This window comes from Cydia strobilella, chromosome 2 (assembly GCF_947568885.1).
Source record: "Cydia strobilella chromosome 2, ilCydStro3.1, whole genome shotgun sequence".
NCBI classification, from domain to species: domain Eukaryota; kingdom Metazoa; phylum Arthropoda; class Insecta; order Lepidoptera; family Tortricidae; genus Cydia; species Cydia strobilella.
In genome coordinates this window covers 5,129,815-5,193,276 of record NC_086042.1, presented here as the reverse complement: position 1 = coordinate 5,193,276, position 63,462 = coordinate 5,129,815, and the positions used below count along the sequence as shown (strand labels likewise).

The 63,462-nt window shown below is 38.0% G+C and overlaps 2 protein-coding genes across 6 annotated transcripts; one reads left to right on the top strand and one right to left on the bottom strand.

The window, feature by feature from the left end:
• The first annotated feature begins 10,212 nt into the window (after positions 1–10,212).
• LOC134750152 (uncharacterized) lies at positions 10,213–17,416 on the top strand. The gene is made up of 3 exons (XM_063685277.1): positions 10,213–11,285; positions 11,779–11,938; positions 13,219–17,416. Exons 1-3 carry the CDS (start codon positions 10,506–10,508, stop codon positions 13,725–13,727), a joined length of 1,449 nt encoding a protein of 482 aa, XP_063541347.1. The 5' UTR covers positions 10,213–10,505; the 3' UTR covers positions 13,728–17,416.
• Positions 17,417–24,746: 7,330 nt separating this feature from the next.
• Positions 24,747–62,892, bottom strand: LOC134751270 (AN1-type zinc finger protein 6). Of its 5 annotated transcripts, none has more exons than XM_063686668.1 (6): positions 62,786–62,892; positions 56,109–56,246; positions 43,466–43,801; positions 35,267–35,458; positions 30,891–31,029; positions 24,747–26,255 (listed from the first exon to the last, which is right to left on the bottom strand). In XM_063686668.1, exons 3-6 carry the CDS (start codon positions 43,562–43,564, stop codon positions 26,107–26,109), a joined length of 579 nt encoding a protein of 192 aa, XP_063542738.1. In that variant the 5' UTR covers positions 43,565–43,801; positions 56,109–56,246; positions 62,786–62,892; the 3' UTR covers positions 24,747–26,106. The 5 variants fall into 5 exon arrangements, with proteins under 5 accessions (XP_063542738.1, XP_063542753.1, XP_063542746.1 ...); XM_063686683.1 differs by having other exon boundaries at positions 56,136–56,246; XM_063686676.1 differs by lacking the exons at positions 56,109–56,246; positions 62,786–62,892 and adding an exon at positions 52,616–52,869.
• Positions 62,893–63,462: the final 570 nt, after the last annotated feature.

Genomic DNA, 63,462 nt, shown 5'->3' with positions numbered 1-63,462 from the left:
AGACTAAATGTATATTTGTAGATCTAGGGACCTAACGTGATCGTATTAATGCAAAGAGTCACCAAAGCCATTGTTTTTTCAATGCATGAAGTGACCGATTTCACTAAGTTAAGGTATAATAAGCACAGAAATAATAATGTATGCGTCACTTTGACATAGAATTGAACTACGGTCAAATTTTGGTTTTTGGGCTATTTTTAACACGAAAATGAACACCGCAGAAGTAAGCATGAAGTTGGAGTAAATGTGACGTTTTTTCAAAAGGTACCACATTTTCGGTTGTCGAGGATGATTTCAAATTAAAGCCATATGGAAATAGCGCCTTATTGACAACCGACAATAAGTACCCTTTGATTGAGAATGGCACAAATTATGATTTGATGATTTCTGCTATAGGTATTGCTATTGCTAAAAGATCAATGTATGATATAATATTGTTACCCTAATTCTATTTATTTTAAAACTATTTGTTTTCCGTACCTTTACCTACCTATATTTGTATCGTTTTCAAGCAAAATGTACCAAATTGACGCTTACCATGGAGATATTAGTATAAAGATACAAGCAACGAAATTTGCTTAGATACAAGCAAATTTCGTCCACAATGTACCTTTTGCTTGAATAGTCACATTTGATTTTAGTAAAAGGCTTAGTTGTATCCCTACTAAAGGTTACGTTGCACAATAACAGGGGCCGATTGCTCGAATAAAATTAATTAATTACGCTAATCACTAATGTTATTATTATTATTCCTCGAACTGGAGTACACTCAGAGAAAAATCCGGAGACAAGGCTGCAGTTTTACGTTGCGAACGAATTATTGATAAAAACACAAAACTACTTTGGGACATTGACAACCTAGCCTTTGCTAGCGCAGCAACTTTTTTTTTGCGAAACGCAATTATTGCGAAACTAACAATAAAAATGTTGTTAAACTATCAATTTTTCGATGCCTTGTCATAATAGCATAGTTAAAAATGCGAATTTAACATAGTTTGGCTTTGCTCATTGCACAACGTGTGATTTGTGAGTTGTGGTTTTAGCAACTTTGAGGACCTTTGTCAAAATAACAAAAGATAACTCTGCGAAATCTTCACAGTTAAAGTTTGTGCGGTTCGCAATGTTCGCCGACACATTGTTTTTTACTTTGTGACAATATCAACTTCAAGAGCCTTTGTCAAAATAACAAAACAGAACTCTGCGGAATCTACACGGCTAAAGTTTGGGGGTTGACAGTGTTCACAACCACATTGATTTAAACCTTGTAATGTTAGCAACTTTGAGAACCTTTGTCAAAATAACAAAGAATAACTCTGCGAAATCTTCACAGTAAAGTTTTGTGAGGTTCGCAATGTTGGCCGCCAGATTGTTTTTTACTTTGTGACATTAGCAACTTCAAGAGCCTTTGTCAAAATAACAAAATAGAACTCTGCTGAATCTACACGGCTAAAGTTTGGGGGTTGACAGTGTTCACAACCACATTGATTTAAACCTTGTAATGTTAGCAACTTTGAGAACCTTTGTCAAAATAACAAAGAATAACTCTGCGAAATCTTCACAGTAAAGTTTTGTGAGGTTCGCAATGTTGGCCGCCACATTGTTTTTTACTTTGTGACATTACCAATTTCAAGAGCCTTTGTCAATATAACAAAATAGAACTCTGCGGAATCTACACGGCTAAAGTTTGGGGGTTGACAGTGTTCACAACCACATGGATTTAAACCTTGTAATGTTAGCAACTTTGAGGACCCTTGTCAAAATAACAAAGAATAACTCTGTGAAATCTTCACAGTTAAGTTTTGTGCGGTTCGCAATGTTGGCCGCGACATTGTTTTTTACTTTGTGACATTAGCAACTTCAAGAGCCTTTGCCAAAATAACAAAATAGAACTCTGCTGAATCTACACGGCTAAAGTTTGGGGGATGACAGTGTTCACAACCACATTGATTTAAACCTTGTAATGTTAGCAACTTTGAGGACCTTTGTCAAAATAACAAAGAATAACTCTGCGAAATTTTCACAGTTAAGTTTTGTGCGGTTCGCAATGTTGGCCGCCACATTGTTTTTTACTTTGTGACATTACCAATTTTAAGCGCCTTTGTCAAAATAACAAAATAGAACTCTGCGGAATCTACACAAATAAAGTTTGAGGGTTGACAGTGTTCACAACCACATTGATTTAAACCTTGTAATGTTAGCAACTTTGAGGACCTTTGTCAAAATAACAAAGAATAACTCTGCGAAATCTTCACAGTTAAGTTTTGTGCGGTTCGCAATGTTGGCCGCCACATTGTTTTTTACTTTGTGATATTAGCAACTTCAAGAGCTTTTGTCAAAATAACAAAATAGAACTCTGCGGAATCTACACGGCTAAAGTCTGGAGGTTGACAGTGTTCACAACCACATTGATTTAAACCTTGTAATGTTAGCAACTTTGAGGACCTTTGTCAAAATAACAAAGAATAACTCTGCGAAATCTTCACAGTTAAGTTTTGTGCGGTTCGCAATGTTGGCCGCCACATTGTTTTTTACTTTGTGATATTAGCAACTTCAAGAGCTTTTGTCAAAATAACAAAATAGAACTCTGCGGAATCTACACGGCTAAAGTCTGGAGGTTGACAGTGTTCACAACCACATTGATTTAAACCTTGTAATGTTAGCAACTTTGAGGACCTTTGTCAAAATAACAAAGAATAACTCTGCGAAATCTTCACAGTTAAGTTTTGTGCGGTTCGCAATGTTGGCCGCCACATTGTTTTTTACTTTGTGATATTAGCAACTTCAAGAGCTTTTGTCAAAATAACAAAATATAACTCTGTGGAATCTACACGGCTAAAGATACAGCTAAGATTTACAATGTTTGCAGGTGTTACAAGGGTAAATAATCCAATAATAGGTTTTTGTTTTAACCTTTTCACCGCCAAAGACGGAAAATCACGTCAGCGGAAAGTCGTACCACTGACGCCACGACATTTGCTCCTATTAGAAAACCATACATTTGGTTTATTGCTTGGCGTCTGGTCTGAGTCACGTCGAATTACTTCGCTGCTTGGCGTTGAAACGGTTAAGACATATTAAATATACTAGCTGTTGCCCGCGACTTCGTACGCGTGGATTTGTATGTTGGTGGTTATATATTTTAAATGAGCATAGAACATTATGCAGCAAAAGATATCAGTAGGGACGGTAAATCATTTGTTAATAATTATACAGCGCATGAAATTTGTCTTTCACAAAGTACAAAGTTTCAAGCCCCTAGCTGAAAAAAATTGTTCTCGATATAAACCCTCTCAACACTCAGATTTTCAAGTCCACTATTTAAAAAAAACACTATTTTAAAAACGCTTAAATTACTTTTCTTGTATTCTAATAATATGCCTTTATACAAAGACTCTTAGTCCTGTACTCAAAAAAAGGTTTGATCTCCATACAAACTATCAAATAGGGCTTACAAGTTACAAGGGAAGCTTACAAGTTTCCACACACTTTTTTTTCGTGGTTGGGTAGATAATGTGTTTGTGTTCCAAAAATTGGTAATTTCTAAAAAAAGGCTTCGATTTTGGGACATGGTGTTGTATAACTTTTTAATGTGGAATTTAACAAGCTTTCGTTTCGCCATACACAGTATTCACATTAAACCCAGATATTCCGAGAAAAAAAGAAAAACCAAAAAAGACTTTTCAAGATGGCGTTTGATCCCCGTGGACCCGAAGCTCCAATTTTATGACACGCAAACAGGGATCCCTGAAATTGTAGGTGTCAAATTTCATTACTGTCACTATTGTTTAAACCCCATTTAAGACCTAAAATCTGTTTTTGTAGTCACATTTTTAAGTTTTACACATTTTTCCTCCACTTATTTTAGTAAATTTGTATTGCATAGCACTCGTGTACTAATTATGGATCTACTGATGTCTATTTGATTGAAATCCACTCAATAGTTTAGGCGCTAGAAGTAAAAACATGATTTACTATTCGGCGGCTATTCAAGGCGGCTGTATTAATTTTTCTTTAATAAAACAGGTGTAAACAGGTTGTGAAGGGCAAGAGGAATCTACCGATATGTCATTTTTTTAAATCCGTCCAGTATCCTGATCTACAGGGTGCACTGATTTTCAGTATTTAAACCCATAAACCCTATACTTTCTGTTTAAGTCGCAGTCGAGTAAAATGTTGATATTGGAGTAGAACGTGTACAAATGTATAAACAAAAGTGGAATTCATATTCCTCCAAGTTTCATATTAAGAGAATATCCCCTGAAAGGGTATAAGCGCTAAATCTGGATTCAACTATTATTTTCTATAACAAGATGTATTTTTTCCGCAAAGTTATGTGAGACTTTTTTGTGTAGAATTTAATAAGCTTTAATGTTGCTTTACACCATATTTTCATAGAGAACGTATATTTAGAGTAAAACGCAAATTTCTCTAGGATGGTACACATTTTCCAAGATGGCTGCGATTCCTCGAGGTCCCCAAATGTCAAATAGTGTGGACATCAAAAAGAGACCTTTAATTAACATACACACTAAATTTCATATCTTTGGAAGAATTTCAAGGTGAGACTTAATACGATTGTGCTAACATATATAGTCTGAAAAACTTAATTTTTTAATTTTCTCATTTACTCCCCCAAAAGTGGCCCCATGTTTAAAAATCATTTGTTTACGTTACATGTCCGTCTTTGGGTCACAAACTCACATATGTGTACCAAATTTTAACTTAATTGGTCTAGTAGTTTCAGACGGAAATTGTGACAGACGGACAAACAGACGCACGAGTGATCCTATAAGGGTTCAGTTTTTTCCATTTGAGGTACGGAACCTAAAAATGGGTTACTCACGTATTTTAAGTCGAAAAACGCTCGACATGTTTAACTTCGTACCGAGGAGTGTCATCAGGAGCTTGCGTTGACGGTGACGGACCGGCGCAGGGGACCGGACAACCCTTTCCGCGATAAAACTCTTTCAATGGGCGACACTTAAACACGGCTAACACATTGAAAGACTTTCCCTTTTAAACTGCAAGCCCATTCATACCCTTACCTTTGACTAACCCTTACCGAAAAGCTAACCAAAAATAAGGCTAGCTCTTAATAAGGGTTACCCTTATCTTTAAGCGCTTTTTATAAAGGTTTCCCTTTGCGTGAAAGAGACAGGATTAGTATATATCTATGGTAGTGTATGAAAAGAAAAGAAAATACGCGCCTAGTCAAAGAACGCCGCCGTCGCCGCCAACGATCGCTCGGATTCGAAGTAATGTGTGCTTTATGAACAAGGTAGACGACTTAAATTAGCACGCTTATATGCTAAAAGGGAAGCCCTTTATAAGGCTAACCCTTATAAGCAATATGCAAGGTGTTGGTGAGCGGATGATAAGGGTTTTGTAAGGGTATTTGGGCTACCGATTACTCAAGTGTGGTAGCTTTATATAAGGGTTTTTAAAAGCAAAACAAAGGGTTTCGTCTGGCAAAGGGTATGGTGAGTTAAGCCCGATGACTTGACGCGGGCACGTAGTAACTATTTATTAATCTGTGCGCGGGCGCCGGTGGTAGCAGAGGGGGGCGAGAAACTACTCTCGTTTACAACATTATTGTCAAATGATGGGTTGCACACAACACTCACTACGTTACTTATTGCTAATGGGTCGTCCACACTGTACATCACTGACCTAGTGTCCAAAACAGTTTTCCAGCTCGGAGGCACTGACCAACCACAATCACGGTTAAAATTCGGATGACGACTAATTTCAATGGCCTCCCGTACTTTTCGCTGAATCACAAACTTTTCTTTCGCCAGCACGGTTCTTTCGGTATAAACTAAGGTAGTTTTTCGACACGCACGACAGCACGACAATACTGCCGACTGCATTACTGCCGCATATATCAAAAACGATGTGTCAGCACTGAATTTTAATATTTGCGGCAGTAATGCAGACGGCAGCAATGTCGCGCTGTTATACTGCTGCAGTAATGCTGCCGACTACATTACTGCCAAAAATGTCAAAGTTGATATAGGTACTTTTGCTATAAAATTACCTTTTTGACATTTCCTGCAGTAATTGTCAACTGCAGCAATAGTATAGTAATCTAGAGCCCGCGCAGCATGGTTTCCCCTATCACTAAGTCCGTCACTTTCGCACTCACATACTTGTTAGAACGTGACAGGCATGGTGATAAGCGTACCGTGCTACGACTCCACTCTCCAGGTTTGCAGTTTTTTATAAGGAACAACGTACTTAATTATTATTATTTGTACTTAGTACCTACTTACTAATGCCTTTACCCTAAAAACGGAATTCTAAGAAAGGTATTTGATTGCTCAAGTCGCAATGTTAGAATTGCGGAATTTACAAGGGAAAAATTTCTCAAGTTGATAATTTCACAACTTTTACATTGCGAAATAATATAAGCATTGCTAGAAACACAATGTGAACTTTGTTAAAATAGTGATGTTGACTAGTCCTTTGCAAAATTGACAAAAGAATCGTTCATTTCGCTGGCAACATTCGTACGGTTAGGATGCGTGACAAATCGCTAACAACGGAACGTATTTATATAGTGATTATTATTGTCTTTTCAAACAACGAACCTTCACGTTGTTAAAAATATAAGGAAATTGTTTCTTTAAAGTTAAAGACAGTTATAGGTAAATAGTAAATATAAAGGATGGACGACTTAAGTGTGTTTCTGTTCAACTGTGATTTGATACACCTTTTTGGATCGCTAAACGGTAAGTTATAATTTGTATTTACATAGTTCTAACTAGTTACTATTGTAGTTAATGTAATGTGACTTTGTCGTTGCTAATCGATATTTGTTTCATCCTAATAAACTATTCGAAGTCGAAGATTTCTTAAATCGAATTTAAAACAATTATTTTTAGGTTATTTTTGAATTGCAATGTTGGACCATTTTTTTTTACACGACTGCCCAAATAAAGGAATGTATTGTTGTAGACATTATATCTCCATCGAAATGGCCATTTACTTCTTATTTTTCTTGAAATCATTGAAAATACACGTTGCAATGAAATTATGGCACTTTGAAGCCCCATGGACAAATATATCTCCAAAAATATTGCCGGCATTGTTACCGCCATGACAGTGCAGTGTAGTGGGTTAAATTTATGCAGTACTTATTATTTATCTCTATGCTTATAGATCAAGGCGCGGATCTCGATTTTTTATTGAACGCAAACGACCATGAGTTGTCGTTATTGGCCCCGGCAGCAGTTCAAAAAGGGAAACTGCGTATGGCGTTAGACCGTGAGAGAGAACGCGTGAGCAGTTTCATTTTTTCGTATACCTACTTGATTCAAAATTTAGATGTTTTCATTACTTTGAATCAATTTTTAACCGACTTCAAAAAAGGAGGAGGTTATCAATTCGACCGTATTTTTTTTTTGTATGTATGTTACGTCATAACTCCGTCATTGGTGAACCGATTTGGAAAATTGTTTTTTTGTTTGAATGTGTATAGTCCCAAGTTGGTCCCGTTTTTGTCAAAACCCAGTTTTGATGATGGGATCCATGAGGAATCCAGGGAAAAATTCTTGAATCTTATAGGCATACATATAGCGATTTTTGTATTTTCATTAATGAATCTAGTATTCACGTTCAGAAAAACTGACATTTAATGAAGTGGAACTGCTGATGATGATCAAAACGAAACTCTTTAACGATGCATAGTTCACTTTGACGATTTGTCCTCTTCGTTATGTTTACTAAGCCAGTAAGATTTATAAAGAATTTTTTTATCAAGGTTAAGTCTGATGATGGATTCTTAGGGATTGAGGGAACTCCTCAAATCTTATAAGCATACATACAGCGACTTTTGTATTTTCATCAATAAACTAAGCATTAACAATTAAATAGTGCCATTTGATAAATAAATAAAAATAAATAAAATAATGTGAATGGGCATTATGGTTAAATTAATCACTCCTAATTTTATTTTATAGAGAGGAGTTACAAAAGATCCGAGGGATGTAGATGTACAGCAAGTTATAGCTCCAATTAAAAAGCAAGACTCCTTTGTGATTCCATCAAGTAGCCAAAAATCTAGTACATCCTCTGTTGTTACAACATCAACTGAATTATTGGTAATTATAATAATATTTATCTTTACTCTGTATTTAAGGTGGATCATGTTTTTGTTATGCAGAGGGAGTCAACTGTCTGTTCAATCCCCGGTCAGGGCAAATATTTGTGTGATAATCACGAGTATTTGTTCCTGAGTCTTAGGTGTTTTCTATGTATTTAACTATATAAGTATTTATATCGTCACTAGTACCCATATTACAAGTAGGCCAGGAAATAAATACATTTCACAGAATAATTATATTAAGGTACATTATTATTTTGGGTCAAATTATTTCAATTTAATACGAATTACTCCGACTAATTTATAATACATTTAATTATAATCATATATTTTTAGGGTTCCGTACCCAAAGGGTAAAAACGGGACCCTATTACTAAGACTCCGCTGTCCGTCTGTCTGTCTGTCACCAGGCTGTATCTCATGAACCGTGATAGCTAGACAGTTGACATTTTCACAGATGATGTATTTCTGTTGCCGCTATAACAACAAATACTAAAAAGTACGGAACCCTCGGTGCTCGAGTCCGACTCGCAATTGGCCGGTTTTTTACTATCCAAAAGATTAAAAGTGTAAGCTATTTCTATCATATGTAGTCAATATGAATGTTTTGTTTTTAAGTCTAAAATAAATAAATAACGTTTAGTTTGGGACTAGGTTGATTTTCTGAATAAGATTGTCTCCAAATATTTATTTTATGTATTTATTTTATGTAAATATTATGATTGTGCCCAAATAGTAAATACCCACATGACGTGACTTCTAGTTCTTTAGTAACTTAGTGCTTACTTGATTTTCAGGAATGGGACATCAATTGTGACGATTTATACGCCCTATAATCCCCGCACAGACGTACCTTGCCATCTTGCTTAAGTACTGGAACTATAGGTGTGAATAATGTGAATTCGGAATGTGACGTCGCCTCCAAAACGCCTTCGGCTTCTAGCCTATCCAACTCTTCGTAAATTCGGCCTTTTATTGCGAACGGCACCGGTCTGCTCTTAAAAAATACTGGCTTTGCTCCTTCTTTTGGCCTAATACACACTACAGGCCCCGTATATTTCCCTAATCCTTCCTGAAAAACTCCTACATAGCGTTTCTGTATTCCATTTAGTGTTGTGGCCACTTTATCGCTGTCAACCTTTAAACTATTTACTCCTTGGACATGTATCCCTAAATCCCGGAACCAATTCCGACCGATCAAGCTTGGCCCGTTGCCCTTAGCCACAACTAAGGATAAGTTTTTCTTTATCTTCTTATTCTGAACCAAAACTGTCACTTTACCCATTATACATAGTCTGTTCTGTGTCCATGTCTTTAAAGAAACCCCAATATCATCAAATACTGGGAGCGAGCCCTGCCAAACTATCCTAGCGGTCTGCTCACTTATGAGACTGAAAGCGCACCCGGAGTCTACTTCCATATCTATTCTAACTCCATTCAGCATTATTTCCATCATATATGCTGGTACTGCACTATCTTGTCTCATATTATTAACTGCAATTTCTTCATATAATCCATTAAAATCAGATTTTGGTGTATTATTTCCTTTTAACTTCAAACCACAAACCGCCTCGATATGGCCCGTCTTGCCACAGCCATGACATTTGGTCCATCTAAACCTGCAGGGGCCTCTATGGGGTCTACCACAACGCACACATGACATCCTTTCTGTCTGCCTTTCATTCCTTTTGTTAGTCAATTTATTTACTTCCATTGGTACTTCTAAATCACCAGAAACTTGACCAGAAGAAGCCGGAACAATAATACTTGAATCAATCCCTGCCGCCTCATGAGATAAAGCAATCTGACAAGCTTGATCAAATGTTAATGTACTCTGTTGTAACAACTTCTTCTGTACTTCTTTGTCCCTTATACCACACACTAAACGATCCCGCAGCGTTCGATCCAAATCTGTAAAGTTACAGTCGATGCTCAATTTCCTCAATTGTGCTATGAAATCCCTAATCTTTTCCCCCTCCTCTTGATACTTAGTATGAAATTTATAAGACTGGATAATTTCATTTGGCTTCGGGTGGAAATGATTGTTCAACTTACCCAGAATTGTTGTAAAAGTAACCTCACTTATTTGAGTTGGTGCTATCAGTGATATAATCAGATCATACAAGTCGGAACCACACACAGCTAATAAATTAGCTTTCTTTTTACTATCATCTTCAATATCACCTGCCTGCAGACAAAAAGTAAACCGCTCTATGTAATTTTTCCAGCAGCCAAGCGCCACATCAAACTCCCCAAACTTGATGCCCATTTTGCACAGTGATACCTACTTTTATGCGTTTTTCACTCAAATCACACACTTTACACTGTAATTGCACACTATTGTCCTAGTTTTTCTCGTCGCCACTAATATAACTCACAGTTTAGGGGTCCAGACACTGGCATGGGTCAGGTTCGCGTTGACAGACTGACTTTTCACAACTACCCCACTTTGTACCCAAATGTCAAAACCTACCCCCATTGTCTATACATAACACAGTTTATAGATGCAAGCAAACTCATAGGGGCTATAACTGGCGGAAATCTTAAACAAATTTTAGAGACATCCAGTATTGGGAAACCTCTAATCAATAAAAAAGTATTATCGTCTAGTGACCGAAAGATACTGACGGCCCTTATTGTTGAGGCTGAGGTGCGGAAATTGAAAGAAAACACTGACCCAATACGAAAAGAAACCTGGGATACGTGGACATCAGAAATTATAAAGCTTTTCCCAGGTGAAACAAAGGGGGTATATTATAATCCTTTTCGTCTTGTTGATGGAAAAGCTATCCAGGCCAGTGGCCTGATAGTGAACCGATTAATAACCGTACGCAGAAAATTAAATGCAGAAATCCGCAGCCGCAGCAGAAGTTGTAACAGCAGTAATAGCGACAAGAGCAGCGACAGCAGCGGAGACCAAAACAAGAGAAAAAAATCTGCTGTCAAATCTTCTAATGCACGGGTTAGACCTTTTCCTGACACCTTTCAAACAATAAGTACCAATCAAGACTCTGAAAAAGATACCGTGCAGTGGTTGAAGCACTCTTCTTCACCGAGAGAATTGGTAGAAACAAAATGGAACAGTTGTCTACATGAACGCATGGCTGCACTGCAAGAAGGCGACCATGTTAGTTATTTGAGCATCTTCCCAGCACTGCAATGTCCTTGGGGCTATGAATTGGTGAGTCAATAATAATACTAATCAATCAAGTGTCATCATGCCAGACTTCATGACATCACCAGGCAGAAGTCATCAATTTGTGTTAAGTTATTTTTATACCCAACTGCCGAAAGGAGGTTAAGTTTTTCAAGCGTATGTATGTATGTATCTTTAATTATTTGGCACGCTCTACTGCCTAAACCATTTAGCGGAGTTTAACATATGAGGTGTCATTACATTTGTCTCAGTTTTGCGAGTAAATCCATACTAATATTATAAATGCGAAAGTGTGTCTATTTGTGGCGGGTGGAGTCGCGGGCTAGTAGATTATAGGTATATTATTATTATGCAGTCGGGTTATTGATTTTCATTTTAAATACTCATATATACACTAGCAACATTTCTCGTTGTATGATTATGAATGATGATTGATGACTAGCAACATTTTTGATTTTGTGAAAGAGCTTTTAAGCTCTACTTGAATAACAAATGTTTGATTTCTGTTTATTTTCAGCTGGCCAGTGACTTTGACAAAATATACCCTGAAATAGAAGGAAAGTTCGACGAAAATTTCCCGGTAGTGAAAGGTCGCCTGCTATCATTACTAGATGAGAAGGCTCAACAGCTAACACGACCTGACACTTCTATTCAAACTGTTTTGGATCTTGCAACTTGTAAGTTATATTATCGTTTTTTTGTCAAATAGTGTCTTTATTGCCTCTATATGTAAATACAGTATGTACAGTGAGCTTCGAAATTGCATACACTGTACATACTAGGGTGGCTCTAAAAAACCTTTTGTTTTATTTTGTTACACTCATTATGCTGAAAAAATATTCCCAATTTTGTAACTTTAACTACAAGAGGATGCGTATTTATTATTTAGATTTTTATTTATGTATCTGTTTACACACCATTTGAACATTTGATTTATAAGTTTTGAAGTAAAAAAAAACAATTTCATTTCTATTTTTTGTAATTTTTCAAAAGGTAGATTTTTTAAATTCACCTAAAAATTCATAAAAATTTGAAATAAAAATGGTTTTTTACTTAATAACTTATAAATCACATTTTCAAATGATGTGAATAAAAATTGTAGTTGAGATAAAGTTGAACCACCCTGGTACATACGTTTTATTTGTTCAGCCATATAGATTATATAGAAGTAAGTACCTAAGCATAACGTTCAAGTTCTTGCAAGGGGCTCGAGTTTGTTAATATTCTTACTCCCGGAGTAACACAGAATCACACTTGCGAAGAAAAAACTAAATTTTATGCGAAAAAATTCTTAAATACGGTGACATTTCAAACATTCGTCCGCCATTTGTGATTTTTTGACAAGTTAGGCATCTAAGGCACATACCCATCCGGCATTCAGCCACGATTGAAAATTGTGTAAGAATATTATTTTGAACAGCTATTAAATTAATTAACCGAAATATCTAATTATAAACGTCAGTATTTTAAAAGTAAAACTCATGTATACCTACTTGGTTCATATTAAGTAGTAATAGTAGTAGTTATGACATAATAAAAAAAAAGCTGTAACTCCCTAGAGAGTTACACCTTTTTTTCACAATCCATAACTCCTGCGGGAACAATATAGGCCTTTGTCCTTTAGTACACCTGCATGATATTAGATCTTTTTCGAGCAAGTGTGATGAAAATAACATATTATATACAGGGTAGATTTTTTTAACGACACCTGTAGGCCGAGCACATGATTGACGCGACAGTATCTCGCCGCGAGATAGACTACCCGTCTTTTACTAACTGTATGAATTTAAAGGGGACGGGTAGTCTATGTCACGGCGAGATACTCTCGCGCCAATCATGTGCTAGCCCGGCTGGAAGTGAAGTAGGTACTATAGATAGAGGAGATGACGAATTTTACTCAATAGAAACTTTACCTTAAGTAATCGTTAACCATACTAAGTATTAATTATTTTTGCAGCGGGGGAGGAACAAGCGAATGTTGCGACTTTTCTGGCAGTTCCCCTGTTGCTGAAACAAATGCACACTGTTCCCGTGAAAGGAGTCAGAAAACCCTGGAACCCGTCTAGATTAGAAGTAAGCAACGCGTTTTTAAGCTTGGTGCCATCTACATCGGACCTTCAAAGCCACTTCAGTGAACGGAAGGCCACATTGCAGGAAAAAAAATTGCCTGTTCTTCCATATTTGGTTGCTGTTGGGGCTTGCTGGCAGGATGTTACGCAGTATGATTTAATAATCTCTGAAGACATCAGGTACACGTTTCCCAGCATTTGTAAAGCTGTTTCAAATACTTTTAAGATTCTATGGGCATTAGACTTACCATATTCAAAAGATTGTGCCCCAGTCTGGATGTTTATCCAAAGAAGTATATATGTAATGAAGAGCAAGTTTGACACTGAAGGCACTCCTATGCTAGATTTGCTTGCTTCTGTTTCTAACAGGCACGATGGTGCTGTGTGCAATATGTAAAAGGTCTTTTGTCCAAATGAAGCAATTTAAAACCCATTTTACATTTTATCATCCAGGTAAATGTTATATTTGTCCAAACATGGATTGTGGGAGAACTTATCAACTCTACAATTCATTTAGGCGTCATTATTTGAAAGAACATTCAGATTCTTCTATGTTACAACAGGCTTCAAGTGTACAGGATTTTGCTATTGGACAAGAGACCTCTCCCGTGAATAATGATCCATTACATAATGTGTGTAGCGCAACCGAGTTTCAAATTAAAGAAAATAATAGTACTATACAGAGTGATAGCAAACACAACACACCGCCGCTAAGCGACAGTTTAGGTCAACTTTTCTCATCCCTGTATAGTAATCCCCATTTGCCGAACAATGTGCTAGATACAGTTTATAGCGGTATTCACAACATGTTCACTATGTCAATCAGACCTCTGTTACCAGTAACTTCTAGCTCTGCCGTAGCAAAACTGACAACCGATCTAGAGATGTTTAGTTCAACTTATAAACGACATCAGTTCTTTGAAAGTAAGGGTACTTTAGTTAATCCTGAGCCTTATACTGTAGGGCGACGATTTGATTACGTAAAAAAAAAAGGTAAAACTTATTACCAAGCAGTAGAGTGCATAGCCCATAAAATACCTATTAGAGATGTGTTGCACAAATTTTTTTCGTTGCCTAACATACTTCATGAGACCATCGATGCTATGAAAAAACTGATGGCTCATGACACGTCAAACAGTATAGAGCATTATATGCATGGTTCATTTTGGAGACAGAAAAATCATGGAGATAAGATAGTCATGCCCATATTTTTGCAAATTGACGATTTCGAGACTTTGAACCCTTTGGGTAGTCATAGTGGTGTGCACAAACTAGGAGCCGCATACATTTCTCTTCCTTGCCTGCCGTACTATTGTGCCTCTCTGTTAGGTAACATATTTTTAGTCTTACTCTATCATTCCACTGACAGAGTGGAATTTGGGAATCGTATAATATTTCAGCCCCTGATTGACCAGTTTAATGATTTATTTAAGCATGGAATAGTTTTTGATTTGCCAGATTTCAAGGGCACAATTTACTTTGAGTTGTCATTAATTTTAGGAGATAATTTAGGCTTGCATAGTGTTTTAGGATTTGTTGAGAGTTTTTCAAGCAATTTTCCTTGCAGAACATGCAAAGTAGAGAAAAAAGTCATGGCTAATCAGGTTTATGAAGATGAATCTCTCTTAAGGACCGAGTCAAATTACCAGGATGATTTAAAAACGAATAATTCATCTCTGACAGGCGTCAAAGAAAAATGTATATGGCTCGACATAGAAAATTTTAATTTATTTTCGCAAATGGGTTTTGATGTAATGCATGACATGCACGAAGGCTGTGCCAAATACGTCATGTGCTCTTTACTTGTGGTTTTTGTAGACAAAATGAAATATCTTACAATTGATATTGTTAATAACAAAATTTCCTCATTTCAATACGGTCCCGATAAAAAAGATAAGCCCGTCACGCTGGCCATGTCCAATTTACGAAAAGGCAATATACGTTTAAATGCTGCCGAAATGAGCACATTTTGCAAGTATTTTGGTGTAATGTTTGGTGATTTCATTCCAAGACATAATAAATATTGGCAACTGTATATTCAATTAATGACTGTTTTAGATTTTATTATGTCACCCCGTTTTGTATCTGAGCAAATAGACTATTTTAAGTATATGATCGCTGACTTTTGCGAAATGTACATCACACTGTTTAACCAAAGTCTTAAGCCTAAATTTCACAATTTACTGCACTATCATTCGGCAATGTTACGTTTTGGTCCCTTGAGATTTCTGTCTTCAATGCGCTACGAAGCTAAACATCGCTTCAACAAGTTAGCTGCAAAATCAACAAATAACCGAATTAACATGACACTGACAGTAGCTCGAAAGCATCAGTTGATGTTAAATGACATATTCTTGAAAGAAACTATTCGTTCGCCTCTTTCGTTTGGGGGCCAAGCAGAAGTACCAGTTAGTGAATGTAAACAGATTTTAGATCAAATGCAATGGTCAGATATTACAAAATTATATAAAGTGAGTTGGGCGGCAAAGTGTTCCGAGCGCTACCAAGTAAATTCTGTAATAGTTACTGCTATTAATGAAGAAAACATTTATTTTTCCAAAATTGATGACATATATGTTGATGGAGTGTCTAAGATTAGTTTCAAGGCTAAGCCTTTACAAACAATTGGTTTTGATAATCATTACCATGCTTATAATGTACTGGACTCATTACAATCATCACACATATACATTGATCAAGACACCATGCAGTATCCGTTTTTGTGCAACTGTGTAGTCATTGGGCATAACATTAATCTTCCTGAGTATCATATCGTACTCAGTAAACCGATTTAATTAACCCAACTAGAGTAAGATTTAATAATTTGTAGTAATAGTAAGTATGATTACAATTACTTATGCAGGTATAATGCATACCCTAACTCAGTTTAGTAAATTAAGTTCAAAAGGGCCGTGGAACATTACAGTGTTAACAATTCCTATTTTAAACATATTTTTGTTCGTATTTTATTTTACAGGAAGTAATCAAATGTTATATTACGGTAAATATGTAATGATTATTGATGGGAATAGCCCTCATTATGAAAACAGTTTTGTTCATGCAGTGATAATATGCTAATAACCCAAAAAAAAATAAAAAATCTGCGGATATAATTCGTGGTTTGGAAAATCCCCCCCCCTACACCCTCGAGGACTTTTAGTATGTTTATCTGGACACCACAAGGTATAAATAACTATACCAATTTTCAAAACAACACGAATTATTTCTGCTGATTGATATTTTCGGCTTAATTTGACGTGGCTATAAGTTTAGTTTCTATTTAAACGATATGTAACTACAGTTGTGGCCCTAAGCGCCACTTGCACCATCCTACTAACTAATGAGGGGTTAACCGGTTAACCCCTCATTAGTTAGTAGGATGGTGCAAGTGGCGCTAGATTGTTGTGTTAGGAAACACCTTGCATGTAAGTAGTGACCTGATGTATGAATAGCGTTGTCACTATAATATTGACAGTAAGGTACAGAACTGCACGGGGTGGGTCACGTTATACTGTTGTTGGTTATTACCAGTACTTAGGTTAGGTTAGGTTAGGTTAACAGCAGGTAGATATATCGTCGGGTGATAAGCAAAAGTCACTAAGTACCACCACAAGTTCATAGCCATAGTGAACCGTAATATTATGCGAATAAGGTTGATTTTTGTTTAATTATTTTTCAGTAGTTAGTGAGTTTTGCTTGTTACCTGACGGTATGCTAATTATTATTATTTGTTCACATTTAGCGGGTTCGATTCCCGGATCAGCCAGGCGATTTTTCTTAATTATTTGCAATTCGTATTGTTTTGAAATAAAAATGAAAGGAAGCTATTTTTACTTCTACTCGTCAAATATATGGTCATACTTCTAATCCATTCGCATCCATTTAACTTTGAAATAGTAGGTACAGTCAGCTTCAAATAGCCAGCCAAAGTCGCCAAATATGTCGCAACACACCTTTCTTGCCATGGGAATAAGGTTGTGTTTCGATATATTTGGCGAGTTGTCACCAAATATTTGACGAGTGGAAGTAAAAATAGCTTCATTTCTATATTTATTTAAAAACAATACGAACTACATTCAAAGAATTTGAAAAAAGTCGCCTGGCTGATCCGGGAATCGAACCCGCTTTTTTAGTACTTCTAAAGCGGGTTCGATTCCCGGATCCCGCTGACGGTACTTCTGTATAGTGGCTAGAGGGTAAATAGTATTTAAATAGGTATTTTAGTGTTGAATAATAATCACTTTTATATTCGACTCCGTATATTAAAATAACCAGTTAACTGTACAATGGTTCAGGCGGGACTGGCGTCCCGTTGATCCGTTCCTACGGATATGGGTTTTGGCTAATCAGATCAAATCGCGGTGCACGCGCGCTTGAATATGAGCTGACATAGCTTAACTGTTACTATACCGCTAAATGTGAAAAACAAAAAAAACCTTTCAATTTTACTGTACCGATCGAAAGGCTCAATCAAAGGGTTCTTCAAAATAACATAGCATCTTAAATAAATGTATGTAATTAAGCCTTCCGATCGGTACAGTAAATTGCAGGTCTTTCTTTCATTTAGCGGGTTCAATTCCCATTTTCGAAACACCGAGTGTTTGTTTTTGATTTACATATTAGTAAATAGTTGATTTTTCACTGGAAACTTTTAGTTTCCCATTATTATCTACATTATTTGTATTTTAGTGGGCAACATTTTTTTCTATTCTTACGGACCTGCAAACGTTTTTTAATAATAAAAGTTAGTTTTATAAATATTGTTGTATTTTTTCAGGTAGCTATTGTCGTTCGCGACTTTTGGCATTGCTAGTTCTGCAATGTTGAACGTAAACATTGCTATCCCCGCGATATTCCACTGCGGAGCTAGCAACGTCAGCATTGCTATCCCCGCAATATTCCACTGCGGAGCTAGCAACGTCTGAATTGCTATCCCCGCAATATTCCACTGCGGAGCTAGCAACGTCAGCATTGCTATCCCCGCAATATTCCACTGCGGAGCTAGCAACGTCAGCATTGCTATCCCCGCAATATTCCACTGCGGAGCTAGCAACGTTAGCATTGCTATCCCCGCAAAATTCCTCTGCGGAGCTAGCAACGTCAGCATTGCTATCCCCGCAATATTCCTCTGTGGAGCTAGCAATGTCAGCATTGCTATCCCCGCAATATTCCTCTGCGGAGCTAGCAACGTCAGCATTGCTATCCCCGCAATATTCCTCTGCGGAGCTAGCAATGTCAGCATTGCTATCCCCGCAATATTCCTCTGCGGAGCTAGCAATGTCAGCATTGCTATCCCCGCAATATTCCACTGCGGAACTAGCAACGTCAGCATTGCTATCCCCGAAATATTCCTCTGCGGAGCTAGCAACGTCAGCATTGCTATCCCCGCAATATTCCACTGCGGAACTAGCAACGTCAGCATTGCTATCCCCGCAATATTCCACTGCGGAGCTAGCAAAGTCAGTATTGCTATCCCCGCAATATTCCACTGCGGAGCTAGCAACGTCAGCATTGCTATCCCCGCAATATTCCTCTGCGGAGCTATCAACGTCAGCATTGCTATCCCCGCAATATTTCACTGCGGAACTAGCAACGTCAACATTGCTGTCCCCGCAATATTCTACTGCGGAACTAGCAGCGTCAGAATTGCTATCCCCGCAACATTCCACTGCGGAGTTAGCAACGTCAGTATTGCTATCCCCGCAATATTCCACTGCGGAGTTAGCAACGTCAGCATTGCTATCCCCGCAATATTCCACTGCGGAACTAGCAACGTCAACATTGCTGTCCCCGCAATATTCTACTGCGGAACTAGCAGCGTCAGAATTGCTATCCCCGCAATATTCCACTGCGGAGCTAGCAAAGTCAGTATTGCTATCCCCGCAATATTCCACTGCGGAGTTAGCAACGTCAGTATTGCTATCCCCGCAATATTCCATTGCGGAGTTAGCAACGTCAGCATTGCTATCCCCGCAATATTACACTGCGGAGCTAGCAACGTCAGCATTGCTATAACCACAATATTACACTGCGGAGCTAGCAACATTAACATTGCTATCCCCGCAATATTATTCTGCTGAGCTAACAATATCAACATTGATGACTTCTCTATTCCGTCTTTCAACTTTGCTAAAACTACGACTTCAAAGTAGTTTATATAACGAAGTTCACTTGATAAAACCACAAAATAAAAATTGCTAAAATAGCTATGTTCGGAATAGGCATCAAAGAAAAATTGTTAAAAACTAAATTTGTTAAATTAACAATGTTCATATTGCAATGTAAAGATTTGCTAAATTAGCAATGTTATAAATCACAACTTTTACTATGTATTATTGTCAACGTTATTTCACAATGTCGACATTGCTGAATATTCACAAAGTTAAAATTGCAAAATAGGAGCAGACAGAGTCAAATTGCGAGAAATGTTACGTTGTGAAATTAGCTATATGATTTTTCACAAAGTTGAAATTGCGAAATAGGAGCCGACAGAGTAAAATTGTGAAAAATTCGACTTTGTGAAATTCGCTATGTGCTTTTTCACAAAGTTAACGCTTTCGCTTTGTCATTTACGCAATTTTTTTTCGCAAAATTAAGCTTGCTGCGCCCGCAATTTGACTCTGTCGGCTCCTATTTAGCAACGTTTTTTTGTTATTTTCACAATAGTTTTCTCTGAGTGCATTTACGAGAAAATGCGCGCGTCTAGAAAAGCCTTTAAATCACGACTCAAGTGGTGCCAAGCGAATGAAGAGCAAATAAAAATGGACATTTTAGCCTCACACCATGCCAATAAAGATTTTCGCAGGTTCTGGAAAGAGACAAGTAAACACAGTCCGCGAACGAGCCTTCCTATGAGCGTAGATGGTGAAGTAGAACCCGCAAACATCGCGAACCTGTTTACACTTCAAGGTCGAGCCGCCGGACCGGCCGCCTGTGATGGGGGGGTTCGATGCTCAAAACCGTTGTGTCATGACATCGATTGTCAATATTACGGCGGCAGATGTCGCCTCTGCAATTAAGAATATGTCTAGGGGAAAGTCCCCGGGGCATGATGGGTTGAGCGTCGAACACCTGCAGCACGCGGGGGTCCACTTGCCGAGGGTACTTGCCCTGTTATTCAACTTGTGTTTCCGGCATTCGTACTTGCCCGAAAATCTAATGCGAACGGTTATTATTCCGCTAGTTAAAAATAAAACCGGAGATGTGTCTGACAAGTGCAACTATAGGCCAATATCGTTAGCCACGATAACAGCCAAAATATTGGACAGTGTGCTTGATCGCATCTTAACAAAGTACCTTTCTTTCCATGACGCCCAATTTGGCTTTAGACCTGGGCTATCCACTGAGGCAGCGGTGCTATGACTCAAGCATACTGTCCAATATTATACAGCTAGGAAGACACCCGTATATGCGTGCTTCCTAGACCTCTCAAAAGCATTCGATCTCGTGGCGTATGATGTACTTTGGAGTAAGTTGCGCTGTGAGACGGATCTCCCGGTCGAAGTTATCGAACTGTTTCGCTTTTGGTATGAAAACCAGATTAATACAGTCAGATGGGCGGGAGCTTATTCAGACGAGTACAGGTTGAAGTGCGGAGTTAGACAAGGTGGGTTAACCTCACCTAAGTTATTCAACCTGTACATTAATAGCCTTATTGTGGGACTCAGCAATACCAAAGTCGGCTGCTCTATTGATGGCACCATCATCAACAATTTAAGCTATGCAGATGACATGGTGTTGTTGACTCCCGCAATGAGTGCTCTAAATAAGCTGCTGAAAATTTGCGAAACATATGCGGAGAGCCACGGGCTAAAGTATAACGCAAAAAAAACAGAGCTCCTCGTGTTTAGGCCGCAAGGTGGTCACGTGGGTGCGGTGCCACCAGCGTTCTTGTCCGCAAATGAGATTAAGCGCGTGTCACAATTTAAATACCTGGGCCACTGGCTCACCGATGATTTATCCGATGGAGTTGATGTTGAGAGGGAGAGAAGAGCTCTGGCGGTAAAATGTAATATGCTCGCTCGCAGGTTCGCACGTTGTACGAAACAAGTAAAAATCTCCCTTTTTAAGGCATACTGCCAAAGCTTCTATACGTGCAGCCTGTGGGTGAAGTATACGCAGAGAACGTTGAACACTATAAGAGTTCAATATAATAATGGGTTCAGGATGTTAATGGGGCTGCCGCGACACTGCAGTGCCTCGGGTATGTTTGCAGAAACGCGTACAGATGGGTTTCACGCGATTATACGTAAGCGAGTCGCATCCCTGGCGCAGCGTGTTCGTGGCGGTACCAATGGCATCCTGACCGTAGTGAGCAATAGGCTAGACTGTCCTTTTCAGAAGCACTGGATGGAGCTTCATGTTAGAGCGCCTACCCAGTCTAGGATGTAATTTTATGTTGTGTAACTTTAATATTTTTTGTAATTGTTTTGTTTTGTTTTGTGTCCTATGTAATAACTAACCATAATTTAATTACCTATGTTACCTACATGTAAATATTAATTGTACCTATACTAACACACTATGGACCACGGTCTGCAAAAAATATTTCAATTTCAATAATCATCATCAGGTTAATTATAATCATCATCAATATAGTATAACCAAAGATAGATATATTGGTATAACATTATGTAAAAAAATTGTTGACAATATGTTGACAATGTTGACATTTCTGACGATGCGTTTAGAAATTGCATCGACTCAACTTGTGGGTTCATAGTATTATATTCTTTGGTTCATGGGTTCAGAATTATATTCAACATCATTATAAAAAAACAAATATTTCTTATGGAATTTTAAGGTTTATGACTTAAAATAATTAAACAAAGCTAAATTTGGTATTTTTTATTAAATTCTCAAACCATTTATTTAATAATAATTAATATGTCAAAAGCTACTTAAACCAGGTCAAAGGTCAAATTATTTTCCCCACTAGTGGGTAAAATGCGTTTTTACCCGCTTGTTTTAAGGGATTAAAGACGGCTTTCCGAGCTAGTAAGGGAATACTCGTAGTAATTTGTGCAACAAAAGAGGAAAGTTGGTTTTTCTTGCGAGTGTTTATTTTGAGTCCCGAGATAGCGGAAGATTCTATAATTTTTCACCTCAGTAGTGAGAACATATTAAAGGTTATAATGTATTTCGAATTACACAGAATAATACAAAGAAAAAAAATTGTAATAAAAGTATGAAGTGGCAGTTTATGGCCTTTACTAAATTAAAAAGCTACTTTGTTTCACTCCCTGGAGTGAGGAAAGGGGGTCCCTTTGTTTGACATAATTATTGAAAGTCATAATGTAATGATTGTCATATTATCATTAGTCATAATTCCGAAACCGTTAACTTTTCAGGATTTTCCTCGGGTTATCCTATAGATAGGTTAGGTTAGGTTTGTTTTATGGCAATCCTGAAAAGTTACGCGTTTCTGAGAAAAACCAAATTATGACTAATGATAATATGACAATCATTACATTATGACTTTCAATAATTATGTCAAACAATAGAGACCCTGAGGAAAGCTACATCTCGTTAATAAAAGATATGTACACCGATGTGAAGACGCAAGTTGTGAGCCCAGCAGGTAAAAGTGATAGTTTCTCCATAACAGCCGGCGTCCACCAAGGCTCTACACTCAGCCCGTTGCTTTTCAATGTAGCAATTGACTACCTCACGAAAAGTTGCCAAAAACCCGTACCTTGGAACATCCTTTACGCAGACGATGTTGCACTCATCTCAGAGGACATAGACGACCTCCAACACACATTTAACATACACTGGATAGATGCACTTGAAAAAAATGGGCTCAAGATTAGCAGAAAGAAAACTGAGCATATGTCGTGTGTTTGATGGCATTTCCGACGCCAACAACTTTGAGATCTACATCGGTGCAACAAGAATTCCTACTGTGTGCCAGTTCAAATACTTGGGATCTATTATCAGTAACGATGGCAAGATCGATAAGGATGTCACACATAGGACCACAGTAGGTTGGCAAAAATGGAGAGAACTGACTGGCGTAATATGCGATAAGAAAATGCCAATAAAAGTTAAAGGGAAAATCTATAAAAGTGCAATAAGACCCGCTCTTTTGTACGGCTCGGAATGTTGGGCAACATGCAAACAACACATAAACAAAATGCATGTCACAGAAATGCGCATGTTGCGTTGGTCGGGAGGAGTCACACTGTTGGATAAAATCCGCAACGACTATATACGAGGAAGTTAAAGTCGCACCTACCTATATATCTGAGAAACTTAAAGAAAATCGTCTCCGGTGGTACGGGCATATCCTACGTCGCCCGGAAGATCATGGTCAAGTTAGCCTTAAATTTGCCGACACAAAGGAGAGGAAGTGGAAGACCACCTGCCACTTGGCTGTCGACAGTCGAAAAAGACATGAACGATGTTAATACAGACGCTGAAATAGCCAAAAACCGTGTATTATGGAAGAAAAGGACAAGAAAGGCCGACCCCAAGAAAATGGGAAAAAGGTCAAGGAGGAAGAAGAAGAATAGAGACCCTGAGGAAATTAGCACTTTCCTCACTCCAGGGAGTGATGAAAGTAGGCTTGTTCGAGCTGCTGAGGTGAAAAAGTAATTTATATAGGTTTGCAACCGTATTGAATTGAAAACCGTCTTGTACAAAATGTATTTACAAAAGTCGGATATGTTCCTGTAAACAAGAAAAAAAAACGCGGGATACGGTAATCCCATTGCCTGTCTGAGTAATAAACTGCCATATTCAATTTAGTGTTATTGTATTCTTTACCAGGTGATATGCCACCCACCTAGTATATCATTTACCATGGTCGGTTTTTAACTCTAAATCTCCTAAGAGGACAAGTCTTTAAAGGGAACTTTTAAGACTACGCAAATCCCCTAGTTATAGGTTGAACACAATAAGAATTTGAATACACGATACGACAAGACAACTAACTGGGCTATGGGCGGAATAGTTCCCACATAGTCAAACTCTAACAAGGCAATGTCCTCCCACATCCTAATTCTGGTCATATTATAAAAAAATGCATGAATGTTTAGCAAAGTATGAGAATGTAAGGTTCTCAAAGGCGACACTCAAAATCTAGAAAATATAAAAAAATTGTCCGACCTATCTGCTTTCATTTCTCTGAAATTAAATCTTAAATTACTGGTCAACCAACCGGGGTACTAAGAATTTTCATCACAGATGAAACGTAGTACAGACGTGCCAGCATCAGATATAGTGACGGCTGACGGCCGAGGTGGCCAAATGAATTGCAATTTAATATTTATACTCAGTCCACTTTAGATGCAGGTTCGTGATTGCTATTTAACCACTTCAACGGTGTTTGATGCTGACCGTAGGTACATTGTCAGGAAAATCGTGAACAAAATAGATGTTGTATTGGGGTGGATTTAAAGAAAACAACAATGTATCATGTTCCTGAAAATTTAATGACTTTAATACAAGAATAACTAAATTAAAACAGCAAGTAAGAAGAAAAAAATCATTCATTATTAACATCATCTTTTTATCTGATTATGTTCAAGCAAAAAGACCAAATTAATCAATGACCTAACAAAATATACAACAAAAGTCATTAAATAATTAAGTCCAACCAATTAGTAAGTATACCGTGGACAAACGACCGAAACAATAGATACGTAGGTATTACTGATCCAACATCACCACTAAATGAACAAGTTACATAATAAAACATACAATTTTGAATAATATTGTGATTAAAAGAAAAAAAGCTAAATAATTCTTTCCTACTATAATATAAAGTGTCGACTACTTATAATATGTATATGCTTACTTAAAATTTTCACACAAAGAGCAGTGCGGGGGAGGGCCGGCATCGCCCCGACTGCCGCGCGACCGGTCGCACGACTGCGGCGGTCGCGTCACCAGTCGCACGACCGGTCGCACGACTGCGGCGTTCGCGTCATCAGTCGCCCGACCGGACGCACTACTGCGGCGGTCGCGTCACCAGTCGCCCGACCGATCGCACTACTGCGGCGGTCGCGTCGCCTGATCAGTCGCGCGAATGACGACGCCGGCCGCGGCACGCTCGCCTTATCCGATACACACCACAATCTCGCTAAACACTAGTCACTTACGCCAATGTTAGACAAATAAGAAAGCGACGACTTCCCAAACCAAAATGCAAAAGGCGTGCGTGGCCGGTCGTTCGGTTGTGCAGTACCGCCGTGTACCGCGCGGCGCACACCGGTGCCGCCGGTCGTTGTGTAGTATCGCTAACTTCTGTACAATATACACAAGAGCGAGTCCCGCCGCTCGCTGAGCAGCTAACAATTGTTACTTCGTAAATGTTAAGCACGTTATGCTCTCCGTCGGAATCATAACAATGTAGCTTTTTTTGGGAGTTTTAATTTTTTTACAATATATAGGATTTGTTTCTATAATTAATTATATCTAATATTTACAATGGAGGTGAATGGACAATATTCAAAACGCTACTCGTATCTCGAAATTAATCCTGAAATCCTACCCAAATAAACTTTATCTACAACTTTTAATAACAAATTAAAAGTAAAACTCGCGCCACAAATAAATCTAAATTTAGACGGATCGAGTCTGCGCGTCCGATTGATATTGCCATTTACGATAAATTCTGTCCGAAAACCGTCAAAAGGTAAATTGTCGAAGAATCCGGTAAACTAAATACTAGGCGGCGCGGCCGGCGCCGAGTCAATCTACATACGTAAATGAGAGACACAAACTCGATCGACAATTTATTAAGAGTAAAGGATAGACGGGATGGTCGGGGCTCATATCTTGTGTATCTTCTGCGACACCACCACGGGGTTGTTGCGTCGGATCTCCTGCGCGCCCAGCTCCCGGTAGTCGAACGAGCAGTCGTGCTTGTCGCTGTACCGGTGCACGGCGCAGAACAGCCCGCCGCAGCGGCACTCGAACCCTGCAACACACACACAAACACCGTCACTCACACTTACACTTACTACGAGTACAACATGACCCCATTGACCCCGGCAACAGTTTTATGACCCCGGGGAGCTTCTATAGGGAACGTGCATAAACTGTAGGGGGCGCAGCACAGGAGCCTCTTGTTTATTGCCACAATGTGTAAGTCAAGTTCAAGTTTCCGATTTAGGCCGCTTTCCCACTGACGTCCAGTTTTCTGCAGGATCCAGTTTTCTGTAGTATGAGTGCAGTATCCCACAAACAGAATGCTCGTGTGAACGTTACTATATTAGCACGTATACTACTAAAACGGAATCCTGGAGAAAACCGTATCCCACAAAAAACTGGACGTCAGTGGGCAAGAGCTCTTAGGCCACATGATGGCAGAACCTACAACGCGTAAGGAAGCGTGCGTGCACTGTAGGGGGCAGCACCTGCTTTGACGTGAAGTGTCAATGTCAAGTTTAAGTTTCCGATTTAGGCCACAAGATGGCAGACCCTCCAACGTGCACGGTCCCTATAGGCATCTAAGGTCTAATAGTCATCATCCAGAAGAATATATCATAAAACAGGTAATTACAAAGTAACGATTATTATTAGGCCATAGTATCAATCACTGCAGTAAACCGATAAAGACTAGGCCAGGGATATCGTCATTACTTGGTTCAGTAAGGAATGATAGATTAAAATAATACTAGCGACCCGCCCCGGTTTGTCACGGGTAGTTAAACCAATTTACACAAAACCTTAACAAATTATACACCTTCCTCAAGAATCACTTTATTGATAGGTGAAAACCGCATGAAAATCCGTTCAGTAGTTTTTGAGTTTATCGCGAACATACAGACAGACGCGGCAGGGGACTTTGTTTTATAATATGTATTGATATAAATGTAAACCCTTGAAACAAAGGATGGTGCACGTTTTCGTGATACAATACAAGCAAAAAAAATTTAAATATATTATGTATATTCAAACAAAGTAATTTTTCGTTATCTTAGTTAAAGCTAATGCCCCACTAAATAGAAGTCACATTAAATATTAGATCCTGCCAATACCCTACTACGAGGGCGGGATGATAAGTAATTAGCCTTTGTTCTTTATAAAGTTTCAATGAAAGAAAAAACTGCCCTATTTTTAAATTTGTATCTCTGGCACTGTGTTCTTAATTTGAATTTGGTGGCGTGAATATTTTATTCATTTGCTATCATTTGAAAATTGGCTGTGTTAATTCTTTGCAAAATGGAGAAAATCGAACAAAGAGCGGTAATAAAGTTCCTCTACATGAAAGGTATGAAGAGTATTGATATCCATGAGGAATTGAAGAATGTGTTAGGTGATTGTGCTCTTTCCTACGCCACAATAAAAAACTGGGCGGCTGAATTTAAACGTGGCCGTACAAGCGTCCAAGATGAAGCCCGACCCGGACGTCCAAAAGGCTTCACTACTCCGCAAATTGTAAACAAAGTACATGATATGGTTTTGGCAGATCGGCGATTAAAACTATCAGAAATACCTGACGCTATAGGCATTTCAAAAGAACGGGTACATCACATTCTGAGTGAAGAATTAAATATGAAAACAGTTATCGGCTCGTTGGGTGCCGCGATTGCTTACGCACGACCAAAAAAGAATTCGGGAAAAAAGAAACCAAAACTCAAAGCAATGTTTGGAACGTTTTCAGAAAAATAAAGCTGGTTTTTTGCGTCAATTTGTAATAACAGATGAAACATGGGTTCAGCACTACACACCTGAATCAAAAATTCAATCAAAACAGTGGACTTAATCTGGATGTCCGGCTCCAAAAAAAGCCATGGCAGTATAGTCGGCGGGAAAGGTGATGGCTTCCGTATTTTGGATGCAAAAGGAATTATAATCATAGATTACCTCCCAAAGGGTCAGACTATAAATGGAGAATACTACGCTAATCTTTTAGATAAGCTTCATCAATGTATTCAGAAAAAGCGACCAGGTTTAGCCAAAAAAAAACATCTTCCATCAAGACAGCGCTAGGGTTCACACCTGTGTTAAAGCTATGGCAAAAATCAACGATTTGAACTACGAGCAAATGCCCCCCCCCCCCTTATTCGCCTGATCTGGCACCATCAGAATTCCACCTGTTCCCTAAATTGAAAACTTTTTTGGGTGGACAGAAATTTGACGTCATAGCCGCCGTAGAAGAGTATTTTGAAGGCCTTGAAACGAGTCATTTTATGGAGGGCATTACTGCTTTAGAACGAAGATGGAATAAATGCTTAGACTACGTCGAAAAATAAAATCGATTTTATCACGCACTTAAGTTTTTTCTTATTAGGCTAGTTTCTTATCATTCCGCCCTCGTACTAACCCTGCCAATGCCAATAACGTAATTAAATTAAAGGAAAATGAAGTTAAATGAGAGAAGTCAACTGTTAAGAATATGTAGATAATAATCAAATTAAGGTAGGTCCCGAAGAAGACTATTATTCCAATGTCCCGATGACAATAAAATTACAGTAATTTTGGTTTATTAATGTCTATTTGATTGTAAATGTATTTGATTTATCCAAATTGCTGGCCATGACACGGTAATCTAAAAGACACAGATTGTCCATATAAGGCTAAGGTGTTTACTATCGCCACCTCATACGATTACAAATTTCACAATGTTTCAGCAATCTACACAAAACCTATATGTATAGTGTTGCTTTAAATTTTCAGTCAAATTTTTTTTTTTTTTTTCACGGTTTAATTCGCAGACTACATTTAGTAAGTTATCTACATCTGACCCCAAACTTAATGAAGTTGCGGTGTTTGTAGAGACGTTTTTTGTGGGTACTCGATGTTCATCATGATCAAGTGGTTGTCGCCGTCGTAAAAAGGGAACAGTCACTTCATACAAAGGGGACAGTCCACCTTCGCAGGGATACTAACAACTATTCCAATTTCATTCATTTTAACCCAAGAAAATTAAAGAAATCTGCGGAAATAATTCGTGTAGTTTTGAAAATTGGTATAGTTGTACCTTGTGGTGTCCAGATGAACATACTAAAAGTCCTCGGGGGTGGGGGGTGAGCTAAGGGTGTAGGGGGGTTTTAAGGTATATTTCTTTAGATTTTTGGTCGTATCTCGAATATCTGTACGAATAGCATTATAATTACTTCGAACAAAAGTTTCTGCATAAAATTTTCTACAAATTAGGTAATTATTATTTTTTACTCTACGATCAATACTTTAGGAGCTACAGGGTGTTTAAGTTAACAAAGAGATGAAAAATAGACGACATAAGAAAACGTCGTTTCTTCGTAGTTGTTCATCATAACTGAAATTTTTAGTATAGAATAAGCAAGTTAAGTCACCTGCTGATTAAAAATAAACCGGCCAAGAGCATGTCGGGTCATGCTCAGTGTATGGTTTCGTCCTTCCGTAGTTACCCCGCCCAGCAAAATATACTTTTTGCAAAAACTCAAAAATGGCTTAACCGATCAGGTTTTCCTTAAAAGTCTTTAATAAGCTTTACTTTCACGATTTTTTTCATATTTTTGGACCCATGGTTTAAAAGTTAGGCCATGGTCGAGAAGTGGGGATGATTTTTTTTTTTTTCGCTTTAACCCTATAGTGTGGGGTGTCATTGGATACGTCTTTTAAAATGAATATGAGTTTTTAAGAACATTTTTTTGATAAACGTGATATTTTCGGAAATATCCGCTTTGAAAGAAAAAATAATGTTTGTGAGTCCTTCTCTAACTTTTGAACCACGAGTCCAAAAAATATGGAAAAAAATCATAAAATCGTATAGAAAATTTTATGTAGAATCTTTTGTCCGAAGTAATTATAATGCTATTCGTACAGATATTCGAGATATGAGCAAAAATCTGAAAAAAGGTACCTGCAAACCCCCCCCCCCCCCCACACACACACACCCTTAGCTCACCCCCCACCCCCGAGGACTTTTAGTATGTTCATCTGGACACCACAAGGTACAACTATACCAATTTTCAAAACTACACGAATTATTTCCGCAGATCGCCCATTTTCGGCTTAATTTGACGTAGCTATTTACTTTTAGTGCAGGTTAGTTACTTAAAATATGTTCTAACGAGAGCAGAGCGGGCTAATAACGCGATGAATGTTTTCATGTAGAATATACCTAATTGCTACAATTACGTCCGAAAGTGTATTTGGTTGAATATTTCACGGTTTGAAGCGGCAAACACGATAATAGTTTTCGAATAGCGTACAAGTAATTTGACAGCGGCGGGAACGATGAAGGTTAGAGAAGTGCCGATGGCGCCGACCGAGTCAGCGCACGTCATCGCCACGCGCGATAACCGAGATTTTCTTATCACAAATGGGCAACCGCTCTTACGAAGTTTTAACCGCTCGTTTTGCACGTTGTTGCTATCGCTACATACGCAAAATGAGAAAACCTGCATCTTTCATAATCAAATTTTTTATTAGTAAGTAGAATTTAAAGTAGAAAAAAGTGAAATAATTAGGTATGTTATTTAGATTTAATCATAAGGTATGAAAAGACGACTACAGATAGTCAATTTTATGTAGATTCGTGTGACGGTATACTCTCTACTAGTCATAACATCCCGACACCGGACTAGAGGCCTAAATGATGTAGAATGAATATGATATTTACCTGTAAGTCCAACCTTCTTGCGGCATACGGCACATCTGTTCTTCTTTTTCTTGTCCTTGCTGGGGTCCTTGTCGTCCGCGTCCGTGTCGGACGTCGTGCTGGCGCCGCTCGTGCCCGCTCCGCTTTCCTCTTCCAATTTCTGAAAAATACAAATAAAACTTATTAGACAATCGTTTTCTTCGTAAACATCCGCTCAGGTCGGCCGAAGAAATTAAACTTCATTAAACGAGGAACGTTTGCTCCTTGCATCCGCTTTTACGAATTCTTTGCAATCAATGTCGATCGTCGATCAACAACGAGCGAGATTGAACTTCAGTCATTGACGTCAAGGGTAAACTCATCGATTAGATGTAATGGATCGTCTACATGTTTTAAATACAGCTACATCTAAAAAACACGCGGAAGCGCCCTACATGGTTTATAAATCGTCATCAAACTAACACACCCGTTTTAGAGTCTTTTTGCTAGTTTCTGGTTGGGGGGACCGGGGCGTGTCAAGTTTGAGGGTTTTATCGTCGGGCTGGGCGTCGGCGTCGGCGGCGAAGATCTCGTTGCGGCTCTCCTGGATGTCGACCATCTTGGCGGGCCGGTGGTCGGCGAGCTGCGGCTGCACGCCATCGGTGGCGGTGACGTTGGTGGCGGCGGTGGTGGTGGTGGTGGCGGCGGCGGCGGGCAACGATGCGCTGTTGTTGACGTCTAGGGCCTGCCCCCTCTTGTCGAAGCTCTTGGCCCGCCCCGGGGAGGCATGTTCCTGGCCGGAGCCCTGGCTGTTGTTGCTGGTTTTTCGTCGGAGCGCTTTTTTTAGTAGCCGTTTACCCTTCGATTCTTTTTGGTTGGGGTCATTTTCCATTATTGGGTTTTTGGATTTGTTTCAGGTTGGACATTTTGACTGCAACACGACAATATTAAGAAACCTGGGGCGCTATTGGTTGCCGATCAAGACAGGTTTAAAGCTATTCAATTTATTCAAGTAATAAGTACGTAAGTATAATTTAAAACTACGAAACTTTACCGTGTTATAATATAAAACCGCTCCCCATCTCAAATCATTAAGACTTGAGAACGGTTTCACAAAACTTTTACAAATTAATAACGAGCAATAACTATGATATTCTGATTTAAATTTACAGTAAATATTTATATGAAATGCGTTGAAAATATTTTTTGTAGATTTTACTCACGGGTGTGTCAATTTGTCAGTGTGACACTATTTAAATTTGAAACTGTCTTTCTTTTATGCCAATGATATATTTTTTACAAAAAAGGTTGAGTTCCTGTCAGCATGAGGATGAATTCGAATTAAATACAGAGTGTACAGTAAAGTCAATTCAGACTACCAAGATCCTTACCTTTATGGATGGTATAGAAAGGATCGCAATTTCTTATGGCAGAATTGTTGTAAAAGTGACCGCGTTAAGCTTTAAATAATAGTTCCTAATCTCTCCGGTGGCGCTAGTTAGGCTCTGGGACATGAGTATAACATGAACCATATAAGGCAACAAATAACCCGACCAAATTACGTAGGTTGTTTTTGGTAGTATTTCGGTGTATGGTGGCGCCGCCTAATTACTGTTTTTTGATGGACACTTTTCATACATAGAGATTTGGCTCCTTTATACAGTCTCCATGCTTACCTTACTTACGCAACTCTTCACAGTCAATGCAAACAATTTACAGGAATAAATGGTAATGAAAATATTATGTCTAATGTAAACACAAATAAGAATACATCGGGGTTTTTGGTGCGGGAATGATTTGAGTAAGAGTAGAGATAAACAGATAGGTTAGTCTGAGAAAACCTCATATATGCCTAATGAATAACGACCTCTCTGTGAATTTTATACTTACTATGGTACAATTTTATTTTCACCACACAAGCTCGTAAAGACCCTCTTTATGTTTCAAAAACAGAAGTAAAAGTTGCATTTTATCCAAAAGACCACTCTTGTGGAAGCAATTTGACTTCTGATGTCGGCGAGTATAATTGACTTTTAAATTATGATTTTCAATGATAGGTATTAAATAACGTCCTTCGGATTTGATTTGTACATTTTACTAGCGTTGGTGTGGTGAAAAAAAAACATGTGTTTCACTTTGTAGCAAAGTTTGTTTAAACATAAAAACCCACCAAGTGAGTCGGTCTCGCGTACGAAGGTTTCCGTACCATTACAGAAAAAAACGGCAAAGAAATCAAGTTTGTTGTATGGGAGCCCCACTTAAATATTTATTTTATTCTGTTTTAGTATTTGTTATGTTGCGGCAACAGAAATATATCATCTGTGAAAATTTCAACTGCCTAGCTATCACGGTTCACGAGATACAGCCTGGTAACAGACAGACGGACAGACAGACAGACAGACGGACAGGCAGACAGACGGAGAGACGGACAGTGGAGGTTTAGTAATAGGGTCCCGTTTTTACCCTTTGGGTATGGAACCCCAAAAATCATAATTTTTAATTAAATTTTTTGTTTAATTAATTATTCATTAGGTAGAAACCTGCTAGAGTACATTCTGTTTTTTTAAATCAATACCTACTCTTTGGCTAATGTCGAACATTCTCGCAGATGTATGCAAATAACCATTGCTTTTGACATTTAATTTAAAACCTTGCAATCTTATACCTTTAAACGAGCAATTCTTGTATATATGTATGTATGTATGTATATTTCGGGGATCTCGGAAACGGCTCTAACGATTTCGATGAAACATGCTATATGGGGGTTTTCGGGGCGAAAAATCGATCTAACTAGATCTTATCTCTGGGAAAACGCGCATTTTTGAGTTTTTATATGTTTTCCGAGCAAAGCTCGGTCTCCCAGATATTAAAGATTGTTTAGCAAATAGTCTGAAGATTTTTACTTTTACACAAAGTATTCTCTCCATAGTTTGCCAACCTGGCATAATTGTTAGATTTGTGCACAAATGCCAAAAGCGTCAATTTTGTTTTATCTAAAGTCAACTAGAAGCGAAGCCACAAAAATGAAGATGGGACGTAAGGTTAAAACACGACACGAAACATCCGCTGTGACTCATTCATTGTCTTCTAAGGCCAAGTACATCTCAAATACGATAATAGCTATACAAATTCGTTTAAAAAGGGATTTAAAGTCGTAAAGCAAGTTTCCTGGTATAACGAAAATGATAAATCCTCAACTGGTGTAAACTTAAACGGCTTGGCTCTTTAGTGCGGTTAAATGCACCTCGATACAACTTGAGATTCGATTGCCGTGGCCCTAGAGATTATAGATTACACATGTCTGCGTTAATGCCATATTAACGCAAGTTGTGTTGAATACATGGTATTCGAAAGTACCTATAATATACGGTATTTTCTATTTAGTAGACTTGAGCTGTATTTTTTATCTCAGATACTAAAATGACAGATGCCCAATCTACTACTCTAATATCCACCCATTAGAACTTTAAATTATTTGCGTATCTGCAATAATATATTACACAACGAAGGCCGCAAAAATATCTGACACGATGTTATTTGTAGAGCCATAACAGCATGTTTCATATTTTTGCGGCCTTCGAAGAGTAACGTATAATTGCAGGTGACTGTACTTCACGCATCCGTTGCGAGGATCCTCGAGAGTTGTCCTTCTCTCTGCAGGCAGAGGCGTAAATGACCCTCGTAGCGGACAGAGACATGCTAAATTGTTATTTTAGAGACCTTGACTGTCCTTTACCGATTGTCAAACGTAGCTATCGCATACTTGTTTGTGTAGATAGGGAAGAAAGTTACCAAACCTTTCTACAGTTGATAATATGACACCGAATAGAATGGGTAGACCGTAGACCAGATAGTTAACCAATCAGTGGACTAGGTAGACGACTACAAATCTGATGGATCATCGATCAACATATTGCAACCGAATCACGGATAGATAAGTGTAGATTAATTAGGTGTTTATTTGAAAACGCCCTAAAGTGCTGCCCTTACACGCGGACATTGCAGACATGGGTCGCAAGTAACAAATTAATGAGTGGATGTGTCCTAACTCATTAATTTACTCATTAATTTGCCCTAGCTCATACGCACTTTGCAACAACTCAGCCGCCTTGTACAAAAAAAACCGGCCAAGTGCGAGTCGGACTCGCGCACCGAGGGTTCCGTACTTTTTAGTATTTGTTGTTAACAGAACAACGTTGTGGCAACAGAAATACATCATCTGTGAAAATTTCAACTGTCTAGCTATCACCGGATCATGAGATACAGGCTGGTGACAGACGGACAGCGGAGTCTTAGTAATAGGGTCCCGTTTTTACCCTTTGGGTATACGGAACCCTAAAAACCGACTAAAACGGCGGTAGCATTCGCGACACGCGGTGCGTATGAGCCCTTAGAGAACAAGAGAATTGTGGCCTCACGTCTGTGTGCTGCTGGGGCAGGGCGGCGAGGCTGGGCACGGTGGGCGCGGCGGCGGCCAGCGGCGTGGGCGCGGGCGCGGGCGCGGGGGCGGGGGCGGGGGCGAGCGCGGGGGCGGGCGCGGCCGGCACGAACGGCGCCGCCACCGGCGACGGTGTCGTCGCGGGCGGCTGCTGTTTCTTCTTTAGAGCCTCCTGGAATACAGAACACACAAGGGTTTGTTGTAATAATTATCTATCACTTTTACACTTGTTGGAATTTTAACTTTCTATCGATTAAACATATTTCAAATTGACATTCCCGCTGCGGGAGTTTGCCATACGAAGAGGTTTAAATTGTTATTGTCGATTGGTACAGCAACATGTCGATGAGTTTCTTTCTTGTTTATAAAATTCTGTGACAGACCTGAAACCCAGAGAGTATTAGATTGCACTTATACTCTAATTGCACATCAGGCTTTAATAGAAAATAACTTCACCCAAACTACTCAAGGTCTTTTTATTACAGTTATATTAGGTATTTATTTTACTATTCTACAAGCTTATGAATATATTGAAGCCCCTTTTACTATTGCAGATAGAGTTTACGGATCAACTTTTTTATGGCTACAGGATGTCACGGACTTCATGTTATAATTGGAACAATTTTCTTATTTATTTGTTTAATGCGACATATAAATAATCATTTTTCATGTAATCATCACTTTGGATTTGAAGCTGCTGCCTGATACTGACATTTTGTAGATGTAGTATGATTATTCCTTTACATTTCTATTTATTGATGAGGAAATTAACTATTTATATAATATATTTGACTTCCAATCAAAAAGTTTAATTATCCCATCTTATTATTAGCCCATCTTTTCTTTGGTAATCAGCGTCTATTATTTACACAATAGACGCTGCGGCGGGTGGACGTCGAATTGTCATGTTAGTATGGCGACCGCCGTCCGCGGCGGGTGACCTTGGCCCGTTGGCGGCGACTGACCAAGCAGACCCGTGTCCTAACGTGATGTTGCAGCAGCAGATAGCCATTTCCATGCTTACTTATATTACAGCAAATTGGGTTCATTAGTTCATTATTTTATTATACGTGTTTTATTTAATAATAATGTTACTGAGAGATAGTAAGTTTTGTGGTTTTAACTCACCAAATTGTTATTATACTTACTTATTTTTTGTTAAATGTAAATATATTTTATGCTTTTTTGCACAAAAACTTTATGGCCCAATTACATTTTGTATGACGTCCTAGTTATTTCGAAACCATAAAATATCGATTGTTCAAAAACCCAAATAACAGGAAAATCACAGCTTGTTATCAATAGGAAAAGAAAACAACGATCCATTATTAACTTAGCGTGTATGCGCACGAACAAACGATTATAGTTTAATTACTGTTTTATGTATAGCGTTAATTTATTATGCTACAAACTTTTGTGAGAAAAAAATATTGCGATAATTTACTTCTTACACTTTTGTCCAATTGTATATACGTGTTTTATTAAAAACGTTTCTTCAGCGAAACTAATTGTGTAACAAATATCATCATTCACTTTACCCATAGTTGTATCGTGAAAGCGCGGCTAAGCAAGGCGGCCCTGTCTCTCAAAACAAAATATAATTACTTTTAAAAACGGATTTTAAAAAAGTCGTAGCACTTTTTTGGATCACAATACGTCTGCCATTAATTTAATTAGCAATCTTGAGGCCTTTCTCTAGGGACTTCAGCGATTCGAATCCTGAGTTTTTTCTTTCGCTCGATAGAAAAAATTACGAACATAGTTCTTAAATGCATTTAAAAAAAAATACATTTTCTCTTTCATGTTGGTAGCAATAAAGAATATTTGTATTGTATTGTATTGCTACATTTTGAACAAAAGCTAAACATATGAAAATTGTTTCTAAAAATGAGCTATTCACGCTTGAAGGAACTCAGCGGTTACTTTTTTTATTGTTAAAACACAAAAAAATTAAAAAAAAAACGGCACGCACTTCCATCTCGCTCACACTTACGCTCAGTGAGAGTGGGAAGAACACGAACTTACTGGACCTTAATCACGTCATGGACTGGTTCAGGCTATGTCTAGGGAATTTAGATTTGATAGTGTACCGAGTACCGGGTGTTTTATAGCAAGCCCACAACTGGATGCGTCGCGTATGCAGCGAGTCTCGATTTTATGCCTCCGCACAGTGTGTTAAAAACCGTCGTTTTCCTTTAAAACCTCATTTGTGCCATTTTCAACCAAAAGGATTGTCGGTTTTCAATAAGGCGCTATTTCCATATAGGCTTAATTTGAAATCAACCTTATCGACAACCGACAATGTGATATCTTTTGGTTGAAAACGTCACATTTATTAATGAAAATCATTTGTTAATTACCGTTATTAGTATGGTTCTAAATTCTAGTTTCATCAAGCGATTCTACGTAAAATGCGCAACACCTACATGAAATGCGCCAAGAAATATAAAAGACGTAAAAGTTCGCCAGCAGGCTAACCTTGGTGTATTGTGCAAATGCTTCTGTTTTTTAGCATATCTACACTAATGTGGCAACATCTAGGTGCACTTCTGTGTTATTATACAAAAAAGGCAAATTAAGTATTACGCGTACGCGTCCCTGTGATATCGATTAAGGAACTTGCGCAACTAGACATTTCGTTCGGTTTGGGAAACAAGAGGCCTGCTATACGGCTACCATCAGTTCGGCACTGACATAAACGCTAGCGTGCACGTAACTTACTTTCTATGTATCTCGCTCGTACTGACATATTAGTTAGAGCGAGGTGTATAGATATGTCAGTTTTGACACTGTCGGATGTCACTCATGGTACGGGTACTGGTAAATTTAATTAACAAATACTTTAAGAAGAAGGTTGTTTAGTGGCGACAAAACGTTGCTAATGTAATGTCAGATCGGATACGACAGAAAACTTTCAAGTGCGGCATTATACGGGCATTTTAATTCATCAGTTGCAAATTACCCTGAAAATGGCGTATAACGGGCATAGACATGCACAGCACATCTACATTATCTTAGGTTCATTAATGTATGCATAGCATTTAGTAGTTACGAGATAACATAGGAACAGACATGCATTGCAAACAGTACAGGTTAAACACGTGACCCTGTTTTTCTGGATTAGCCGGAGTCGTAAAAAGAGCTCTTATTTTAACAGTTTTGAATTATTCACGGTTAGTATCGGTAGTTAACCATTTCGACGCCGTGTCAAACACAATAGCTGTCATCAAGACGCCACGTCACCGAAGTGTCAAAACTGAAATTGAACTTTATGCATATGCATGTAGGTCTATGTTGCTCTGTGGTCTATGATTGATTAATCGGTCTTTGGCATTGAACCTGCGGTGCGTATATATCGGTCATTGGCGTCTAAAAGGAGCCAGGAGGAGGAGGAGGATTGGTATCGGGAGCTCGAAAACAATACAAAAGGTAATCACGGTCCATATCCCGGTCAATATGCTGTCTAGCTCTTATTTTGACAAATACATAAGTAGTTGAAGTAGGTGAAGTATTTTAAATAAATGATCTTCTCGGTAGCTTTTAACGATAAAACATCATGCCAAGATAGATTAACGCCTCGCCCACTTCAATACCTCACTTGCTGACTATGCTATGCGTCATTATCATTACGTTATAGGTATCCTCGCCTTACGTCCATGTGACGGTAGCTTCGTTTGCTCGTCTTGGCGGGGGCACTACCTTGCCCCCAGATTCATGGCCGTGTATGGGCTTAAAAACACGATTAATTATCTCTTTTCTTCGATTAAGCATGTCATTAAAAAATGGAAAATCCTGACAAAAGTCCATAATGGCCTTGTTTTGAAAGGTTATTTCTCCAAAATCCAGGTTGGTTGACAAAGCTATAGATACAGTAGAGGCAAATAAATTTTATGATATTTTTTTCAGCTACATTTGCATACATTTTATAATAATTTCTCAAAAACGGTTATAGCGATTTCGATGAAATTTACAATATCCCCTATATTGTAAATTTCATCGAAATCGCTACGTAAGAAAACGACAATTTGATCAAACTAGGGTTCATTTTTAAAATGATTTATTTGCCGGAGTTTTCACGGTAGCCCGGTGAGTGTTAAATTGTAAAGTAAAGTAATGATGCGGTGTAATTTTCAAAACAATGGCTTACACGAGGGCGGGAAATCGAGCCATCTAGATTTTATTGTTGGTAAGATTCGCTTTTGAGTGTTTTCTCATAACAAATTCAATATTTATATTATAAGATGCATTAATTGTGTGTGTGTGAAGTCCCCAATCCGCATTGGACTAGCGTGGCTGCCCACGTGCCACATGCAGTGGGACGAAAGTATTTATATATAGACTATATATGATGGTGATGATGATATAATAATTGTTTACATGATATAAAGTCTAATTTCACGAATTTTCGAATAAATGCCTGTAATAAATAGTAGTATGACAATTTTTGCCGCTACTGTAGGATATACTCATAAATAAGGAGCACAAAAAGTACTTCCATATTTATTTCGAATTAAGCTGGTTTTGTTGATTAATTTTCTCATAGGTTCATCTTTGTTAACAATCCTTATTAAGAACAATCTCTTTCTCTTTCGGTGTAGGAGAGCTCGTTAGCACGTGCACATTTTTCGCTTGCCTAGGCGCGACCAAAGGCAACCTGTACAATTTGTACAAGGTAAGGGCTTCAGTTTTGGAACGCCTATTGGGACCGTGCACGATGTCAGCGCCACACAGCGGTTGCAACTATAGGCTTGTATTTTGTCAAAACTATTAAGCGAGAGTAAGTAAATCGTAATAATTTCAGTGAAAACTACTGAACGGATTTTTATGCGGTTCTCACCTATGAATAGAGTGATTCTTGGGGAAGCTTAAGGCGTATAATTTGTTAAGGTTTTGTGTAAATTGGTTGAAATATGACGATATTTGGTAATGAAGTCAGAAAAAAATCACGCTGGCTAAGAGCTTTAATCGAAAACGCTGCCCTACCCGTTTGAGATATAACAAAACAATGTATGGTGAAAAGATTTCTCTTTCATTGCTCTACAAAAAAGTCCGCGATGGTGTATGTCTATCTTTTAAGGATAACTTACTTACTATACCCATTCTTATCTTCTACAAAAAGATTTCATAGTATGTGGTATTTGCAAAGCTATTTACACGGATACAGTGTTAATAATTATCAAATTAAATACATTAGTTATATTAAGCATTTCATACAGATTACAATGGTCCCTTACACCATACAATTTCAATTAATATCTCAGGAGTAATCGTAAATTAAAGTTCCATTTCGACCCATATAACTAGTATGAAAATGTTAAAGACGCTAATCCGTAGATGTCAATTTTTACCACCTTATGCGCTGCGATCGTTTTCCTTACCCCTACCATGTACTTCGCAGGGTGCCAATAACCTATCTGGAATTATAATATCATTGGGTTTAGGAGTGGGTAATACCTGTGTTTGGGGTATCTTTTTTATGTGGTTTGTCCACACAACTCACACAAGATTATGTACTCGTATAAACCCGGTTGAACTAACTACATATTGAAAAAGCTAGGTAACCTAATACAATGCGTTACGTAACTTACGTATATTACCATGAATTATATTTGTCTGCCTTATAAGAGGTAAATTGGGTAATACTACTACGTATACCACGAATGAGGAAATCCAGCCAGCAGGAAATATTATTCTACATATTGCGACGTCATTGTTACTTCCAGTAAAATAGACAGATAAAATATATACCTATACTTAATATTTCATAATTACCAGGAAATTTGTCAAAAATTTGGTATTATAATTCTTCTTATAACTCCGCAGCTACTGATATAAGAAAACTTTTCGACTTACCTCATGATCCCGAGCAAAAAGCCGGCGATCCACAAACACAGGTTACGTAAGTCCCCCCCAGCATCTGTCAAGTTCAACCTAGCTGACCTACTTAACTGACATTTATAAAATGATGCAGTAATTGAGTAATTACACGTACGCGGACCTACACACGGTGACTCACTCGGTGGATACTATATAACAGTTTTGGGCATTATTCGAATAATTATTAATTATTCGAATAAACAATTATTCGTAGTGAGATTTTTCGATTTTCGGATAATATATTAATTATTCCTTATTTAATTCGAATAAATTACACGAATAATTATTTTAATACACTCTCAGAAGGCAAATCTGAATCTATTTTAGGCCCAAGAAAAATTTAGGCAAGGCCCCAACGCCCCCAACTGACCGTCGCCATTCATGAGGCGGGGACAAATGGGAATGATTTATATGCAGCGCCTATTCCTATCTGTTCCCGGCGGGGACAAATGAGAATACACCCTATACTGGTGTTCCCATTTGTCCCAATCCCAATGAGGTGGGAACAAATGGAAAATATTTTTATGCAGCGTTTTTTCCCACGTGTTCCCCGCGGGGACAAATGGGAATACACCCATTATTGGTGTGTTTCCAGTTGTTCCCGCCCCACGTGACCGCCGCCATAGATGAGGCGTTCCCACACCTGAAATCAACCAACTAGATAAACCAATAGAAAACTTTATTGGGATATAAAACAGCTAAATTGTTATTTTATAAGCTAACTATTCGGCAATATTATTCGCGAATAATTAATTCGTCGAATAAATTATTCGCGAATAAATTCAACAAGAATGATAGGAAAAAATTATTTGTCATTCACGAATGATTTTGTTATTCTCATTCGTTATTCGTCAATCGAATGAATTTTGCCCATCTCTGCTATATACCTAACATTATTAATTATTAGGGGTCATCCATTAATTACATCACACGTTTAGGGGGGGTGTCAAGAAAATGTGATATGTTGTGACAAGGGGGGGTAGGGAATCACAAACTTTGTGACGTCACATTAACTATACACGGTATAACATGAGGAAACCGAATAATTTTAACAGCATATTCCTGATCATGTTTAAACACTAAAACTGTAATTCTCCTAGTTTCAGAGTTAATACCAATAATAAAAAAAAAACAAGTTTTTATTGTTACATAGTGCAAAACGCATTTTTGATGGCGATGTTGCCACTATGGGACGTAGTCTAAGTATCCTTATTGATAGATGTCAAAAAGTGACAAGTCGTAACACTGTAAAAACTAGGTTTTACGAAAAAAAAGTAAAAGTCCATTTTAAGTGACAAGTTTACCAATAACATTTATTTTTTATGTACAAATACATAAAAAAAAAAAATATTAACTACATTTTTTTCCTTCTTTTGGCCTCAGAAAGGCGTGGTTAAAATCTTTCGGTTTCCTCGTGAACACCTGGTATAATTATTTTAATATCTGGGAGACCGAGCTTTGCTCGGAAAACATACAAAATCTCAAAAATGCGCGTTTTCGCAGATAAGACCTAGCTAGATCGATTTTTCGCCCCCGAAAACCCCCCATATAGCATATTTCATCGAAATCGTTAGAGCGGTTTCCGAGATCCCCGAAATATATAAATATATATAGATAGATAGATATATACAAGAATTGCTTAGTTTTCAGAATTGCTCGTTTAAAGGTATAAGATTCGCTGTACAGTTAAATAACAAGTTTTTGGACCGATAATCGTTTTTAATTGTTTAATTTTCTTTCCTAATCTGTTTTGGGTTATAAAATTACTAATATTTCTTTTGTCAAAATATATTTTGATAAAATATTCATAATAGGTACTTAATTCGATTTGCCGATTTCATTGAAAAATGTGACGTTGGGGGTCAAGGGGGTTGGGGTTTGACAAATGTGACCAAGTGTGACAAGGAGGGGGGAGAGGTCAATATATCTCGACATTCGTGTGATGTAATTAATGGATGAACCCTTATACTTAGTTTTCAGTCAGCAATACATCACCTTAGTGCTGTTACTACACATTTTTTTATTATTTCACTAAATATTATTATAAGTATAAGGTATGACTATTTCTGCCTATTTTAATCAAAAGCGAGCTTGTCGATTGTCAATAAGGCGATACTACCATAAAGATTTAATTAGAATTTAACCTATCGACATATGGTTCATACAAATCAGTCACATACTGACAAATCTCCAACCACACTAGGTTGACTTTTGACGAAGTATCAGTTAAGCGGGAGTTAAGTAGTAGTTTCTTGAATTTTGGAACATTTATGTTATAAGAAGAATGATAAGAGTGCTTTACCTTAAAACATACTGAGCAGAGTCCATCTGTGGAAGGGTTTCCATAGAAGCCACACCCCGACCGGCATAACGCCTCCATGGGATTCGATTCACGCTCCATTGTCCACAATTAATTTCACCACAGTTACAACAACAAATCACTTCACTGGCAGTCGACAGTACAAACGATTGCACTAAAGTATATTATTGCACTTGTTATAGTCACAGATCACAGTGTACGATGTGATAGAACGTATCAATTTAGATGGGAGGTAATTTCTGGGCTGATGTAGCCGCGGTAAGTGGCTTTCCTTGCCAACGTGCTGTCGTTCTTGCTATGTCAGGATCGCAGAGGGCCCTGTAAACAATACAAACAAACCCTGTTAACATCATACTAATAAATCAAAATCTCTTTAACTGGTCCCATAAAGCATGAAAAGTGATTCGTGAATTACCTAATATCTACAATGTTTTTGGTGCATCAACTTTTTTTTGTACACCCGGTTTCCATGGTTAGGTCTACTAGGTCACACTTGAAACCATGATTTGTTTTCGTAATCTACTAATTTTGTACCTAACAAGACAAGGACATGTTTACAGAATTTTTGACTCATGAGACAGAACATAATAAAAGTTGATTAACCAATTTTCAAACGTACGTAATAATTTAACCTAAGAGTTTATGTCATCGTGTTATTCACATCGACTTTCGGTTATCTTAAAAATGTATTAATGCCAACTTTTAATTTAAAATACACTTGTGGTTCAAACTCTTTCTTCAAACTCTAGGGACGAAAGTAGCTTAATGGCGATAAGGCAAACGGTTTCACTTTTTTGTCATCACTCGAACATTACGTAGGCCGACTTGCCATTGACAAACCGGCAAGCCTCGATTGAAGATAAGCCAGCTGTCGTGAAATGAACCATTTCCAAATCGCGTTTTGTTTATAATCTATATCATCACGAAAGCCAACACAAACCAGATTCTAACTGTAGAAAGTGGTATCTGGGTGCAGAAACGTTTGAGGCAAAACATAATATGCATAACGACGGGTTTGCGTAACAAGAGAGAGCTATGGCAAAAGTGGAACGCGTCCGCGAAACGGGACGCCTATGCCGCGAGCCCCGCGCCAAGGTCGCGCCGCGCCGCCGAGTGCATCGCGACAATCGTGTCGCAGATTACTAGGCTAACCACCTACCTTACATACCTTTCTTGAACTAATGTAGTTATATACAAGATTTGTGGTGAATTTTGGAGGGTTTGTTATAATTGAATACACCGCTGGGGTGTCAGCATGGTTGCATTTTTATCATCTGTCACTATGCCTGTCACTTTCGCACTTACATACTTGTTAGAACGTGACAGGCATGGTGACAGGCGATAAAAATGCTACCGTGCTAAGCCCGCAGGGATTCTCAAAAGTTTTAGTTGCATCTCCCTTCGTTTGGCATCATTGGTCATCCAGTTTCAAAACCTACATGTACAAATTACTATTTTCCTTTTGCCTTTAAAGTTTAAATGTGCACTTGCACAATACCAGAAGCAGAACTATACTATTTTAGTAGTGGTAAAAAAAAGTAGTCTTCGGGAAGATTGCGAATGTAACATTCCTTTTAAAATGTAATTGATGCGAATGTGAATCCATGTCGCCAATGCGTGCAGAGATAACTGCTGCGACTGCGCTGGACTTAAATACATATATTATGTAGTTTGCTACATGCACATTTTAGCGGACAAAGTTAGGTATATTTGTCTGTTTCTTTGTTGTCAACAACGTCAGGCTAAGGACGTTTTCAGGTCAGATAATGGTGACCAGGTTGCCTGCTCCTAATATAGTACTACTCCTTAAAGTTTGGTAAGTACAGGTTCCACAGTTGTACGTAGATTTTATTGTGTGCACATTTTTTATTTTTTTTTGTATTGTAACAATTAGGGACAAACTGATGCCACGATTTCAAATATTATATGCATTTCAGTGTTCATTTTCTATAATCAAGCAGGAACAAATGTGCATTTTCTATAGAAACTATGATGCAAATAGAAACTATCTGCCAGGTGGAGAAACCGACTAGTCACTAGGCAACTAGTGATTCATAGATTTGATTGACCTCATTAGACTTGACTGAAATAGGTTTTATTATCAATAACCTACATGAATTGCTAAGTTTAAGCATAAACACAAAGGAATCGTATTTACTGCGTAGTAGAGTAAATATATACCACTGAATCACGACGACACAGCACCAATAAATATATCAGGAAATTTCCCCGCGCGGAATTCATTCACCGCGTTCCTAATAAAAATGAGCAAACCACTCCCATCACTGTCCGTTAAATTCATAGACCATAGAGGTTTCTCGATAAAGAGGCCAAGAGTTCTACAGATTAATACAAAATGTGTTGATTTAACCGTAGAAAACCTAAGAGCGTATCACTACATAGTATAAAACTAAGTCGCTTTCCGCTGTCTGTCTGTCCCTATGTATGCTTAGATCTTTAAACTACGCAACGGATTTTGATGCGGTTTTCACCTATCAATAGAGTAATTCTTGAGGAAGGTTTTAGTGTATAATTCGTAAAGGTTTTGTGTAACCCTTGCGAAGCCGGGGCGGGTCGCTAGTAATATAATAAGATTTATATTCTCAACAGGCAGAATTACAACGCACACAGAGAACTCAATACTATATCAAATATCTTCAAGATATGTGGCATACAAACACGTAGGTATGCAGATAATAAATGAGAAGCGGCACGTTGATTGGATAGCACATCTAGAGATTATAGACTAGATTAGCACAAGTACACGTCCTGCGGGCTTAGCACGGTAGCATTTTTATCACCTGTCACTGTTTCTATGCCTGTCACTTTCGCACTTACATACTTGTTAGAACGTGACAGGCATGCTGACAGGCGATAAAAATGCTACCGTGCTAAGCCCGCAGTACTGTTAAAGATCATAGTACAGTAGAACCTCGATTATCCGAACCTGTATAGATTAATAATATCCGAACCCTCATTATCCCAGCGCTGACTTAGTTTATCCGATAATTTTAATAAACTGTACTGTTTTTATGTAAATAGGTGTTGTTTTTGTTTGATCTCGTCCCAAAAAGCCCACATTTATTGACTATCGGAACTAGTCTCCATCCCAATTAGTTCGGATAATAGAGGGTTTTTCTACTGTGTAGTAAAATATTCAATGTCAACGGAATTGCGGAAAACAATAAAACAGTGTAATAAAATTCCTACAGGCGAACTTATCCTCTAAGTAGGCCAAATTAACTCCGGTTTGCCCCATGTACGTACCAAAACTTATTATCCTTTTCCACGAACGATCAACACAACGAATAATAAACATGTCTCACGCTTGTTTTCAATATAACTTGTTTATATTTGAAATTAAAGTCCAATTTTGGTAAACCTACGCGTCCCAAACGCAAGCGGTGTCGTCGTAGCGTGCACCAATTAATGCAGAATTATGAATGCCGTGGAGAGCGCCGAGGTCGGTGGCCGGGAGCCCGGGGGAGCATCGACCGGCGCCGGCGCAGGCAGGGGCGCGCGGGCCCTCACAACACGCTAATCGCACGACCATGCACGAGGACCGTCCTCGATTAGATACTTACTCGTTACTCGACACCCCCCTACTACATTTTTTACCAATAAAAAATTAAAATTAATACGGATCACGAATGTTTTTATATCCCCAGTTAATTAAAAAGTAAAATATTACCTACTTACCTATGAGCTATGACGCCTGACATATTGCACAAGACTTATTGAATATAAATAAATTTTCGATCACGATGGAAAACACTGATAGAGGTCACATAAAATAAAGAACAAATCGAGACCCGGGTATTTTAAACGGCCTCTTTCGTGCAGTAGGAATACATAGTATAAAAGTTATCGCCGCCAAGCCGCTGACGGTCTCTTCGCGTTTCCAGTTTCAACATAAAAAAAGGCCATTCATTGATTGGGCTACAAGTCCAAAGTCCACGTGCATCTGTCGAAACAGTGCTGGCGCAGCACGATCGCCTCGCGGCCGCGACTCGACACGCGTTCCGACCGACCGAGTCGCTAGCTGCCTTCGTTCTTCTTTTGTATTCTCGTTCAATGCGCTCAGCGGTCTCCACGTTTACACATCGACTTGCGTGTTTTCACTTTAAATTTATTGCGTTAGAAAACAGTAATTTGCATTATTATTATTATTGATAACTGACTCATTTCAATAGAATATAGTGCGCAATAGTTCTTCTATTAATTCTTTAATACTAGTAAGCACCTACCTGTAAACACGAGTGAGCGTATTGTTAGAAAATGTATTCTGACTTGTATTTAATGGAGGACTAAATACAATGCTCACAACGCCTTATCTAAATGTTGAGATTGTCCTTAGTAAACAACTTTACCAAGCCAATTAAGATTAAATACCTACCTACGTCTAAAAGGCCAGCAGATAATTGAAATACATAAAATTGGCACATATATTCAAAATAGCATGTAAGGCAAACTGAGCGTACCTATATCCCAAGATATTGGTAAATAAAAAGGCACGTAAATTTGGTACGATATAACCGTGCCAAGGTGATTGGCTCGACGGAAACGTGATGTTCAATTATAGCGTTACAATACCTAGCCACTACCAGTTGCCAAATTAACTGCACTGCCCATAACTTTGCTGGCGAGACCAGTCGCGATTAATACAATTAATTTCTACTCTTTAAAGACAATGACGACAAGTGGACAGATTGAATCCAATTCATTGTTAAACTCTCTGGTAGACGTCGTCAAATGTAATGCGCAGTTAACGTTTGTCCTTTATACCCATCTAGCACAAATGCTGCGAATATGACGTAAATTTTAGTTGGTCAAAGTTTTATCGAGTACGAAAGTCGCAAATTAAGGCTAGTTAAAGGTTGTTTCCGTTGAGATGTGTGATAAAGGTATGGAGGTGGCATGGCGAGATAAGCGTGTGGCTGTGGGAGCTATATGTGTGTCGTAGTCGGAACGGGGCGCGTCGTTGCGCCGTGGCCCGCTGACCCAGTTGCCGAGTCGAGTGCCGCCACGCACCCGCCCGCGCCTGCACCGGCCCATGTGTCTACACTGTCTACCCTGCACCCTTTGTGGCGCACGTGTGCCCAAAATACCAACCTGAGCCCTCTCAAAACATTTCTTGTACTAATCCGATTGATTCATCTGCACACGTTACGTTACGTGATTTGTTACGTTTCAGTATGCAATAGATGTATGTTTCAATCGCTAAGAATGTTTAATTTTATAATTTCAGGATTTTGAATCATCCCCAATGCTTGTTTAATCATTCAAATAATTTATAGTTAACTCTAAATAGATAAGGTTGAAAATCGTGCTTAGTGAATACTTACACCTAGGTAGGTGGGGAGCTGGGGAGGTTACCCTTGTGCTCGAGGCATACCCGTCTCACTATAAGGACTCTCCCACCATTCATCATTGTAGATACAGCCAGTGTAATGAAACTAATGAACAGTGAGACAGTGACGACCTGACGACCACGAATGGCTCGGCGCCCATCGCGAATGGAAAATAAATGATTGGCCACTTCGCTCGTTTGTGGACAATAATTCTATTGGATGCCACGTTCTAATTAGTAAGTAGAGATCCCTTATAGGAATAGGTTCGCCTTTGTACCTTTATTTCTGTAAATTGTATGTAAACCTGTGTACAATTAAATTCCGCAAGAATGATTCAAAAACGTATTTAGACTCGACATTTGACGTCGGTTTTTTATACATTTCCTCAAGACTATAGTGTTTACTGGTACCTAAACATAGTTCTAGAGATAAAAGTAAGGGTGGAGAGGAGAGGTACGATTAATTTCTAAACTACACCTAGACCTACCTAAGGCAAATAGTAAAATAAAACCTTCAACCAAATTAAGAATAAAAAGAAACAATCGGAAATTAATAGTTTTAAAGTAAGTCGTTAGTAACGCGTATTAACAGCGAGATTAATTCAAGTCTATGAAGGCCCACCGCGAGGCCGACCCCACACGCATACAGCCAAACATGTTAGATATCGCGCTCGTGTTGCCAAATACAACACTTTTAACATTGACGAAGTGACCTGTTGAGCTAGTACGCATTTTACGTTGTACAAAATATTGTTGTTTACTTAAAACGATTTGATTTTATAGTTTATTTTAAACCTGTAAATTTTAAACTAAAATACCTTGCTTTAAGCCCATTTTGAGACCCAATCCAACTTACCATACCAAGTAAGTATAAGTAACAGAGCAGAAAAGAACTAGCAAAAAAAATAATAAACCTAATACGTATAGGTATGTAGTCGTTTAGGTTACTAACAGCTACAAGCGCTAATGCCTCAAGGAGCCTCGTCTTGAAATATGCATCCACTTACGTACAAAATGCTGCGGACTAATAACACCGAATAACCAACTGGGGCGCGAGCGGACCCATCCTCTGCCTTGCTACCTCCCGCAGGCGGAATATAGGTCGAACCATAACAGCTCTCTACTCTATACGCCTACTTGTTACGATTCTCTTAACAGACACAATTCTTCAATTCTTGTACAGTCCCCATCAAATATATCGGAGCGGCCGATGTGCTCAAAATATCTGAACACGCACTCTATCGCCTTGACAATAGAGGCGTATTCAGATATTTGTGAGCGCCTTGGCTGCTCCGATATATCTGATGGCGACTGTACGTTACGCTGTTGTTGGGCCCAGTTGCACCAACCACATTTAACAGACTGAGTTAAGCCAATCAGCAGTGAAGTATGAAACTTCCCATACAATAAAATTTAGCGAACGCTTTAACGGTGGCAGGCGGTTTGGTGCAAGTAGTGCAACCGACCGAATAATTTATTTTTCAAGAGACATTCAACACTGCGGTCAATTAAAAAAGTAACTGGTTAAAATGGATCAGATTTCGTATATTCTCCCGGCCACTTCAGTTTTTATAGTTTTTAATGAAGACACACGTTGATCCAATTTAAAAGTTGGATTCAGACAAAATACTGGTCTGACCACTCGGGCAACGGTAACCGTAACGGGACCCTAAAGTAGAGGCACAAAAATCGTGCAGTGCACAGAAATCCTTCCGATTCACGAAACTGAGATAGAATCTGAAACTGCAACTTTCGCAGTACTTGCAGTACTCGTCTCAGATGAATGTCATTCACTTGCAAAGTATTGAGCACAAATTCTGGTATGGTATGGAATAACTAAGACAAGATAAAACAATAATTTCTTCGGATTGGACTATTTCTAGTTCGTCTTCGAAGTTCGAAGTTAGTTGAAAAGTTCAGTTAATTTGTTATCTTCCAATCCAAAAAACTTTGGTTGGTGTTTCAGACTTTGTAAAACATCCTGTGCCAAAAGTAGTAAAACGTAGATCCGAATGCATGTAGCTACCTATTCAGGATTAACAGTAGAACATAAAGCGCCTCTACACCGGAAATAAGACGCTTACCAAAAATAGACGCGCCAGGGTCTCGCATCCGAGTCGAGCGCAGCCTTCCGCGTGGTATGGCAACAAGGAAACAAACGTTTTGTTTTGTTCCATAATGACAACAGGTTTGCACAAAAGTGTCAAGAGGAGCTAGGACAGGAAGGGAAGGACAATGACATTAGTATTTGAAACGCGTACGTCACTGTTGAGCGCAGTGACGCGGCGACAATGGAGCACGCATGGCAAGATGGCCGCCGCGGCGTCAGCTGATCGCTGCGGCGCACACGCACCGCGCCCTGTATCTCTAGCCGTGTTGCTCTCTCTTTCATGCGCGCTAGCGCACAATGGACGTGCTTTATTATTGTTTGGATCACAAATATGTGTTTGTGTTATACAAAAAACTACGCAGTCACGCAAAGCAAAATGAAATACTTATCAATAAAGGTGCCATATATGCCGTGTGGCAAGTCTAACAAGATTGCGATTATAGTAAAAAACTGACAGATCCCAACTATTTCAGCTTGTAAATATTACCAGACTAGTTTTTGTTGCAGTAAATAGGTAGGTACCTAATGAATAAACAGGTTTAGCAGAAGAAGCAGGCGGTGTCACAGAATAAGTAATTGTGCTAAAAATTACCTCGTGCTGTGCACGACTTTACTGTTAATTTATAAGAAAGTAAGATCGTGCGAACATTTTGAATACTTCACTCTCTGTAAAATTCTAAATGATTGCCACTGAGTATTCAAATAGCTCCTTAAATACGTGCTAAAGGTACCTAAGTTGCTTTTTCAAACTGCACATTAGGACGTTTATTACTTATTATTATTACACTGGCGCCGTATCCGAAAACCATACCAATGCGATGACCGCCTAAGGAAACCTGACCAAACCATCATTTTCATGTTTATGGGAAGTCCAACTTGCTCATTATACCTAACGTTGTTAACCGTTATGTTATACTTTTAATCAAATTAGCCATGCCTACTCTATCCTATGTCGTATGCTACCTGCAATACGGCCACATCTCAAAATTTACGACTATTGGAGATTATATCTTTATTAAAATTAATAGTTTTTTTCTTTTAAAAAAAATTATGCTAAAGTGGACGTATTGCAGGCACCATACGATGTGATTAAAAATAATATTGAGCTACCTGCACAATAACGACTACATACGTCCTAGGGTTATTACATGTTATAATATATTGCAATAAAATCAAAGTTTCAATAATAGTATTCACCTAATTCCATTATTCAATGAGGTTGAATACATAAGTAAATTACATGCTTATCTATCAATTACCCAAGTGCCGAACTAAGTGCATCAGCCTACTTTGGTTATTACCTAATTCCAAATAGATTTAGACACGCGTAGTCATTTAAGTTACTTTGTAATTAACCTAGCAGCTAAAACTATTGTGATATTATTCTTGATGAATGGTAAATAAACGTATGCTTTGTCGTCATTGAGCGATTTAGTACATTCCGAGATTGACTAACTTAAAGCCAACCTAATAACATATGCAGAAATTAAAAAGAGGTCGACTACAATGGCCCCTCATTCAAAAATGCATTGTCAAGTTCTAAACACGTGAGGACGTCGACCTCCTGCATCAAGGTCGGGGCGGCGGCCTTCAAACAGCCTCGTCTGTCTGCGAGACTCCTCTCGGTCCACGGCACTCTCACACACACATTACTTAACACAACCAACATTACCTTCGAGTAGGAACTAGAGCCCATGGCCACGTACTAACTACGCTCGAGAGCGCCACACTTGCACAAACATCACAGTTTTGAAATACGACGCGAGCAGACTAATTCCCTGTTATCCGACTAGATAAGTTGCATTAGTCGCGTACGCGTTAAATATGTTGCAAACAATCGCGTATGAATCGGCCTCGCGGGTGCGGACTGCGAGCTCCGTCCGTCGCGCTCGGGCTGCGGGCTGGCGACTGGCGAAGTGGCGACCGAGGCGCGCCGCGCGGGCCCGCGGTCGCCGCCCGCCGACATCAACTATTCGCGTCATTCCACTCCACACGCGCACGCACTCACAAATACAAACAAGCTGCTCGGTGCCTGATAAACACATGCTCCCTCTAATGTCTATCTCGCCATCACAACACGCTGTAGGCCATTATCACCGCCACCAATACCTATCCTATACTCAACCTTCAACCGCGCAATCAACATGTTATTATTGTATGTACCCAATATACCAGGAATTAAAACCCTCGAGGTGCGCATAAAGAGTGAGTCACATAATTTAAGTGTGAGTCGAGTTCTCTATCATTACTCATCGCTTTCACACACTCAAACCACTATTATACTAATTTATAAATATATTATTTGGGCAATAAAATATCTACGTACTACAAGTACCTATAGATATGTATTTGACCGATGAAAGTGAAAAGTCCCGAGGTCGATAAACGAACGAACTTCAGGGACCGTTGAACTCGAAAAAGTATAAACACAGGACATTGTCTCAAATTGCACGAACAATAAGATTTTGTGAATTCGTCAACTTCGGCAAACAAGTAGATAGTTAACGTGACTCGCGAATTGAATTTACACGTCTGTTTATTGTGTATGAAAATTAATTTACATGGGTAAAAAGGTCGATGTGAGGTGATAGCGAACACAAACAAAGCCATGTGTGCGAACGATGCGTCTCGACGAATGACCGTGGAGACGGCGGAGCGGAGGCGGGAGCAGACAAAGCCCCGACGGCGGAGCATCGTTGATCTCCCCCGAATTAGTCCTGGGCCAGGGCGCTGACCTCACGCCACCGCCACACGCGCGTTCGTAAATCCACGCCATTACTACCCAAGCACGACCAGCATCACTAAACACCCCTCGATTGACACTGCTAAACTATCTAATCTGTTATTATCATTTCGTAATTACAATAAGGTCCTCCTTTGCATAGAACCTGCATAAATACGGACAAAGAAAGTGATGAAATGACACGTGGAGCACGATATCGATGAACAAATACGACGCAGTACACTACCGTTATTTAGGTACCAAAATATATGCACGTTTGTATGCGATGAAGGAAATCCCTTGTTCTTGTCAAGGAACGAGTGGGAAAACAACGGCGATTCACAAAGGTAAACAAAAGGCTGAATTAATAGTAGTTTTACTAACAAAGAGGTTGGCCAACTCGCAACAGTTTAACTGCTGCGTACTTTAATAAATTAAAAGATCTGCGTTCCACAGAATGAATCTTCCATGCACTTCGGCAAAAATATGTGGGTCATTGCACCTACATATTTAAGGAGTAAAGCTTATTATTAATACGCAATAAACGAAATATAACATCAATACTGTGCAACATGCGGGCCGAATAATCGTAGGGGTGGCAGGACCACCGACGCCAGATTGCCGCATATTTTTATCCAAAATTTTATACGCGATAACGATACGATAACCCTATATAGCCGAACGGCAGAATAGATTTTAGAATTGGGTTTTTCAATGTCGCAAAAATAATAAAACATTGAATTAGTAAAGCAATTAAGAGCTAATTGTAAACGATGTCGATACATTACTTGATTATTCGTAAATATGTCGGTGATATACATTTATATATGGTTTAGATCAGACGTCAGGTTCAGATAAACGCTTTCATTACAAAGGCGCTCTTGTCAAACGACAAAGAAGCACAAATTGGATACATATAAAGTCGGAACGGAACGGCTCCGATATGAGAACCAGATGAGTACCGTTGTAGAAATAATTACAATAAACCGGAACTGAAAGGCTTCTATTCGACAATCGATTTCATTACAACATTGCGACATTGAGCTGATCTTATTTTTTGTAAATACTCAGCGTAATGTTATTCACCAAAACAAGTTTGATCTGGTATTTACTATTAGACACTACGGAAATAAGCTGTTTTGTCTGTGTGTCATGTTTATTAGGGGTAAATTGCAGACAAAATTAAGCACCTGTTTAACACAAACACCAGGCTCACAAAGATAGCGTAATGATGTAATCATTATGATAAGACAAGATAGGTTAAAAGAGATGATATCAGATAATGGTGATGTGGCGATAACAACGCATCGAATAATGAATGCCAAACTGGACTTTCCAGCAAAACGGCTCCGCGCGAATATGCCATCGCACTGTGGACATAATAGACACCAAAGTTGTTATTTTCCCAGCATTGTTATGGTAGCTTTTGAATTTGGGACGATTTGGCATATAGTCGTTGTTTTTTTTTTCGAAAAAAATTATGGAGCAGGAACAAAAAATATATTTATTTCATAAACCGCAAAGAAACGTAATATTCTTGCAGATGGTTATACAGTGGAATCCGCTTATACTGACCAACCGCTTATTATGACTTAATTACTGTGCGAAGTTTGGTTTTCATATAAAATTATTTGTGACAAAATCGGATAAGATGACTTCACTTACAGTGTATTTCGAAAAATTCACAAAAATAAGAAGTATATCAACTATAGGCACTTAATGAAATTATTTTCAAAATTGTTTTCTTGGGGTTAGATATGAGGGTATCACGTATCATTTGTGGTACATTGTAGAAAAAAAACAATCTGCCATATCGTATGTGAAGGAGCCCGAAATTGGTATGTTTTGAAAATTATTTTTATTTAAAACACGTGACTGAAATGTAATGATGTGATATATTTTTAGAACCGGCTCAGAATGCCCTTTCATATAATACCACACACGATAGGTTTCTAAACAAAAAAAAAATTCTTTTTCATACAAAAAAAAAGATGACACCATAACTCCTGTCCTTTTTATTTAATTTTTTGGTGCTTCGGGTCAAATTGATTTATATGGACTAAAGATCAATCGTGCCGATTTTCATAGCTTTAACACCATTTGCAGCGTTTTTTGGCGAACCGCTATCACTAATAACAATGCTGGGCAAAACCTATTTCAATAAAAAAAAAATGAAAATAACAACTTTAGGTTCTATGTACATATTTGAGAGCCGAATTTCAGCCCTTTGTGAAACTTCCTATACAATTTCGCGAACGTTTTAACAGCGATAATTTGGTGCAACCGACCCTATATTTACTTAAATCATATCAGCAGATGGCGTGCACTGCTAAGCATAGTCCCTAGAAGCTATTATGTATCGCCTCGCCAGTATTGCCGCTCTATTGATACCAGTCGCTTCACCGGAAAGTCCAGCTGTAGCAGTGAGGTGACGCGTACGTACCTGATGTTGAAAAAGTGAATTCCGTACCAGACAAATGTCTTTCCAAGTGCGCAGACCCTTCAGCTCACAGGCAGGTGACACCACGTCTGTGCAGTTGAGGTCAGCATCCACCGGCATCACAATGAATGGTTACACCACCTAGGGACAGGTCATATTACAATATACAGTCTGCAATAAGTTACAATGAAAACGGAAGACCCAGGATAATGTAAACGACCCAAATATGCAACTAATTTATCAAAGCTGCACTCTTGCATCTGCTGTGCCCAATATTATACTGAATAGATGGTATACAGTGTGTTTAATCCTGATGGTCTACACCGTTTGAGGAATCTAAACCTAAGAGAAAAAAAAACAGCGTTCGTATTATTGTGCAAACATTAATAATGCTGATAGTGATTGTATGGAACAACAATCAACAATATTGCAGCAAGGATCACAGAAAAATGTCGTATTTTGTAGTTTTATCTACGTAAAAGGGATCTCATGCTAATAGGGAAAAGATATCAAACAAAAATAAATCCAAATAGGGCAGTGAGGGAAAACCTGAAACTATTATGATTTTCCTTCACAGCCCCATTGGATTTATCATTCTGTATACTTTAAGTAAGACATACAATAGCAACAACCACGAGTAAGTATAATGGCGTAAGCGAATAAAGGATCTGCCACACCGCAGCTCAAAATACAGTGATGGTACAGAATCGCAGTGACGTGCCGTAAGCGTTACGATTTTATCCCATGTCCTCCACACGGCTGCGTAAAAGAAGCTGACAGTGCAGAATCGCAGTGCCGTAAACTGCACGACTTTACCGCATGCTCTCCACACCGCTCACAATACGCTGACGCATCGTGTACGCCGTCCCGTGCCTTATGTGAAACTACGATGCGTCAGCGTATTTTGAGCAGCGGTGTGGAGGGCATGCGATAAAATGGTGACGCTTACGGCACGTCACTGCGATTCCATACCGTCACCGTATACCAGTTGCAGAATGTCACTATCCGTTACGCAAACCTGAGCTTGGTCGGCTTGCTTTTTATTCAAGGAACATCTTTGGGATAAGGTGTTTACATAATAGGCAACCCAAAAACAAAAAGCAGAAACTGCTATGAGAGTGGCATCTACTAAAACATGTTCCTTTCCTAATCGTGTTTCAATTATTTTCTAAAATTAAAGACATGAGCTGAATAAAATTTGCGTGTACACGTACCTAGTTATTTGCTTATACTAATTATAACATATTGCTCGAGTTACGTGCTAAGTCGTGAATGTCGTGATCACGAATACACAACAATAAAGAAAGTTTGCAAAGTTAAAATGTGAGAGCATTAGCATTTTCTATCGATTCGGAGAGATTTATACGCTATTTCTGGTGTTATTCGTACAAATGGATTTGTTCCGCGTTATCGATGTACAGAAATATAATTAGATTGGATATACGTAACCATGTTCCACTTCACATAAAGTGACACAAATGAAAGATGATTTAGGTCAAACAGAATATATATATATATATAGCAGCAGCATCATTAATAAAAAAGGTAACACAATCAAGTAAAAAATAGAAAGATATCTTTTTTGTGAACCTTACTTAGGACAGGACAGGACCAAAAAATTTCCACGGGTCTGATAAATGAAAATACATAATTAGAAATCCATACTAAAGACTAACTCATAGCGCCAGCGCTACCCCCATTTTCCTAACGCCTAGTGCTATGCTAGCACAAATATTGTGACTCCCATAGACATGTAGCTATGGCAGCATAAGAGGTGATTTTGGACACAAAACTTGTGTTAGTGGCATTGAATATGAATAGTAACTAGCGTCAACCAGAGATGGGCAAAATTCATTCGAATGGCGAATAAGAATAACAAAATTATTCGCGAAAAAGACGAATACAATTGTCGGATGATTATCCGGGAATAATTTATTCGTCGAATGAATTGCCACGAATAATTGTTTATTGGAATACCTTGATAACTTTTCTCGAAAAAAAAAAACTAGAACATACCTGAAAGACTATTGCCACCTTACATAAAACATCCTTTTAGCAAAGAGAATATATAGGATATAAGATAGAGGGGTACTGTCATAGTAAATTTTGTAGTCACAGTAAATTTACTGCTATCTATCGACACACGATTAAAAATAAAAATATCAAAAAATGTATATACAGGGCGTCCCAAAACTATGGGACATGAAGAGACCTTTCTTTTAAGATCCTATGTTACTTAAGAAGAATTATTATTTTTTGTCCATTCTTTCGATTGGCATCATAAAAATACGGGTGTTTTTTACACATTTAAGTCGGTTCGATTCCCAGACGAAGCAAATATTTTTTTAGAAAATCTTTGAATGCAGTATTACTAACTTTAAAAAAAAACATAGTCTTCTTTCAGCAAAATATCCTATCTACGATATTTAAGGTACTTTCCCTTCATGTCTCATAGTCTTGGGACGCGCTGTATATATGGATGAATGATTTTTTTTTGTATTTATTATTTTTATATAATTTAGACCCATGTTCTTTCAATGATATGTGTTAAAATTGTTAAATAAACGAAACCGTCAACGCCATCTAAACGAGAATAGGCCAAAGGTTGGTATTGGTGGTAGCGCCATTTGTGCGAGAATAAAATTTTCTTGATTTCCGAGGCACGTTTTTTCCTTTGACTTTATTCATCTTATACGGCGTTATATAGGCCTTTGCCTCTGAAATCAACTTTGAAAATTTTGCCATAAAGTATGAATTGCTAATGTTTTTTTTTGTACGACTATCTTCTATATTATCACTTGCTTCATTGTAAGTAATGTTGGTGAGCTATTACTATCACTTCAGGAATGCAAACTGTTAACTGTTGAAAAACAATTCAATGGCAAGCCCTATTCTCCAAAGTATAAGTACATCACTAGCGCATGACAGGTGCGCCATCTTGGATTTAGTCAGTCGGATCGATAGCGTCGTTGAGATTTGAGAATGGATGGTTATAAAGATTTCCATGGGATACCTCTTGTAAGTTATTAAAATGTTCTTCATAACATAATCACTTAATTCACTCATGAAGCAAACAACTGATTAGAAAATTTGGTTTTCTCACTCTTTTATATATAATTATTTAATTATTTCTAGGCCAGGCTAGAAAGTTAGTAACTTTAAGTGTGAGTAATTCATTGGTTATGCTAATCCTTTATTTATTGTACGACCTGGGCTTATCCTTTAACCCTCAGCCATCTTTAATGTGTCAGAACAAATATACAGTAAAAACAAGTCATATTAAACGTGTTATTATTCGTGTTGTTTATTTGAATGGAATAACTCAAAAACCTTAAATATTTTTCGTGGAGTAATTCAAAAGAAATAACGAATAAATCATTTGAAAAGCGATCATCCATTGCAAAAAAATCGTGAATTACTGTTTATTCGAATGATTAACCCCATAAAAATTTATTCAAATAATGCCCATCTCTGCCATCAACCAGGACGAATAGGGATGGCGAGTTGGCGAGGTGAATAACAACAAAAACAGGGCATTGACATTTACCTGATCATTTATTAAAAACGATCCACACAATTTGTATCATACAAAATTTATTGCTATTTTCAATCACATGATACAATTTTTGTAGGTAGTTTTTATATCAGGTATATGTCATTCCCGGTTTTTATCTCCATTCACCCCGACAATACTATTCAAGTATTCACCCTGTTTGATGGTATAATACCTTAGTGGTTAGTGGATGTGATTAACTCAATGTAAAGTTAATGTAACTATACTCTTGTTAATCACTGCATTTTTCTAATAAATATATTTCCTATATTTACTTTACATCTATTTTATTTACATCTTGGGGATGTCTAAATTTTGTCTCATTTAGTGCAAATGCTCAATCCTGTGTTTTTGTATGATAACCTATGTTCTTTTGTATGTCTTTATTTGCTTTAGCAGTTAATCCTAACTAAACAAGTGCCTCCTGTTTGCTGAAAGCATTTGAGCCTCTTTCATTTTGCAGTACAGGTTCATATAGCACTTCAAAATTAGGACTCATAATAATACATACTACACATCTAATACAATAAATGAACCTTTACTATGGGTAGAGATAAGATATGAAACAATACCACATCAAACAGTTGCCATGTATTTATTATATGCTACCAGCACACATTTACTGATAAAAAAACCGCTATTACCTCAACAATCTACTTTTGTGGTTTCTAGAAACTCACAGTACCCTGACCAAACAATATAGGTCAGCTGATAAACAAGAATAAGCACATTACTGTACCTAAAAAAAGAACAAGTTAACACTGATACTGTACAGTCAATGTCAAAGACAAGTTTACATTTTTTGTCTTATTTATTTATTTCGTTGTATGGCATATTTAACAAAATAGGCAATTACATAAATGATTTCATTTTTGCCTTATTACAAGTAAAGTGCAAAGTTTAAACATCTTTTTAACTACTGTACCATTAAAATATTACATATTATTTGTTGATCTATATTGCAGGTTCATTTACTCTACTAAACTAACCTATGGTCTAGGTTAGATAGGAAGTTAGTACTGGGTATGACCAACTTAACTAACACTTAAATGCATATTACATGCAAACAAGCCATACAACACCAGTTAGCTGTTAACCAAAATGGGTACATAAAGATGCATCTGTCAAACACAAAGCAAAGTCAACATGCACACTAATCCCGTGACATTGGTAAAAGTTAGCAATAATAATAAACATTATATAAACCTGAACGTTTTGAGTCTAACAAGTGGGTACAATTAACAACCAAGATACCTATTAAGTATTTTCAAAAGCTTGAGTCCCATGAGTGTGATATCAGGTGAGCATAAGTTACCTCTATCCTCTATATATCCAGTCTGTGGGACAAGACTAAATATCATGTTTTTTTTTTCATACTATTTCGGTGGCAAACAAGCATACGGCCCGCCAAGCCTGATGTCATGTTATTTCATACAAAATATACGAAAAATCCTAAATCCTTAGTGGTTTTTGACTTGTTAGTGCTTGCTGGGACTCTTACAAGTCAAAGCAAGTATTTGACTTTGGAAACATGTTTACTTTGGAAAGGCACTTGATCATTGAAAGGGTTAATAGGTGGAGGATCAATGAACATGCACACATGAATACATAAATATGGTCCAAAAAGTCCACACTGCAGACAGGGGACCATAAAAAAACAGTGGTTAAGGAAGTCACCCAGTTTCTATAAATAAATAATAAATAAATAAATTTTATAGGACATTCTTACACAGATTGACTAAGTCCCACGGTAAGCCCAAGGAGGCTTGTGTTATGGGTACTCAGACAACGATATATATAATATATAAATACTTAAATACATACGAGATAATAATAAATATATAGAAAACACCCATGACTCAGGAATAAATATCTGTGCTCATCACACAAAATAAACGCCCTTACTGGGATTCGAACCCAGGACCATCGGCTTCACAGGCAGGGTCACTACCCACTAGGCCAGACCGGTCGTAAATAAGAATGTACAATTTTTAAAACTTCATTAAATTTATTTATAAAGGGGAAAGTGAGTGCAATACCCAAGGTTCCGCAAAGTTGCAAAACATCCAACTAAAAATGTTTGATTATCATAATCATATCATTGTGTAATCAATGAACATCATTCAGAGTAAAACCTACATAATAATTTAAATGATCATTTACACCTTGCAGGACATAAGAAACACTATTTCACCAAATGGAATCAAGTAAACAACATAAAAACTTCATCATCATTTAAGTTCAACAAGATATACTCAAACCAAGTAGAAATAAAAACTTGTCAACAGCACTTTCATTACTATTATTATTGACCCTTGAAATGAGTCATCAAACCAAATAAACTTATCTTATTGGATAAATTCCACACCTATTGCAGTAAATGTAATCCATCTCGGCTAACACAAAACTATACCTTGGTACCATCCACCTTGGTATCCATTAATTATACCTTGGTACCTCTAAATTTAAAACAGTAAAATTGCATTTCTCATGGGCTCATGGCTTTTCAATAATTCATGTTATTGCAACTAAATATTCTCTCCAGTCTAAAACGTGCCATAACCTTACGGTGGTCAAATGGAAAGTTCTTAAATAGGCACCAGTTTACAGTGCAGCACGTTTTTTTTAACCAGGAAGCTTGGGTATTTAAAAAAAAGTGGGTATGTCATGCCACTAGTTATTGCCACCTGCTTAATGCTTATTCCGTGGACAAAGTTATAATACAATATCAGTACGAAACTCATTTAAAACAGTCCTCAAAAATTACATTACCACAAAAGAATGGAAGAGACTGCGCCTTCTTCACAAGGGAAGTATCTGGCAAAAAAAATACGACGAGTGCACTGCATCTCTATTACGAGGTATTTGGTCAAAGTAACAATAACCGCATTAGCACACAGATCTAAAAACATAACACCTAACACACAACAAATACAGAATACATGATCGAAACAAAGAAATAATGAAGAATTTAGATAATTGGCATTCACGAAGAAAATGGCGTCATATCACTAGTCACGGAACAAGGTACATTTCGTCATTCAAAAACACGAGACACAACACCACAAAAACAGCACTAAAAACTAAAGCATGCTTATTATAAGGTTTTCTTTGAAAAAGTACTCACTTTGAATAAGAATTCCAAAGAAAATCATCCAAAAACTTTTAGGACTGATGACAAGGCACTCCACTCACCGTTTGCAAAACCAGACTAATTTATCACGTGACCAAAACAATGTTACCATTCCAAAAAAACTTCTGTTATATAGTAGATTCTTAAGAAATAGTAGAAATATACTCTGGCACAGCCACTTTGTCAGTAGAAAAAGGTGCAAATTAAAAAAAAGAGGGCGCAAAGGGTTGCTATCCCAAAAAAAATTGAATTTCGCTCCTTCTACTGACAGGTTGGGTGTGTTTGAGTATATTTCTAGCCAGGCTATTGAAAGTAGAGACTCGATAGTATAGAGAGAGGGTTATTGTCATAGTAATGTTGTAGTCACAGTAAAATTACTACATACACGACACACGATTAAAACTAAAAATTAAAATACAGGTTGAAATTTAAACACCAGCCTTACTTTGCGTAGTGACTTTATAGGTCATACTGAACAACTTTTATTATAAAGCAATAAATAAGATAAATATTGTTTTGATTTCAAAATCCATATTGTATTAGTCTATTTACATTGAAACTTAAAAACTAGATGTTAGTAGGTACATGTAGGTTCTGGCCTATTTGTGGTTTAGTCGCTAACAGTTAACATAAACCACTGAATATACTACGTATGGTCATATTTTCAAAGA

Bases quoted from the DNA above. Each gene is read 5' to 3' on its own strand.
- LOC134750152 (XM_063685277.1), top strand. From the start codon at position 10,506: ATGGGTCAGGTTCGCGTTGACAGACTGACTTTTCACAACTACCCCACT. The intron at 11,286-11,778 runs GTGAGTCAATAA...GTTTATTTTCAG, and splicing joins GTCCTTGGGGCTATGAATTG to CTGGCCAGTGACTTTGACAA. The intron at 11,939-13,218 runs GTAAGTTATATT...TTATTTTTGCAG, and splicing joins TGTTTTGGATCTTGCAACTT to CGGGGGAGGAACAAGCGAAT.
- LOC134751270 (XM_063686662.1), bottom strand. From the start codon at position 31,740: ATGGAAAATGACCCCAACCAAAAAGAATCGAAGGGTAAACGGCTACTA. The intron at 31,030-31,335 runs GTGTGTTAGTTT...TGTATTTTTCAG, and splicing joins GCAAAAAGACTCTAAAACGG to AAATTGGAAGAGGAAAGCGG. The intron at 26,256-30,890 runs GTAAATATCATA...TGTGTGTTGCAG, and splicing joins CAAGAAGGTTGGACTTACAG to GGTTCGAGTGCCGCTGCGGC.